The sequence below is a fragment of the Bos grunniens genome, chromosome 1 (assembly GCF_055505025.1).
Source record: "Bos grunniens cultivar Pamir isolate PY7600 chromosome 1, Bosgru_T2T1.0, whole genome shotgun sequence".
Taxonomy (NCBI): domain Eukaryota; kingdom Metazoa; phylum Chordata; class Mammalia; order Artiodactyla; family Bovidae; genus Bos; species Bos grunniens.
Genome location: NC_141165.1, coordinates 21,880,994 through 21,951,165, shown reverse-complemented (window position 1 = coordinate 21,951,165; position 70,172 = coordinate 21,880,994). Strand labels below are relative to the sequence as shown.

The 70,172-nt window shown below is 42.9% G+C and overlaps 1 protein-coding gene across 1 annotated transcript; it reads right to left on the bottom strand.

The window, feature by feature from the left end:
• Nucleotides 1–23,624: 23,624 nt before the first annotated feature.
• Nucleotides 23,625–67,126, bottom strand: LOC147379106 (inhibitor of carbonic anhydrase-like). The gene is made up of 17 exons (XM_086316055.1): nucleotides 67,027–67,126; nucleotides 56,507–56,679; nucleotides 53,475–53,583; nucleotides 52,512–52,673; nucleotides 51,176–51,323; nucleotides 50,175–50,230; nucleotides 46,487–46,665; nucleotides 44,999–45,170; nucleotides 43,381–43,532; nucleotides 41,354–41,444; nucleotides 39,887–39,943; nucleotides 37,380–37,535; nucleotides 33,981–34,122; nucleotides 27,459–27,523; nucleotides 26,516–26,700; nucleotides 24,660–24,846; nucleotides 23,625–23,833 (listed from the first exon to the last, which is right to left on the bottom strand). The coding sequence occupies exons 1-17, from the start codon at nucleotides 67,067–67,069 to the stop codon at nucleotides 23,799–23,801; spliced, it is 2,112 nt and encodes a 703-aa protein (XP_086172181.1). The 5' UTR covers nucleotides 67,070–67,126; the 3' UTR covers nucleotides 23,625–23,798.
• Between the last annotated feature and the right edge of the window lie 3,046 nt (nucleotides 67,127–70,172).

The following is a 70,172-nucleotide window of genomic DNA, read 5'->3' as shown; positions in this document are numbered from 1 at the left end:
GATCAGATGGTCATTGTTATTCGTTTTATTTACACTAATTTACACCAGGCTTAGAAGATATGTCAGTAGTGCCATTTTAACTCACTTATGTTTTTGGTTTCAGAATCATCTTCTACTTCTAGTTTCTTTGCAGAAATCTTTCTAAGGCACTTGTGCATCTTGTGAGATCTGATGAGTTAAATCATATTACTTCATCTGTACATCCATTTTACTGGGCATATGCAAACCACAAAATGTGGAGTTACAGAAGTCAAAAGTAAAGAACAGGTCAGGGAATCACAACCTTCCAGCATTCCCTTCCGCACCTCACTCTGTGAGACTTTTCACTTCTCTCCTCAGGACACCTCAAAAGCGCTCAATGCTGTGCATCTGTCTGGCCTGCACACCAGGTGGGAACTAGTGCCAATCCTCATGTGAAGCAGGAGTGAATATTAACTTATTTATCTTTTGCAGGAGGTGTAAATATTACCTGAAGCTAGGATGAATTCCCCTCACCCCAGTAGATTGTCTGATGTGCAAGGGGTTACACACACCCCAGTACAGAGAGCATTGCGTTAGCAGGGACTTTCTGTTTACAACGAGGACAGAAGACAAGCCCAGCTCTCCAAATCCCTGCTGCTCTTCTTCTGCCCCTGCCCTCAGGGTGGGAGGGCCTCTGCTCCCGCCTTGGGAAAGTCAGCATCTTACCAGGAGGGGCATGTTCCTGCTCCCCCCTGTATCAGGCATTAGGGAGTGGTCTGGCCTCATGGGGACACCTTGAGGTACAGAGAGAAAGATGGAGGGAGAGAGTCAAGGGCAGGGGTGGCTGGGTGAGACTCTGTAGATCAGGGTGCCCCTCTCAGCTCATGCCTTCTACAGGTCCTGCAGTGAGCTTGCAAATCTGCCCAGAAGCAGAAAGGAGAGTTGTCAAATGTTGAGCTGCTTCACAAACTCAGGGGAGCTCAGTGGAGGACAGACAGACCATGATCCTCCCCTCGGGCCCCTTCTACAAGTGAGCCTTTCCTGAGTCAGTTCCCCTAGGAACAGCCCCACCACCTAGCCTGAGCCCCTCAGAGGGAGCACTCTGGCCAGGCAGAGTTCTCTCCAGGCCAGCCAAGCCCATGCCTTGCTTCAGTGGAGCCCTCTGAATCTGCGCCCCAGACACGCAGGCCCATGGAATCTGAAGAAGGGCCAGATGGGACACAGAGAACAGGATCACATGTCCTTTTCTCCCCTGGGCCTTTGTTCTTGCTCAAGAGGACAGGCTAGAGGCCTGTGTCTGTCACTTCTGGGAGGCAAGGGGTGAAGCTGGCTGTGGTGGTCCGTGTGTGTGACCCCGGTGGTATGGCCGTGCCCACATCTATAATGTGTAAGGGGGTGTATAGAGGTGAGAGGTGAAGGAGTCAGTGTTTTGTGTCCTTGGTGGCCCATGACACTTGTCCCTGTCCCATGACACTTGCTCTCCCTTCTGGTGTTTAATTCTTTACTAGAGACACTCTGGCCCTTTGAAACTCATCATCCCTCTTTTTCAGTTTGATGATGACCAACACTTGCTGAGAGATTCGCTGGGCCCTCACCCTAGCCCTGTAAGATAGATGCATTCGATTTGCCATTTTACAGATGAGATGAAGACACTGAGGTCCAGAGGGGTTAACAACTTGTCCAAGGTCAGCTGGCGAGCCAGGTGCAAAATCAGACTGTCTGGTTCCAGAGTGTGTGAACCCATCCAGCGGGGACACTGCCTCTGCCACCAAACGGGGACAAACATAGAGGCCAAGAGGTTTGTTTGGGGTGACACTGAGAGAGAGACAGATCTAGAACCTCCAGCCCTGCCATTTCTCCACAGACACAGGGACCCATTTTCTACTGCAGAAGAGCTTGTCTCTGAGGGAAATCTGGGCGCCCTGACTGCAGCATCCCAGGAGCACATTGGCTTATCATGTTCAGATGAAAGGAAAGAATCATGTTTTCAACTGTTCCACATTCCAGGCATTGTCCTGAGGCAAGACCTTGTGATTTTGACCAACTGCCTAAGGAGATAAGATTTGAAATTGAAATTGAAGTCACTCAGTTGTGTCCGACTCTTTGCAACCGCATGGACTGTATAGCCTGCCAGGATCCTCTGTCCATGGGATTTTCCAGGCAAGAATACTGGAGTGGGTTGCCATTTAGTTGTGGACATCATAGTAAAATGAAGTTCCTCATTCACAGAGCTCTGGGACCTGAATTCAAATCTCCTAAGTCCCAGCCTTCTCTAGACCACGGCTGCCTTCTTGATGCTGATCTTCTCTCCTTTTTTAAAAAATATTGATCCTCTCTTTTTTATAGTGATCTTCTTTCCTTTTTTCCTATGTTGATCTTCCCTTTATTTGTCCAGAAAAGGAGAGAAGAGAGAAAGGAAGGGAGGAAGGAAAGGGGAAAGGGAGGAAGAAGAGAGAGAGAGAGAGCTTCCAGTTACAGATGAATCTGTCTTGACCCAAATCTTCCACCATAAGCTGAATAAAAGTCTTAAATTTCAACAAGCCTTCTTGTTGAAAGAGCTGAACTTGTGTGTACGTGCAGGGAGGTTGGGTAGCTGACCTAAAGGAGATGGCATGAAGGCATTAGTCCTCTGAGCCAATATTTGTTTTCCAGTGTTGCCTCATTTACAACATAAGTGTTTACATAAGCAGAGCAAATAAAGAGCCTCTGTCTGCTTAACCCCGTCACTCCTCCCCCTCCTCTCACAGCTCTCTGCCCAACACCATTGGAGAGACTTGCCTCTGGGTCATTGGGAAGATGGGATCAAGTAGCCTGAGAACTATGCGCAGAGACTCATTATCCCACAGATCTGCCAGCTCAAAGATATGTGGCATGACAGTTGGTAAACAAGAGCAGAGTGTCTTTAGGAAAATGTCAGATAATTTGAAATGCCATACACCATCACTTCCATCTCTCTCTCATTTCTACCCCGCAGAAGTCCCTGAACAATGAATGATTCTTAGGTTTTCTATTCTTTCCCTGGGGAAACCCATAAAAATATCCTTTTCAGGAAGAATACTCCAGGGCCAGATGGCTTCATGGATGAATTCTACCAAACATTGAAGAAGAATTCTTACACACACTTTTCCGTGTAATAGAAAAAGAAGGAACACTCCTTGACTAAGTTTTTGAGGCCAATGTGTGTGTATGTGTTAAGTTGCTCAGTTGTGTCCAACTGTTTACTCGCCAGGCTCCTCTGTCCATGGGATTTTCCAGGCAAGAGGACTGGAGTGTGTTGCCATTTTCTCCTCCAGGGGATCTTCCTGACCCAGGGATCAATCTCATGTCTCCTGTATCTTCTGCATTGCAGGCAAATTCTTTATCACTGAAGGAAGTCCCCTTCCACCAGGGAAGTCCCCTTTCAGGCAAGTAAGTATGGCAAAAAGCAAAAATCATGAATGATGCCATAAGAAAGATTAAAAAATTCTTTTTATGAACATAGATGCAAAAATCCTAATGAAAATATTAGCAGATTGAATCCAGCAACATCTAAAAAAGTGAAGTTGTTCAGTCATGTCCAACTCTTTGCGACGCCATGGAATATACCCTACCAGGTTCCTCTGTCCATGGGATTTTCCAGGCAAGAATACTGGAGTGGGTTGCCATTTCCTTCTCCAGGAGATCTTCCCAACCCAGGGATTGAACCCGGGTCTCCCGCATTGTAGGCAGATGCCTACCAGGGAAAAAGGGATACTAAATCATTACCAAGTTGAGTTTATTCCAGGAATGCAGTTGTCTTTTTAAAAAAATCAATCAGTGTAACTGATTACAATAACAGCATAAAGAAGAAAAATTGTATGATCATCAGTAGGTAGAGGAATAGTATTTGGTAAAATCCAACAACCACTCATTTTAAAACCCTCTTAGCAAATTTTTCTAGGAAATATGCTTAATCTGATAGGGTATGTATGTGTGTGTGTGAAATATGAATAAAAGAAATATATAAAAAATATATAAGAAACTTATATATGAAATTATCATATTCAGTGGTGAAATGGTGCATAAAAATTTTCCCTTTGAGATCAAGAAAAAGATCAGAAGGTCTACTATCATCATTCTATTCAACATTTTTACTTTCAGTCCTACCTGACAGTCTATTCAGGTATGAAAAAGATACAGTATGTAAAAGGATTGAAAAGGAAAAAATAAAACTGTTATTTTCACAAATGAAATGATTGAAAATACATAAAATTCTAAAAAAACTAGATCAAATATTAGAAATGTAATTGAGTTAGGCAGTGTTTCTGGATACAAGATAAATATGCAAAATCAGTTATATTTCTATATTCAAAATTTTAAAAGAAATGCTATTTAAAATAGTATAAGAACTACAACTGTCCAAGAATAAATCTATCAAAAGGTGTCTAAAATTTTTACACACCAAACTATAAAATATTGATGAGAAAAATTAAAGAAACTCTAAGTTAATGAAGAGCTATACCCAGAAATTGTAGTGGTGACCCAATATTACAAAGATTTCAGTTCTTCTCAAATTATAATATTTAGGTTCAATGCACTCCCAATCCAACTCCCAAGAAGTTTTTTTATATTTTTGGTGGGAATTGACAACATAATTCTAAAGTTTATAAAGAAATACAAAAGACTTTAAAGAGACATTTGGTTGATTGTGTAAGTTGTAGCATTCCAAAATTAGAGCAGAATACATTTGATTTTTCTAAATTTTTCTGCCAATTCTAGGTACTGACATCTGAAATATAATTGTCATGTCTATATAATTCAGGTGTTCATTATCAATAAAATTACCTATGTGTTTTCTATAACTTGATACTGGACTAGTAGTATGAGTGAAAAATATATACAGTCCACTAAATAAGTATTTGTAAATATACATCTATACTAGTTCATGTATAATTTAATTCTTATTCTACAAGGTCACAATCACCCTGATACCAAACAGGCAAAGACAACACAAAAAAAGAAAATCGCAAGTCAATATCACTGATGAACATAGATGCAAAAATCCTCAACAAAATTTTAGGAAACAGAATTCAACAACACATTAAAAAGCTCACATACCATGATCAAGTGGGATTTATTCCAGGGAGGCAAGGGTTTTTCAATATATGCAAATCAATCAATGTGATATACCATATTAAACTAAAAGATAAAAATCATCTGATCATATGATCATCGCGGTAGATGAAAAAAACCTTCAGCGAAATTCAGCACCCATTTATTATATAAATGCTTCAAAAAATGGATGTAGAAGGAACCTACCTCAACATAGTAAAGGCCATATATGACAAGCCCACAGCAAACATTATTCTCAATGGTGAAAAATTAAAAGTATTCCCTCTAAGATCAGGTACAAGACAAGAGTGACCACTCTCACACTGTTATTCGACATAGTTTTGGAAGTCCTAGCTACAGCATTTAGAGAAGAAAAACAAATAAAAGGAATCCAAATTGGAAAAGAAGTAAAACTCTCACTGTTTGCAGGTCATATGATACTATACATAGAAAATGCAAAAGAAACTATCAGAAAATTACTAGAGCTAATCAGTGAGTTCAGTAAAGTCATGGGATACAAGGTCAACACACAGAAATCACTTAAGTTCCTATACACTAACAATGAAAAATAAGAAAGAGAAATTAAGGAATCAATCCCATTCACCATTGCAACAAAATGAATAAAATATCTAGGAATAAACCTATCTAAGGAGACAAAAGAACTGTACACAGAAGACTATAAGACACTGATGAAAGAAATCAAAGATGACATAAGCAGATGGAGAGATATTCCATGTTCCTGGGTAGGAAGAATCAATATTATGAAAATGATTATACTACCAAATGCAATCTATAGATTCAATGTGATCCCTATCAAATTACTAATGGATTTTTCATAGAACTAGAACCAAAAAAAGCTCACAATTCATATGGAAACCCAAAAGACTCTGAACAGTTAAAGGAGTCTCGAGACAGAAGACTGGAGCTGGTGGAATCAACCTTACTGACTTCAGACAATACTACAAAGCTACAGTCATTGAAACAGTATGGTACTGACACAAAAACAGAAATATAGACCAAAGGAACAAGATAGAGAGCCCAGAGATAAACCCTTGCACCTTAGTTTTGACAAAGGGGCAAAAATAGCCTCTTCGATAAGTGGTGCTAGGAAAACTGGACAGCTACATACAAAAGAATGAAAGTAGAACAATTCCTAATGCCATACACAAAGGTAAACTCAAAATGGATTAAAGACCTAAATGTAAGACCAGAAAATATAAAACTCTTAGAGGAAAACATAGGCAGAACATTTGATGACATAAATCAAAGTAAGATATTCTATGACCCACCTCCTTCCCACCTCCTCTAGTAATGGAAATAAAAACAAAAATAAACAAATGTGACCTGATTAAACTTAAAAGCTTTAGCACAGCAAAACAAGTAGTTTGTAGTTTGTCTACAAAGACACCCTCAGAATGGGAGAAAATAACAGCAAAGGAAACAATTGACAAAGAATTAATTTCCAAAACATACAAGCAGCTCATACAACTCAATAACAGAAAAACAAACAACCCAATCAAAGAGTGGGAAAAAGGCTTAAACAGACATTTCTCCAAAGAAGGCATACAGATGGCTAACAAACAATGAAAAGATGGTAAACATCACTCATTATTAAAGAAATGCAAATCAAAACTACAGTGAGATACCACCTCACACCAGTCAGAATGGCCATCATTGAAAAGTCTACAAATAATCAATGTTGCAGAGGATGTGGAGAAAAGGAAACCCTCTTGCATTGCTAGTGGGAATGTAAATTGATACAGCCACTGTGGAAGATAGTATGGAGATTCCTTAAAACATTAGGAATAAAAAAACTATGAATACAACCACCATATGACCTAGCAATCCCACTCCCAGGCATATACCCCGAGGAAACCAAAATAGAAAAAGACACATTAACTTATATGCAGAGTACATCATGCGAAATGCCAGGCTAGATGATGCACAAGCTGGAATCAAGATTGTCAGGAGAAATATCAAAAACCTCAGATACACAGATGACACCACCCTAATGGCAGAAAGCAAAGAAGAACTAAAGAGCCTCTTGATGAAAGAGGAGAGTGAAAAAGTTAGCTTAAAACTCAACATTCAGAAAACTAAGATTATGGCATCTGGTCCCATCACTTCATGGCAAATAGATGGGGAAACAATGAAAACAGTGAGAGATTATTTTTTAGGGCTCCAAAATCACTGCAGATGGTGACTGCAGCCATGAAATTAAAAGACGCTTACTCTTTGGAAGAAAAGCTATGACTAACCTACACAACATATTAAAAAGCAGAGAGATTACTTTGCTGACAAAGGTCTATCTAGTTGAAGTTATGGTTTCTCCAGTAGTCATGTATGGATGTGAGAGTTGGACTATAAAGAAAGCCAAGCACCGAAGAATTGATGCTTTTAAACTATGGTGTTGGAGAAGACTCTTGAGATTCCCTTGGGCTGCAAGGAGATCAAACCAGTCAATCCTAAAGGAAATCAACCCTGAATATTCACTGGTAGGACTGATAGTGAAGTTAAAACTCCAATACTTTGGCCACCTGATGAGAAGAAGTGACTCAATGAAAAAGACCCTGATTCTGGGAAAGATTGAAGGCAGGAAGAGAAGGGGATGACAAAGGATGAGATAGTTGGATGGCATCACCTACTCAATGGACATGAGTTTGAGCAAGCTTCAGGAGTTGGTGAAAGACAGGGAAGCCTGGCCTGCTGCAGTCCATGGGGTTGCAAAGAGTCGGACACGACTGAGCAAATGAACTGAACTGAACCCCAATGTTCATTTCAGCACTGCTTACAATAGCTAGAACATGGAAGCAACCTAGATGTCCATTGACAGATGAATGGATAAAGAAGCTCTGGTACATATATACAATGGAATATATTGCTCAGTCATAAAAAGGAGTGCATTTGAGTCAGTTCTAATGAGGTGGACAAACCCAGAGCCTACTATACAGAGTAAAGTAAGTCAGAAAGAGAAATATAAATATTATATACTGATGCATATATTGGAATCTAGAAAGATGGTACAGATGAATTTATTTACAGGGCAGCAATGGAGAAACAGACATGGAGAACAGACCTATGGATGTGGGGGAAGGAGAAGAAGGAGAGGGTGAGATATATGGAGAGAGTAACATGGAAACTGTCAATACCATATGTAAAATAGATAGCCAATGGGAATTTGCTGTATGACTCAGGGAACTCAAACAGGGACTCTGTGACAATCTAGAGGGGTGGGGTGGGGAGAGAGATGGGAGAGAGGTTTAGGAGGGAGGGGACATGGGTGTACCATGACTGATTCTTGTTGATGTTTGACAGAAAACAACAAAATTCTGTTAAGCAATTATCTTTCAATTAAAAAATAAACGAAGTAGCAAAAAAAGAAGCAAATTAAACTCTTTACTAGTTATGGTTTAGGATGTATTTCAGATTCTTCTCCTCTTTCTCCTTCTTTTACATAGACATAGGAAATTTTCAAATATACATAGAAATAGAGAAAATGATGTAATAAACTCCTGTGCACACCTTATCTGGGGCTTCCTTGGTGGCTCAGCAGTAAAGAATCCTCTGGCAATGCAGGAGATGCGGGTTCAACCCCTGGGTCAGGAAGATCCCCTGGAGAAGGAAATGGTAGCCCACTCAAGTATTCTTGCCTGGGAAATCCCATAGACAAAGGAGCCCGGTGGGTTACAGTCTATAGGGTCGCAAAGAGTTGGACATGACTGAGAGATTAAACAACAACAACCCCTTATCCAACTTCAACAATTGTCAACATTTTGCCAATATTATTTCATCTATCCTCCCACTTCCCACCTTTTTTCTAGAACAGCAGACATTGCATTATTTCACCCACAAAATGTGTCTCTAACAACTAAAGAATTTTTAACATATAACCAAAAATGTTTATCACATCTGTCAAAAGATTAATTATTCCATATTATCATCTAATTCCCAGGGAATATGCCAATTTCCTTGATTGTCAAAAAAATTTTAAGTTACCTTGTTCAAATTAGAACTTAAAACAAGACCCAGGGCTTGAATTGGTTATATATCCTAAAACACTTCTACTCTTTTCTTTTACCTTTTATGCTAGTTACTTGTTGAAGAAATGGCATCTTTTGTTCTTTGGTATTTCCAATATTCTGAATTTGGCTTATGTGATTTAACATGTTATTTTGCATTTAACAGCATTTTACAGAAAGTCCCTCAATTTGGGTTTGTCTGAAATTGCTTCATGATTTCATTCAGGGTGTGCATTTTTGGCAGCAACATCACAGAAGTGATGCTGGCTTCTCAGAGTATTGCGTTAGAAGGAAGACAATAGTAATTTGTCCCATTATCATTTCTGTTAACTTTATTTGCTTGGTTAAGGTGGTGTCTGACATGTTTCTACACTGTAAATTTTCCTTTGTAATTAATGAGCAGTTTGTGAGGAGATATTTTGAGACTACTTTTCTTCCTCATCAAACTTTCATCCTCCAGTTTTAGTATCCATTGATGATTCTTGCCTGAATCAATTATTACTATATTCATTGCCAAATAGTGATTTTCTGATTATATCATTCCTTATATATTTGTCGACTGACATTCTAAAGTAAACAAGTACTTCTCTTTCTCCATTTACTTGTTTTTATCAGCATGGACTTAGGGGTTTTTTTTATATTCAGTGGGTTATATACATTTCTATCATTCCTTTTCCCATTTTTTTATTGTGGTTAAGAAACACATACCATAAAATTTATTATCTTGGACATTTTAAAATGTACAATTCAGTGGTATTAATTACATCCATATTGCTGGGCAAACTGTCACCATCATTTATCTCTAGAACTCTTCATCTTGCAAAATTAAAACTCTATACCAAGTAACCAATAATTGCTCATTTTCCCCTACTTCCAGCCCCTAGCAACCACCTCTTTACTTTCTATCTCGATGATTTTGACTACACTAAGTACTTCATTTAAGCAGAATCATATAATATTTGCTTTTTGCTTCATCCATGCTGTAGCATATGTCAATCCTTTCCTTCTTTTAAGGCTGAAAAATATTCCATTGTGTGTACATATCATATTTGCTTCTTCATTCATCTAGCAATGGACACTTGGGTTGCTTCCACACTTTAACTATTGCAAATAATACTTCTATAAACCATGAGTGTATAAATATCTCTATCAGACCTTGCTTTCAATTCTTATGGGTATATACTCTGAAGTGAAATTTCTGGCTTATATGGTAACCCTATATCAAAATGTTTTGAGAAATTTCCTTACTGTTTTCCACAATGGCTGCACCACTTTACATTCCAACCAACAGGGTTTTGATTTATCCACATTCTCACCACTTACAATATTCTGATTTTTTGATAGTAGTTTTCCAATGGGTTCAGTGCAGTTTTAGTTCAGTCGCTCAGTCATGTCTGACTCTTTGCAACCCCATTGACTGCAGCACGCCAGGCTTCCCTGTCCATCACCAATTCCCAGAGCTTACTCAAACTCTGTCCATCACTTTATAGTCAATCCATCTGTGTCTTTGGATCAAAGTAAATCCATTCTAGATAATGTATTATTAGATCTTTTTTTTTTTTCCCATTCTGCTAATTTCTGTCTTTTTGTTGGAGCGTTTAATTTGTTTTTATTGAAAGTAGTTACTGATAAGGAGGGGCTTCTGTCATAGTACTATTTGTTTGCTATAAGCCATATAGCTTTTTTGTTCCTCATTTTCAGCATTACTGTCTTCTCCTGTGTTTAGTTGATTTTTTTAGTAGTGAAATATTTTCATTTCCTTCTCACTTCCTTTTGTATGTTTCCTATAGCTATTTACCTTGTGGTTACTATAGATTATATAATTTAAATTTATACCACTCTAATTTGAATTTATACCATCTTAACTTAAGGAGATCCAACCAGTCCATCCTAAAGGAGATCAGTCCTGGGTGTTCATTGGAGGGACTGATGCTGAAGCTGAAACTCCAATACTTTGGCCACCTGATGCAGAGAGCTGACTCACTTGAGAAGGCGCTGATGCTGGGAAAGATTGAGGGCAGGAGGAGAAGGGGACGACAGAGGATGAGATGGTTGGATGGCATCACCAATACAATGGACATGGGTTTGGGTGGACTCCGGGAGTTGGTGATGGACAGGGAGGCCTGGCGTTCATGGGGTTGCAAACAGTCGGACACCACTGAGTGACTGAACTGAACTGAACTGAACTGAAGTAACATGCAAAAACTGCTCCTTTACAGCTCCATTCCCCACTCTTTCAATAGTTCATTTCATAAAATTACATCTTTATACACTGTGTTTGAAAACATAGACTAATAATTTATTTTGCATTGCATGTGTGCTAAGTCACTTCAGCTGTGTCCAGCTCTATGTGACCCTATGGCCTGTAGTCTGTCAGGCTCCTCTGTCCGTGGGATTCTCCAGGCAAGAATACTGGCGTAGGTTGTCATGCTGACTACAGGGGATCTTGCTGACTTAGGGATCAAACCTGCATTTCCTAGGTCTCCTACATTGGCAGGCAGGCTCTTTACCACTAGAGCCGCCTGGCCACATTTAGAAAACAAAATGTGGAATTGCATGCCATTGTTACAATAATACTAGCTTTTATAATCACTCTGTATCTTCTTTTACTGTGATCTTTGTTTCTGCATAAGGCTTCAAGTTATTGTCTGGTGTCCTTTGATATCAACCTGCAGGATTACCTTTACTATATTTTGTAGAACAGATCTAGTGGTAACAATCGTGCCTAGCTTTCCTTTCTCTGGGAATATCTTAATTTCTCCCTCACTTTTGAAGGCCAATTTTGCCAGATACAGGATTCTTGGTTGATTGTGCTTTTCCCTTTAGCCCCTTAAATATTCAGCCCACTGCCTTCTGACCTCCAAAGTTTTTGAGGAGGCATTTGTTAATAATCTTGTCAAAGATTGCTTGTATGTCAAGAATTTCTTTCCTCTTGCTGCATTCAAGACTATCTTACTGTCTCTGGCTTTTGATACTTTGGTTATGTCTCACTGTGAGTCCTGAGGTCACCCTACTTGGTTTTCCTTGAGATTCTTGGATTTATATTCATATCTTTCATCTAATCTGGGAAATTTTTGACCATGTTTTCAAGTATTCTCTCTACTCCTTTCTCTTCTCCTTCTGGGACTCCACAATGTATATGTTATTCTGCATTATGATGACCCACAATTTCCTTATACTTTGTTCACTTTTCCTCTCTATTTTTTCTTTTTGTTCCTCAGACTCAATAATTTCAGTTCACTGATTCTTCTCCTTTTTCAAATATTCCTTTGAATTGTTCTAGTGAATTTTATTTCAGTTATTATACTTTTAACTTCAGAAATTCTAAATTTCTTTTTAGGTTTTCTATCTCTTTACTCATATTTCCACTTTGTTTATACATCTTAAAAAAAAAAAAAAAAACTCTCTCAACATCTCCTTTTAGTTCTTTGAGCATTTTTAAAGCACTAATTTTAAAGTTTTTGTCTAGTAGATCCACCATCAGGTCTTTTTCAGGGACCTTTTCTGTTGATTTTTCCCCTTTGAATGTTTCTTTGTATGTCTTGTGTTTTTGTTGTTGTTGAAAATGGGACATTTGAATTTAACAATATAGTAATTCTGGAAATCAGATTCTCCTTCTTCATTGGGGTTTGCAGTTTTGTTTTGTTTTTTAAATGGCTGTGTACTATCTCTGTGCCAAGAATCAATCAGAAGTACAAAGTTAAGGTCTTTTCAGGTATTTTTGATCCCACATCTTTCCCTGTGTATGCACAATGACTTCTTAATTTCCTCTCACTATAAAGTTGCTTTTTAAGTCTTAAATGCCTTGCTCTTCAAAAGGAAGAAAGGGAGAAAAGTGGAAAAGTGTGATAAAAAGATTGTTGTTGTTGTTTAGTCTCTAAGTGATGTCCAACATTTTTGTGACCTCATGGACTATAACCCACTAGGCTCCTCTGTCCATGGGGTTTCCCAAGCAAGAATACTGGAGTGGGTTGCCATTTCCTTCTCCAGGGGATTTTCCTAACCCAGAGATTGAGCCCAAGTCTTCTGCATTGCTAGTGGATTCTTTACCACTAAACCACCTGGAAAGCCCAGGTAAAACTATATTGGCCTTTTAAATTCTCTGGAAGTCACTCAGTGGAGGAGGGTCTTGCAACAAAGAGGTAAAGTACAATAACAATGACATCCCTCCTCCGTACCTGCACCTCCATGTTCATAAGCAACTATCAATGACCCTAACATTAGATTCTAAATATTTCATAACAGAATCCTTATTGTCCACCTTGATTCCACAAGCTATGTGCAAGCTGCTCCTGGAATACATGCACAGCTGTCTGATGTGGGGCAGTGGGGACAGAGATAGGTAGCCACTGCTAAGATAAGAACTGAAACTGACTGAAATTAATAACAATTTACCCTTTAAACCTTCCCTTAGAAGTTGGAAGCCTCCAAAAATACTTAAATCAAACAATTCTACTAGTGAAATTGTTGTTTGAGTAGGAAGACTAATTGTTGATGTTTTATACTCTGCCATCTTCCCAGAGCTCTACTCCTCATTTATTTGGATGATCAGATGGTGTGGTCCTTCAAGCTTGCTCTTGTGTATTTTTCACAAGCCCTATAATTTTTCAAACACTTCACTTTCTGGCAGAATATGACATTCAGCCCTATCTCACACTTTCCCTATACCAGTTCTAGAATCTCTGTTTCAGGAATCTCATTTCTCTAAGAAACTTTATCATTGTAGTTTAGAATGGTATTTAGGAAGAAAAATGTGGATGCTAGGTATGGGAACTGCTTGGGAGAGAAACTGATAATAGGGTCTTTCAACAGACATGCTGCTGCTGCTGCTAAGTCGCTTCAGTCATGTCCGACTCTGGGCGACCCCATAGACGGCAGCCCACCAGGCTCCCCCGTCCCTGGGATTCTCCAGGCAAGAATACCGGAGTGGGTTGCCATTTCCTTCTCCAGTGCATGAAAGTGAAAAGTGAAAGTGAAGTCGCTCAGTTATGTCTGACTCTTATTGACCCCATGGACTGCAGCCTACCAGGCTCCTCCATCCATGGGATTCTCCAGGCAAGAGTACTGGAGTGGGGTGCCATTGCCTTTTCTGTTCAACAGACATATATAGATATATCTTAGGTATAGATATGGATCTCCATACTAACACACATCTACATTCATTTCTCTCTCTCTCCAACCATGCTGCTGCTGCTGCTAAGTCGCTTCAGTCCTGTCCGATTCTGTGTGACCCCATAGATGGCAGCCCACCAGGCTCCCCCGTCCCTGGGATTCTCCAGGCAAGAACACTGGAGTGGGTTGCCATTTCCTTCTCCAATGTATGAAAGTGGAAAGTGAAAGGGAAGTCGCTCAGTCGTGTCTGACTCTTAGCGACCCCATGGACTGCAGCCCACCAGGCTCCTCTGTCCATGGGATTTTCCAGGCAAGAGTACTGGAGTGGGTTGCCAGTGCCTTCTCCAACCATGAGTTCACACTGATTCCTGCAATTCAAGTTGACTTTACTGCAAGTCTTAGTTTTCTCCCTCCGCATATTTGTAACTCCCTTCTCCTTGACCTAAATATTCTCAATATTTCTAGCCCTTGTTCCCTTCCCCTGTACATTATCAATCTCCTGATCCTCCAGCTGCCTCTTTGCCCCAGTCTCTCAGGCTTCACTCCCCCGACACACTCAAGGAAATGAAATGAACAAGAACAAATATTTTTAACTGAAAAAAAAATGAACAAAAAGAGAAGAGAAAGAGAAAAGTAGAGAAAAGGAAAAGGAAGAGGAGTCTTTTTACTCTTTTTACCTGTCTCCATAGTTAAACAGTATTCTGTGAAGGGCAGAATGCAGGATCATGTGTGGAATGAGGAATAATTGAACAGAGATAGTCAGCACTTTTCACCATTAAACAAAGCTCTGGACTCTTTCTCCTCAACCCAATCATTCTTCTATAGAGTATTGGGAGAGTCTATCAGATGTTTGTCCTTGCTTCAAAAGTCAAAGATGTCCATTCTGCAAGCAAAAGAGTCTCCTAAGAAAACGCTTTCCTTATCAGTATAATGTTCAACCTAACCTGGCCAATCTGACCTCTAGGCCAATAGATGCACAGGCCACTGACCCTGGAACTGAGTGGACTCTGGTCATATGCAAAGGGACAAAAGTCCCTGATCAAAAGCAGGCATGCAGGAAAAGTTGGTCTTCTCTGGTGTACTCTTTGCAGAGCACTCAGACAGATTTGGCCAAGATGGGAAAGCAGTTAGAAGTTAGGGGCAGGATGCAGTTTAGAGCTCCATGACAGGGCTGATTTCAGGCAAAACTGTGAAACAGGCAGGATCTGTCCCAGGGTGGAACATCTATCCAGAGGTGACTCTGACAATTGACTTCTCCTAGACCACTCAATGGGATAAAATGGAGGGGAAAGGAAGCCTGGGAAATTCTGAGAGTTCAGTATACCGTGGGCCAGAACACCAGGGTATCAAGGAGTCTGGATTTTTAAATAAAGGAAGAACTTCAGATAGAAGAATCTTCTCCCAGAAGTGGAGTTAATTCCCAGATTTGAATTTGGAATCATCTGCCCAGTGCTAAGTAAGAATGTAGTGGTGATAGCAGTAGGATTAAGTAAACGTGAGAAATGATCACAACTGCAAAGATTGAGACAAGAAGGGAATGAGACCCTGGTTCTCCCTAGCTAGTGTGGTTTGATCATTTGCTTCCGCACTTTCACTTCGAATTAGGCAAGTTAATCTAACTCTCATTGCCTCAGTTCTTACCTAGAAAATGAGAATAATAATATCCACTTTTGTAGGGTTATTATGAGAACTAAATTAGCAACTAAAGTAAATCATCTACTACAGTACCCATCACATTATTCTCCTTAGTTTTATTTATGTCATGACCAATATCTTTCCCTTCAGTTTCTGTTTGCACAGTGTTGTGACCCCAGCTCCTCAAGTCACACCACATCAGGGAGCCCTGAAAGAATACTGACCACTAAATCCTAGACAATGTATCATAAAGGCTATAGCAAACAGATGCTGCAAACCTTTTTCTCTTCATGCTAGTTATGTATGCACACTTTTTATTCACTTGTCTATTATTGAGGACAGATGTTGGGTATTATGTGCAATCTGTGGAACAAAATGGATATGAAATTAGAGTCAGGGACTCCTGGTTTTGAATCATAGGCCACTTAGAAAATACATGATGCTGCACAAGTTACTTATCTATTCCTAGCATCTGTTTTCTCCTTAATAATAAAAATATGATCACCTACAGTCTTGGGTCATTTTGAAGATTACTATTAAGGTACAAGTCCTGCCTGACATGTAGCAGTCACCAATAAATGGCAATGCTATCATTATTACAGAACACTCAGCATAGACTGCTGCTGCTAAGACACTTCAGTCGTGTCTGACTCTGTGCGACCCCATAGACGGCAGCCCACCAGGCTCCTCTGTCCCTGGGATTCTCCAGGCAAGAACACTGGAGTGGGTTGCCATTTCCTTCTCCAATGCATGAAAGTGAAAAGTGAAAGTGAAGTCGCTCAGTCATGTCTGACTCTTTGCGACCCCATGGACTGCAGCCCACCAGGCTCCTCTGTCCATGGGATTTTCCAGGCAAGAGTACTGGAGTGGGGTGCCATTGCCTTCTCCACAGCATAGACTAGGTACTAACAATACATTCAGTGAATTAATGAAGTGACTTCATATAATTTCTTTATGGCACCTTCATTGTTAATGGACTCTTCAACAAAACATGTCCTATAAGACCATCCAGTACAATGATCTCGTTTTATAGAGAGAAAAACTGAGGCCTAGCCAGAGGACATAACTGGTAGGGTACCCAGCAAGGCAGACAAAGCCAGAAACCAGAACTTTAGACTCAGTATCCTGAGCTATCCCCACCAGCCTGTGACATGCTTTCTTGAAAGTTGTCATTCATAATGTTTTCTAAGTCATTTAGGGATTTCACTTCCCATTCTCTTTCACCAAGAGAAGCCAAGTCTCAGGATCTTCAAATGGGCCATGAGCAGTGGCTGGTGAAGCTGGGCAAAGTCTGGTGCTCCCGGGGCAAAACAAACAGACAGCAGATTTCCTCTACTGCCGTGATAGCAAATGCCATTGTTTGATGTTCCTGCTCTGCATGGGAGGAAGATGGCAAAGTCCACCTTGTTTCTCAGCTGTCCCAAAGTAAACCTCTGATCTTTACAGATTTGTAGAAATTGGTGTCAACTGTTGGTATCTACAGTTGAATTATCTTACTCTTTTAATTGTTATAAATGTTCCACAGATAAATGTTCCTTTAACATAAATATATGCAACTTGTGCAACCTATCCCCACAGGATAGCATCTGCCTCAAAACAGATTAAGTAGCCTTTATCCCTATTAACTCTAAACACCCTAGGGGAAGGTGGTGTGAGGTTGTGGAAGAATCACTGGACTGGAGCTATAAATATACAAAAATTACACACCAAGGGGTGTATGTGTGTGTTACTAGGGTGAGAGTCCCAGGATTTTATTAAGGGTCCATCAGTACCTCAAACATGTTGAAATACTAAACATTAATAATCTGGTCTGGTCTTCTTTCCAAGTGATAAGATACTTGATAGGTCTTCCCCAATTAGGGAGAGGTCCCTGTTGGACCAGAATCTTTAGACTTCTGCCTCAGGTCTATTCTGCTGAAGACTGCATGGGTGGCTCTCCTGGTGGGGGGAACTGGTGGTAGAAACTCAAAGCCAATCAGAGGCCATAGTCACTGGGTAAAGGATAAAAGCTCCAGTGTAAAGGATAAGCATGCCTGTGGCTTCCTAGGGATATCTTGCAAGGAGATAACCTAGGACCAGGTGTGAAAATCTTTCCCAATCAAGAAGGACAAAATGACCTGGAGCTGTCTGGAGCAAGAGACCACTGAAAGTGGAATAAAATTTGTATAGGAAAAGGAAAACAAGGAGGAAGTAAAAAGAAGGTCTAGACCAAAGTGGACAAAGACATAAAACCAAGAAACCCAAGAAAGCAAGGAACTATGTTTTTGAATAATGCACAAAACAACAGAAGATGGAGCTCTGTAAAGTAAGAAACGCTTTCTTGAAAATAGCCTTATTCTAAAAGTTCAGGAAAGCAAATTTCACCTAAAACTGAATACCAGAAAGTATCATGGTCAAATACTATATGAAGTTATTACCAAAAATTAAATAAGATGAAAAATAACATATCTACAGACAATAAAGCAAGCCAGAAAGAAGTATCCACAAAATATCTAAAATCTCCAAGCTACACAAAGTATGGACAGAGGCAGAAACAGTAAAGATGTGGGTAAATACTAAAGATTTTTTTCATTTTCTGTTGTTGTTGTTGTTCAGTAGCTAAGTCATATTAGACTCTTCGCAATGCTATACTGCAACACGCGAGGCTTCCCCTGTCCTTCACCATCTCCCGGAGATCGCTCAAACTCATGTCCATCGAGTCGATGACACCATTCCAACAATCTCATCCTCTGTTGTCTCCTTTTCCTCCTGCCTTTTATCTTTCCCAGCATCAGGGCCTTTTCCAATGAGTCCACTCTTCACATTAGGTGGCCAAAGTATTGGAGCTTCAATTTCACTATCAGTCCTTCCAGTGAATATTCAGGATTGATTTCCTTTAGGATTGACTGGTTTGATCTCCCTGCAGTCCAAGGGACTCTCAAGAGTTTTCTCCAATACCACAGTTTGAAAGCATCAGTTCTTCGGTGCTCAGCCTTCTTTATGGTCCAACTCTCACACCCGTACATGACTACTGGAAAAACCACAGCTTTGACTATATGGACCTTTGTTGGCAAAGTAATGTCTCAGCTTTTTAATACACTGTGTAGGTTTGTCATAGCTTTTCTTTCAAAGAGCAAGCGTCTTTTAATTTCATGGCTGCAGTCACCATCTGCAGAGATTTTAGAGCCCAAGAAAATGAAATCTTTGGCTGTTTCCATTGTTTCCTCACCTATTTGCCATGAAGTGATGGGACTGGATGCCATGATCTTAGTTTTTTGAATGTTGAGTTTTAAGCCTCTTTTACCTTCATCAAGAGGCTCTTTAATGCCTCTTTACTTTCTGCAATAAGGGTGGTGTCATCTGCATATCTGAAGTTATTGATATTTCTCCCAGAAATCTTGATTCCAGCTTGTGCTTCATCCAGTTTGGCATTTTGCATGATGTACTCTGCATATAAGTTAAATAAAAGCTGGGTGACAGTATACAACTTTGATGTACTCCTTTCTGAATTTTGAACCAGTAATACTGGTTGCTCCATGTCCGGTTCTAACTGTTGCTTCTTGACTTGCATACAGGTTTCTCAGGAGACAGGTAAGGTGGTCTCATATTCCTATTTCTTTAAGAATTTTCAACAGTTTGTCATGATCCACACAGTCAAAGGCTTTAGCATAGTCAATGAAGCAGAAGTAGGTGTTTTTTTGGAATTCTCTTGCTTTTTCTATGATCCAATGGATGTTGGCAATTCCATCTCTGGTTCCTCTGCTTTTTGTAAATCCAGCTTGTACATCTAGAAGTTCTCAGTTCATGTACTGTTGATGTCTCGCTTGGAGGATTTTGAGCATTACCTTGCTAGCACGTGAAATGAGTGCTACTGTGCAGTAGTTTGAACATTCTTTGGCGTTGCCCCTCTTTGGGCTTGTAATGAAAACTAATCTTTTCCAGTCCTATGGCCCCTGCTGAGTTTTCCAAATTTGCTGGCATATTAAGTGTGGCACTTTAACAGCATCATCTTTTAGGATTTGAAATAGCAGCTAGAGCTATTCCAAATTCATTTTAAAATATCATTAAAAGGTAATTGACAGCTTGATGTAAAACTATCACCTCTATTATTTTGTATATATTTCATTGTGGAGTTTCTACCATATGTAGGAGTAAAATGTCTGATAATAAAAGCACAAAAAATAAACCAGAGAAGTCAGGGAGGTAGTGCAGCTAGCTTGTGCTGGCTTGCAAAGGCTGTCTGTGTATCTCTTCTCATCTCTGACATTACTTTGATAGTTTGAAATCATTCATGGCAAGGGAATGTGCTCTGTGAAACTGGCGAATGATACCAATCTGGGCCCTTTTTACCTTGAACATCTGGTTGTTAAAAGCTTATCCACACTCCACTGGTGAAGGTAGAGCTGCACTATTACAGGGTCTTACTGGGTTGGCCAAAAATAAGATGTTACAGAAAACCTAAATGAACTTTTTGGCCAACCCAATACGTTATCCACAAAGTGATATAAAGTTATTTGATGCCAGTCTTAAGATAAATATGTATATTACAAACTTTCGAGAAGATATTTAAAACAAATATCTTTTTATTTATAAAAATAAAAAATTATTATTATAGAATAACAAAGAAATAAAATAATAAACCAATAGAGAATAACAAACTAATAGAGAACATAAAGTGAAATACTAAAAATTATTCAATTAATCCAATAGAAGGCAGAAAAGAGGAAATAAGGAATGAAGAACAGATGAGACAGAAAACAAACATCAACAATTATGTTATACATAAATGAACTAAACACTTCATTTAAAAGAAAAAAGAATGTCACACTGAATGAAAAAAAAAAAAAAAGCTATATTTCTTTGTAAGAAGCCCTCCTAAATAGAAAGAAACATGGATTAAAAGTAAAAGAATGTAATACAATAAACCAAGAAGAAACTATCAGAAGAAAGAGTCATATTAATATCCAATTAATAAACTTAAAGAGAAAAAGTGTTACTGGACAACTAGGGACATCTCATAATGGTAACAGAGTCAGTTCATCAAGAAAGCCTGACATCCTAAATGTGTATGTACCTAACAAAACCTCCAAATACATAACGCACAGTCTGATCAAACTGGATGGAGAAATGAGAAAATTCATACTTTTAGTTGGAGACTTTAACTGTCTTCTCTCAGTAGCTAATGCAAAAAGTTGATAGAAAATGAGTCAAGGCAGAGGATTTGAATAATAAGTTGAACCAACTTGACCTAACTGCTACTTATAATACTATACTACATATTACAGAACTATACCAAACAATTAAGAATATCTATTAAAAAAAAAAGTATACCTGGAACATAGAAATAAACTACAAAAGCATATCTGGAAAATTGCCAAATATTTGGAAATTAAAAATAGCTTTTAGATAATCAACAGATCAAAGAAGTAATCTTTGAAAAACTGGAAAAAATTTACCTCAATGATAATGAAAATAAACATATCAAAATTTAGGGATGCAACTAAAGTAGTGCTTGGATGGAAATTTATAATTTTAAGTACCTGTATTAGAAAAATAAAATGTTCTAAACATTGATATAAGCCTGCACCTTAAGCATCTAAGAGAAAAAGGAAAAATAAATGAAAAATAAGTAGAAGGAAGGCTAAGAACAGAAAGTGAGATTAAAAAATAGTAGTGAAAATTTATAAAAAATTAATTTTTGAGAAGTTCAAGAATATTGATAAAGCTATAGCTATATGGGTCAAGAAAAAAGAGAGAAAATACAAATTACTAGTAGGAAAATGGAAGAAGAGATATCACTAGACATCTCATAAATACTAAAAGAATAAGAAAATATTTTGAACAATTTTATGGCAAAAATAGACAATTTAGATGAAACAAATTCCTTGAAACACAAACTTTGCCACTGTATATTTGTCACTAATTCTTTCAAAAATCTAACAGGTTTTTCTTTGCTATGTTCATTTATTTATTCACTTATTCATTTATTTATTTTTGGCTGTGTGACTTAGTTCCCCCATTAGGGAGCAAACCCGGGCCCTTGGCAGTGAAAGGGCAGAGTCCTAACCATTAGAGGGCAGGAAATTCTCCTTCAAGTTTTCATTTAAATCCTTAGGCCTGTTTATTACAACTGTTCAAAGTTCATTGTCCGAATACCATCATCTCTGTGGTTTCTAGGTGTGTTTCCATTGGTTGATTTTTTGATGACTCTGGGTCACGTTTTGAGCTTCTTTACACATCTAACAATCTTCTCATGCCACATCTAGATATTATACATGCCATCCTGTTGAGATTTTGTTGTATTCCTTTAGTGAATATTGAGGTTTATTTTAGAGGACAGTCAAGTAAGTGACTTGCAGATCTGGTTTATCCCACAAGGGTTACTGTCACTCTCAGTAAGGACAGTTATGGAGCAGGCCTTGCTGCTGCTGCTGCTGCTAAGTCACTTCAGTCGTGTCCGACTCTGTGTGACCCCATAGACAGCAGTCCACCAGGCTCCCCCGTCCCTGGGATTCTCCAGGCAAGAACACTGGAGTGGGTTGCCATTTCCTTCTTCAATGCATGAAAGTGAAAAGTGAAAGTGAAGTCGCTCAGTAGTGTCTGACTCTTAGCGACCCCATGGACTGCACAGGCTCCTCCGTCCGTGGGATCTTCTAGGTAAGAGTACTGGAGTGGGGTGCCATTGCCTTCTCCGGGAGCAGGCCTTAAACTACAGCTATTTCACCCCAGCTGCCTTCAGTGAAAAGCTTAGGTGTTCAGTGGGGTCTCTTCACACTGGTTGGTTAGGACCCTAATTGATTCCTGGTCTTATGGGAGCCCTGGGCATTGTTCAGCTTCTAGATCTCTCACAGTCATTCTCTGCCTAGCCTGACAGACTTCAGTTTCATTTTACACACAGGAAGATTAGCATTTGGCCAAGCATTTCAAGCAGATTCCAGTACGTATCTCTGCTGTATGCCAATCAAGTTCCAGTCACTTTGGCTTCCCCAAACTCCTATCTTTGTTCCTCAACTCAAACGTGATGGGCTCTTGTGGGTTCCTCCTCCCTTTGCTCTCATCTGGAAATTTCCTCTAGGCAAAGACTAAGGTCATCACTGTGCTCACCACTTTTCTTTGCCCTCTTTCAAGGATCATATAGTCCTGCACTATTATCGTCCAGTGTTTAAAAACATTTGTGCAACATATTTTTCCCCAGTTTTTTAGTTGTTTATGGAAGAGGAGCAAATTCTGTACTGGTTACTCTTTCACAGGCAGAAGCAGAGGTCCAAACACCAAACTGTACTTCACAGTATATAACTTGGGTTCCCATACAATGTTTATTCCACCATAGGCTGGAATCATGGTAATAACAGAAATGGTAAAATCTCTGACAAGAAACTCACTTAAGTAAATGTAAATCACACTTTCAGGAAATTGAGTGAGGAAGGATAGTAGGATTAGATTTTTACAGTAATTTTGATATTTTTCAATTAATCTGATCAGGAGTTTAATTCTACCTGAAATTATGAATTTTAAATACATGAGTATACCTTTAAAATGCACAAACTCATTCTTTCTTCTTTATTTTCATTATGTAAGTCCTGGATACTGCGCATACTGATGCTTTCTTTGCACACTTATAATCACCCCTCAAAGACTCCCTTCAGACAGATTTATTGCTTAAATTCAATTTAAGTGAGTTGACTCTTGGGTAAAATAATCAAAGAATAGACAGGGAAGTTGAGTTAGTCTTGCAGAGGTCTTTAAAATACATATAATTTAATAAATACTAAATTTTCACAAGCACAATTCTAGCATAAAGAAATCATTCTCTTGCCCTCCCCCTAAAAATCTGAGAACATTTCATGGTTTTCTGAGAAGACACAATAATTTTTATTCATTCCAACTTTCGCATCAGTTACAGTACACAATTATAAAGACAAGTGATGTTAACACAGACCCACCACGCAGACAAGTGAGGATGTGACCCCACTGTATTTTCAGGCTCTGAGCATCTCTGTGTTTGCCCACTTTGATCAGTTTTTAATTTCCATGAAATGTGCAGGCATCCAGAAGTTCTGTGAGCGGTAACATAAGAGAAAGATCGTCAGGTACTGCCTGGGCTTATTAAACACGATCCTTTTCCTATTTTCTAAAAATAAATGGTAGATAATAAATATTCTTTTTAAATTTCTCTCTCATCCCTCTAACTGATGTCAGTGCTATTCTTAAACATCTACATTTTCCTCTCCTGCTCTCCTCATCTTTAACACATGATATAATTTAACAAAAATTCAGGCATACTCCCAATAATTTGATTATCCCAGGTCTAATTTTATTTCTCCAACTTATTTCTTTTAGAGGTGGCTGTGCCATTTCTACAATACACAAAAATAGAGAGAAATGATATACTTAGTGCTACTTCCATGTATGTATATATGTAGAAATGGCCTACTTAGTGCTAATACTTTGTTTCTATTAAATTGTATAAAGTATTATCTATAGGTTTTACTTAAAATCTTTGCAAATTGGTCCTCTGTGAGTGGTATATGTGTCATTTCCAACCTTCTCCCTACACTGAAATGCTAACACACATTTTCATTCTAGTAGCCAAAGAAAACAGACAAGGACATGTAAACAAGTTCAATTTGCAAAAGATCTCTAGTTCTGCTGTACCCTCTATCTCCTTCAAACAATTTGGCCTTTTCAGGTAGTATCTTATACAGTTGCCTAATTGAGTTGCTTCCCTGGTAAGCCTGAATCTTCCTGCAGGGCCAGGAGCAAGCCCTCTGAATCTTTATGCTCCTATTGGTACTGGCCCAGGCTTGGCACAAGGTCATCTTTAAGACAAACATGTTTGCCTTGACGCACATGTAACTGCTCCTCGGTATTTATTCTACTCACCAGAGCGTAAGCAATGCTTCACATTAGCAATAGCCTGAAGATACTCTGGCCCTAAGTATTTTTGGTAAGTTGTTCTGTCCTGAAGGTTAGCCAGACATTCCGTGTCATCACTGAAGAGCAGGTCTTTGGCTGGGGATTTAAACAGCTGGAACATCATGTATTCAAACCCATTTCTTCCGAAGAGCTCCTGGGTCAGACAGACAGACAGAAAGTAAGTGACCAGCAGCCCGGGCCACGTGTTCTGCATCAGAAGCCCCAAGTCTGCTGGCCTGCTCGGCTCCAGCCCCTGGCAACCCTGGGACACAGCAACAGCTCAGGAGGCACTGGAACAAAATGGCAAAAAGTCCTCTGGGTTCAAAGGCAGGCCCTAGCTTTTCTCATCATGTGACTTAAGAAAATTCTTGACTGAGCTCAGTGACCTTCAGTTTGTACGTGTGCATACTCAGTCGTGTCTGACTCTTTGGGACCCCAGGGACTAGAGCCCACCAGGCTCCTCTGTCCATGAAATTTTTCAGGCAAGAATACTGGAGTGGGTTGCCATTTCCTTCTCCAGGGGATCTTCCCAACCCAGCAACCAAAACTGCATCTCTTGTGCCACAAATGGTTTCCCACTGCACCAAGGTGGAAACACCTGAACTTCAATTTACTCATTTGTAAATGGAGGTAATTACATTAGATACTGACATGATATATGCAAAAAGTGAGAGTGTTAGTCATTCACTCATGTCCAATTCTTTGCAACCCCATGGACTCCTCTGTCCATGGAATTCTCCAGGCAAAAACACTGGAGTGGGTAGCCATTCCCTTCTCCAAGGGATCTTCCTCACCCAGGGATCGAACCTGCATCCCCTGCATTGCAGCCAGATTCTTCACTATCTGATAAAGAATACAGGGAAGCCCAATGTATGTAAAGCAACTGCTAAATAAAAAGAGCCCCAAATTCACTGCTCTATTACTATCCCACCAACAACTGGTGGATGTTTTCAACTCTCTGAGTCATCTTTACATGTTTTCCTGTGACCAGATCCCTTGCTACCTTGCATCTTCTGTTCTCTGAACCTGACCCAGACACTGATCATTTCCATTGCTTCCTGCCTCTCCCCCCTACTTCCTTTGTCCACTTCCCTTGTAGTGGAGATGGCAGCTTACCCTGGATGGAACCATCCCTTCAAAAGCCCAAGTCGAAGAGCCTCTTGTGTTGCCAGCTGCCTCTGGGTCATCATCCTTTAACCAGGATGTGTCAACAGCATATGCTAAGATATAGATTACTCATTTGGGGCTCCTCCAGGAATAGGGTGCACTTGGGCAAAAGGCAGATGAGGCTTTGGGATCAAAAAAAAAAAAAAAAAAGATCATCTGATTCAGGCAGCCACTATCCCCTAGGGTCAGCCCTTTTTGGCTGCCTATAGAGGTTATGAGTTATCTGAATGTTCGACTTTCATGAAGCCCAAAATAGTGCTCAGCTTGCCCAGCTTCAAGAAACACAGTGAGATCCTCTTTTGGTCAGGCAGAGTAATCCCTGTTTCACCTTTCCAACATGTAGCCCTGCCTGGTGGGAAGGGCACCTGGGCTGACTCCCTTATTTCCAGGACAGAACAAGCCCAGGAGGTACCATGACTCTGCTCAGTCTCAGGGAGACACTTGAGATGCCCATGTGTCTGGACTCTTCCAGTCCACTGGGATACTCTAGACAGCCCCAGAGCAAGAAGTGAGCACAGCCACCAGCCTCCCACTTTCATCAGAGGCAGGCTCCACTGCCCAGGGAGAAAGAGTGTGCAACTGAACTGGGGTGTGTCTGTGCAGCTCTGCAAGTGAGCTGAGCATTCATGTGGGGGATGAGGACTGAATTCCCACACCTGTTGGTTGAAGAGCATTCTGCGGACAAAATCTGCCTTATCTTTCCTCGAGACCACAGCATGACTTGGGACTATGGCCAGGTGGCAGCTCTGAGCCTCAGTCACAGGCTTCCTAGAGCCATCAAGGCACAGCAGCTGGAAGTCCTCGGGTTTTAGATTCTTCGCCCAGGCTTCAGGGTTCTTTCCTGGAGAGAGAGAGAGAGGAGGTGGAGGGGTCACAGCTAATGACTTCAGTCAAGGCACCCTCACTGGGGGGTGTGACTGCCCACCAGTGCCTGGGAGAATGACAAAGGCACAAACAGAACAATAAAGCCTTTACAATAAAACGGAAGAGAAACATTCACAAACTCATAAATTCATTTGTCAGTCCTGTTAAAGGCAAAGATTTCCTCAACAGGCCTGAAAAGTGCTAGTCAAAAAACAGAAGATCGGCTGATTAAACTATATTAAAATGAAAACTATATTAAAATGAAGAATGTTCATCAAAAGACATCATTAAGAAAGCAGGGAATTCCCTGGTGGTTCAATGGTTAGGACTCCAGGCTTCTACTGCTGGGCGCAGGTTCAACTCCTGGTGGGGAACTAAGACCCCACAAGACTCACAGCATGGCCAAAAAAAAAAAAAGTTAAAGGCAAGTATTATCAAAGAGGGACAAGATATGTGCATTACATATAGCTGACAAAAACTTGTGTCCAGAAAATACAAAGAATGCATAAAAATCAAGACAGCCAGACATGCTTCTATGGACTGCGGCCTTTGTGTGTTTGTCGGTTGGGTTCAAGGCCAATGTGATAACCAACCCTGTCCAGTTTGAGCAGACATGAAGAATTTTTTCATTCCCTAAATAAAGAATGTTAGGACCAACATGACTGCCTGGGGAGTGATTTCCCAGGAAGGACTCTGAGTTTTCCTGAGGGAGGAAAGGGCAGTGCCAGTCCATACCGTCGGTGTTCTGCAGGACCGTGGGGTGCTTCACAAAGGCCACATCTCCCTTCTCAACCAGACACCTGCACAGAGAGAGCCAGGTCAGCAAGGAGGGCCCACAGAGGCGGGAGAGAGCCGCTCCAAGATGGAATCCCTGGGAGCTCCCACCCCCTCCCCCAGGCAACTGGGCACATCTTACTCCACACACACTGCTCTAACGCCTGCTGTCCCTGGTAACTTCAGAAGAAATGTCCTAGAAAAAGAAATCTGCTTATTTAGATTCCACTGTTAGATACCCGTTGCTTGCTTCCTTAAACAGTGATTGGTTTCTCCACGGGAGATGCTTGTGTTCTATTAACAGGGCTATCCAAAGATAATTCTCTGGCTGGATCAAAACTCATGTCAGAGATTAAAATCAGTGTGGAAGATGTGATTCTGAAGGAGCCTTGTCACACCTTATGTGTCTACACAGCCTTAACAAAAGTTAATGTGCATGTATCACGAGATATTTTTCATGCTTAATCTCCTGAAAAATGTTTCTCAGTGTTTGAGGTGCATGCTTTGGGAGAAACGTTGAGCACACTAAAAATAAGTTTTGTGACATTCACTCAGTTGGAAATTGATATTATTAATTTTTAGGAACACCTCTCCAGTTTTCTCTGTCCCATCATCAGGCCCCTCTATCCTTCACTAGAATCAGTTACTCCCAGAAATTTTCCTAAGCAATCTTGTCCTATTTCTTTGTCTTAACAACCTCCCCCCAATAATCCCAGGCTCATTCATGAGCCCAATCGTCTGTCTCAGGTGTGTCTGCACCTCAGCAGTGAGGTAGACAAGAGCTCCCCGATCCTTAACTTCACCTGGACATTCTGGCATCCCTTCTCCACTCTAGACCTGTGACTTTCCAAGAGTGGGCTGGACCAGCAGCATCAGCAACTCTGGTAATGGGTTATAAATGCACATTCTTGGGCCCTGGACTCACTGGCTCAGGAACTCTGGAGTGGGGTTCAGCCCTCTGGGTTTGAATAAGCCCTGTGGAAGTGTGCTCAAGTGAGTATGAGAGACCAGTGCCTGAGACAGTGTCCCTGCGACTCTTTGTGATCCCATGGACTGCAGCCCACCAGGCTCCTCTGTCCATGGGGATTCTCCAGGCAAGAATACTGGAATGGGTCACCAGCCCTCCTCCAGGGGATCTTCCCAACCCAGGGATCAAACCCAAGTTTCCCTCATTGCAGGCAGATTCTTTACTGTCTGAGCCACCAGGTAAGCCATTCTACAGAGCAGGGACCCCAAAATGTTCTCCCACTTCCTGTAAACCTCTGTCTCTCCATACACGCCTCCACAACACTTACACTCTGTCATGTACTCTGGCTTCACAGAAGAAATAAAGAGATCATCATGTGGGCTTCCTTTCAGCATCCTTCTGTTGAATCTGGCAGCCCTAGACTCTAGCACTCTCCTGCCCTCCAGGGACAAAGGAGGAGGGAAGGCCTCCCTCCAGCTAAAGTCTCCTCCCCAGGGGCTCTGCACCCCACCTCGACCCACACTCAGGCACTTTCCATGGCAGTCATCCTCTTTCCCCTCTATAACCCTCTTCACTGGTCTCTTTCCATCAGTATTTATGGTTTTTTGAAAAAATAAACAAACACTAAGCCTTGCCTTGACCCTACACTGCCCTTAGCAATGGGCCTCTCCCCTAAAGTCATCCAAACACCTAAGAGCGTCATAGCACCTACCATCAGCATTCCTGCACAGGACTCCCTGACCCCTGCCAGTCATCTTAGGGGACTGACTCACTATTGAATCTGCTCCCGCCTGGGTCACCAGAGCCCATTCATTGTACTTGTTTTATTTGATGTCCCAAGTCCATCCTTTCTCCAGTCATCTTTGTTTTAGACTAAACATAATATGTCTATGTATCTGTCTTGGAAGTCTTTTCTCTTTCACTGATTTGTCTTTCATCACATAAACCAGCCTGTATTGATCACAGTATTAAGTAGTACTGTAATGTGATTTTTAAATCTAAGAACACAAAATTCCCTTTGTGTAACATTGTTTTCTAATTCTTGGCTCTTATTTGGTCTACCAAGTGTTAATATTTTTTGAGTTCTGTCTAGGCCTCCCCATCCCCTTCAATCCACCTGGTCACACTGGAAGCAGCTAGGACTTTACAACACAACTTCAGGGCGTGAGTTGTGTGAGCAGGAAGATTCCCCCTGAACTGGGCTGACAATCACCCTCAATGCTGTGTTGAAGCTAGACTGTGGTGGGGGAGGGGGACAGGGGAGACACATGGATTTCTGTTAGGGGTTATAATCCGGGAAGAGATAATGGTGGTTTAGATCAAGGTGGTATCAGCAGAGATGGGTGATGAGGTCAGTTCTCGTTACCCTTTGCAGGTAGAGATAACATAATATGATGATACAGGGCCTCAGAGAAAGAGAGGAGACATGGTTAAGACACATCAAGACTTTGACTTTTTCCAAAAGGAAAAACAGAGTTGCCTTTAACTGAGATGGGGAAGACTGCAGGAGGTGCTGGTTTGGGTGGGAGTGTGTGAAATTCCAAAAGCTCAGTTTGGGACATTTAAACTTGACCTGGTGATTAGACATCCAAGTGGACATGCCCAGTAGGCAGTTAGGTGTATGAGTTTGGAGTTTCATCTGGTGTTTTGAAGAGATGTCTGAAGAGGAATGTAAATTTGGGGATTGTCAACATAGAACTACTATGGAGAAGGAGAAGTGGGCGTCAGAAGATGAGATGGTTGGATGGCATCATTGATGCAATGAACATGAACTTGGGCAAACTCCAGGAGATGGTGAAGAACAGAGGGGCCTGATATGCTATAGTCCATGGGGTTGCAAAGAGTTGGACATGACTGGGCGACTGAACAACAACAAGAACTAGATAAAACCACTAAAGTCTGAGCATTAAGAGACAAGACCAAGGCTGGAGCCCCGGGGCCTGCCAATACATAGGGGTCAGGGAATGAAGCAGAGCCAGCAAAGGGGCTGAGATGCAGTAACAGGAGAAGGAGGGAATCCAAGAAAGTGTGGTGTCCTGAAGCCAGAGAAGAAAATGTATCCAAGAGGAGGAAGAGATGGGTGGTGCCAGTGATCTGGGCTTTGGATTTATTTGCAACACAGAGGTCCCTGGAGATTTAAAAGGACAATTTCAGAAGTTCCCTGGTGGTCCACAGGCTAAGACTCCTTGCTCCCAATGCTGGGGCCCAGGTTTGACTCCTGATTATGGAACTAGATCTCACATGCCAGAACCAAGGGTTCACATGCTGCATCTAAGGATCCCACATGCCACAATGAAGACCCCATGCAGCCGGATAAATAGATTTTTTTAAAGTGTAGTTTCAGCTGTGTGGTGGAAGGTGGTGAAAGGTTGTTGCTGACCCACGAAAAGATGCCTGGATTCTTGGCCTCTGGAAGAGAATAATTCAATCTGGGGCCAGTGACAAGGCTTGATTGCTCAGAGCTTTTGTGCAATAGAGTTTTATTAAAGTATAAAAGGGATAGAGAAAGCTTCTGACATAGATATCAGAAGGGGGCAGAAAGAGTACCCCCTTGCTAGTGTTAGCAATGGCGGTATACACCTTTTAATTAGTTATTACAATAAATCAAAAGAATGTCTCAAGTTTGTGAAAATTTTACCAGACTTACTCTAGCAATTTATATTTTAGGATAACAAGATTAGAATTTGACAATAGAAAGATCCTCCGGACCCACTCCCATAATATACATTCTAAGATATCAGGATTAGTCAGAGGTATTCAGGAAGGAGAAACTGTCCTTCAGCCAGATATATTGTAGCTGTATAATCTCTAGTACAGAGTTTAAACTGAGTTGTGTAATTGACTGAGACTAGGGCTTCCCTGGTGGCTCAGAGGATAAGCGTTTGCCTGGAATGCGGGAGACCCAGGTTCGATCCCTGGGTCGGGAAGTTCCCCTGGAGAAGGAAATGGCAACCCACTCCAGTACTCTTGCCTGGAGAATCCCATGGAGGGAGGAGCCTGGTAGGCTATAGTCCATGGGGTTGCAAAGAGTTGGAAACGACTGAGTGACTTCACTTCACTTCAAGGAATGCAGAGGGAAAAAAACGTTTGTCCTTTTCTCCTCCTTGAAAATTCCAGACTCCCAATCTCCACTTTGAGAGCCTCAGACCCCTTTCTCCCCTTTGGGGACCCTGAACTTCTTATCAATCTGCCTAGGAATTGACTTTCTGTGGTGCATGGGGGTTAGTGGTGGGGGCTGGGTAGTGGCAGATATGGTGGGAATAATCTTGCCACTTGCCAACAATGAGGAAGAATGTCTTCTGTAGATAATTTAAATACAATAATGAAAACCAACTCCATTGGTTGGGGAGGGAGAGGTGAACAGTTTCTTGAACTAGGTTTGGGGGAGACTGAAAGGAGAGAAACTGAACTGGGCAAGGACATTAGAGTAACCTCCTTCAAGGACTTCTGTTGTAAAGAAGTGAGAAACAGGAGGTTGCTGCAGAGGACAGTGAGATCAAGAGAAGTTTGTCTTATTTCTTTATGTTTAGGATGAGAAAGAAGCAGCATGTTCGTGTGCTGCTGGAAGTAATTCTGTGGATAAAAAGATGTGAGGATACAGGAGGAAGAGGAGAGGCATGCTGGGCAACGCTCTTCAACAGGCTGCGGGGAGGCGATGCCAGCACAGGATCAGACTCAGCAGGAGTTGGCCTGCTCGTCCCCAGGAGGAGGAGTGGCAGCGTGCCCACTGGCATGGAGGTTAGCACACGCACAGATATGGCAGTGGCACACTGGTGTTTCTATCTGGATGACCTCAATTTTCTCAGGTGAAGGAGGAAACAAAAGTGTGATAGATGGAGGAAGAGACGCTGGATGACTGAGGAGAGGAAAGAGCATGGAATGGTCTTGTAAGAGAGTGGGATGGTAACGGACTAGCGACGGTCTGGCTCATTGGAACTGGCTTCTCATCACGTTACTCGGAGGCCAGTCAGCTTGGAGGCCCTGGCACCAAAGGGGAATGTTGGAGCCAACCCAGGTTGCAGTTCAGCCAGGAGTAGGTGACTGGCATTTGAGGATGTGCACAGGGGAATAATGAATAATTATCACGGTTGGCTACAGAACGTATGCTGTTGTCTGGAGGGGGAAAGGTTTATAGTGGGGGGTGAGAACAGGATCAGTGGATCTCAGGTCAGTAGGAATGCTGGAGACAGGAAGCTGGAAGCAGAGCCAAGGCAGGCAGGAGGCGGTGGGGAGAATGCGATGCCTAGAGCTAAGACTGTTCTTTGCATCCCCATCTTCACGATGGAACTCCCGAGGTTCTGGACAGAACTCGAGGTCTCTGTGACGCTATCATAATCATGCCAAAATGGGACCGTGGACCTTAATACCGATGCACATCCAGTGGAAGGAAAAGTTCAAATATTTTAGCCTCAGTTTAATGTTTTTCATATATTTATGTGGTAGGATCTGTGAAAATATGTAATTTATGTATGGTTTATGAAAGTGACAAAGCTTTGGAGAGGGAGGGACAAAGTAGTCTGGCCATGTGATGACTAGAAGCCTTCTTTATAGACGCTCCCACATTCCCCACACAGCCCCAACTCCATAGCAGCCTCGAGGACCCTCCATAGTTAGCATTAACTCTACCTCCTGAGCCAGATCTCCAAGGGCAGAACAGCCAGTGGCTGCAAGCCCAGCCTGCCCTCCCTGGGCCCACCTCCCAGTGCTCTCTCTGGGGCTTCTCTGGCTTCAGGCACAGCACGATTTGTCTAGCTTTGCCTTTGTCCTTGCTGTTCCTTCTTCCTGGATTATTCTTCTCCAGATTTTCTCAAGCCTGATTCCCTTTCAGTATTTAACCCTCAATATTTAACAGCCCCTCCATGACGCTGAGGCCTTCCCTGACCACTTTTTCTAAGATTAACCCCGAGTCACTGTCACATCACACCCCTCGGTCCCATGCCCCCATACACACACCCTATAGCACTTACCACAGTCAGGAAGTGATCGTCCTTTATGCGTTGTGTTACTCCCCCCATGAGACACAGGGGCCACGTGTCTTGCTGTTGCTCTAACCCACCCTACCTAGAACAGCGCCTGCACCTACTATGTGCTCAATAAATATTTATTGAATGAATGGAGGAGCCCAGGAATATGTGTTTTTAAATGTACTCATCAAACAGGTATAAAATGCATATATTCAGTGTCCTTCCTTTGATCTCAAACTGGGCTCTGGAAGATCCTGTGACTTGTCCACAGTCATATAGAAGGAAGGATCAAAAGCAGAAGTAGGGCTGTGACCTGTGCTTATCATTCTTGCCCCTCCCCAGGCGCCCTGAGTCCATCAGCTCTGCCCAAGAGTGCTCCAGGAAGGGACCGGACCTGAGTCCTCAGGGCCCCTGGGAATCTGCATTTCTGCTCTCCAGTCCTGGCCGCTTCTAAATGCAGCACCCAGATGGTGGGGTGCTGAGAAAGGAGAAAGGACAAGAGGTTCACTGGGTTGGTACCAAAGCAAAAGGCAGTGGGCAGATGCTACTTGCCTGAGCGCCCCACTGGAGCCGTAGTACTGCTCATGGCTGTTGGGAGCACACATGTGGGCTGGCTTGAAGCTGCCTCTGCACAGAGCGCAGAGGCTGGACTCCGGATCAGACCCAGGGGCACAGCTTTGACTGAAGAACTCATCTGCACAGGAGGACACCAGAGGTTAGCTTTCCCTGCCTGTGTTGGCAAGAAAGCCTCAAATTTTGTTGCTAAAATTGCCTGAGTGACATAAAGACACATTCAGGTGTTTAGTACCATATGATTAGAAATAAGCACCTATGAAATAGAAAAATAAAAATGGTTGCAGCTGGAGCAAAGTAAAAGGGACCTGGCTGAAGCTGGGACAAGGGTCTGTGAGATCACTGAAGTCCTGGCACAGGGCAGCAGGGGGAGGGATGGACACGGATTTAACTCTAGGAGAGTGGACGAAATTGGAAGTTTTGGTTGGTTGACCCTGTCCTGCACACTTTCCAATCTCTATTGCCCTTGTCCATCTTTACAAGATCTGCAGTTATGACTCGAAGGACAGGAAGGAGCCCAAGAGGCCCAACTGCCCAACCCTGTGCTGAGCCCCAGGGTACCACTATGATGAAACCACAGAAGCCCTGCCCTCCTGGAGCCCAAGTTCATGGGGTGACAGTCACAACTCAAGTAACTACAGCATGAATTAGCATTTCCCCATAACTGTATTTCCACATCATATTCTGGGAAAAAGAATATGGCTCCACAGCTACAAATAAAGGAGCCTGGTGCAGACCTAGGAGTCAGGGAGAGGTCTCAAGTGGAGAGATGAAGAATGAATAGGAGTTACTCTAGTGAAGGGCAAAGGATGAGCTTCCTAGACAGGGAGCAGCATCTGCAAGGGCTAGGGCAAGGGTTGGGGGATGGGGGCAGACAGCACAGAGAGCTTAATGGAGGCCCCCTGGGCCTGAACCACTCAGGGATCCAGTGAGTGAGAAGGGTCAGGGTCCAGACCACGTGTGACGGTCTACATCTTTGTGTACATTTTGTTTTTATTTGTAAAGAAATGGGGAGCCTCTGACAGGCTAGATAATGTTGGGCCAAGGGTCTAGCAGGGTGAGTCAAGACAGATGTGGGGTGCAGGCAGCAGGCTACTGCTGGAGTCCAGGGGACATGAGGGCAGCTTGGAGTCTCCCAAAGCAGAGGGAGGAGCTAGGTGGAGGGAGGACAGCTAAAATCTCAGGCTGGATGAGTATGCGGGGATGACAGGTTGGTTTCCAGCTGGAGCCAGGGTACAGACTGGGAGCCTCCAGCAAGCTGGGTGGCTCTGGGGCAGGACCAGGCTTGGTAGGGAGAATGCATTGTATTTTGTACAGGTTAGGTTTAATGCACTTTTCAAATACAAGATTAGATAATGTCAAACAGGCAGTTCAATATATGCAGGTTTGGAGGTCAAAGAGAAATCCACGCTAGGGACAAAACCTGACATTGTCAGCATATTGACCTAATCACAGTGACAGCAGCGAACCTTGATCTAGTGCTTGCTCTGGGCCTAGCTTTGCACGTATAATATTGGTTTAGATGGTCATCTAGGCTGTAGGCATAGATGTGAGTGCTTGGAGGTTGAGTTTAAAGTGGAAAAAGTTGCTTTAAGCAACTCAAACATTTATTAACCAGGTTGGGAAAGAGGGACTTTGTAGGGGTAAGAGAAAAAAGAAGCTAGTGTGTTTTCACAAAAAGCCAGGAGACTGTGGTTTAAGATGATTCAAAGAAAGTTCATGGAGGAACAGACTGGAGCCCATCCTTCCAACTGAGCAACACGGAGGTCCTGGTAGCCTTGACCAGAGTTCTCCCTGTGGAATGAGACAGGGGAGTCACCCACAGCAGGGAGTGCAGGGGTGAATGGCTCAGACCATGATTTTAAGAGGTCTAGCCATAAAGGTGGAGAAGGCGATGGCACCCCACTCCAGTACTCTTGCCTGGAAAATCCCATAGATGGAGGAGCCTGATGGGCTGCAGTCCATGGGGTCGTGAAGAGTTGGACACGACTGGGCAACTTCACTTTCACTTTTCACTTTCATGCATTGGAGAAGGAAATGGCAACCCACTCCAGTGTTCTTTCCTGGAGAATCCCAGGGATGGGGGAGCCTGGTGGGCTGCCGTCTATGGGGTCGCACAGAGTCGGACACGACTGAAGAGACTTAGCAGAAGCAGCAGCAGCAGCCATAAAGGCAGAAGGAGAAGGTTAGGAGCTAGAGGGGACGGTAGGGAGAGGGAAGATTTTTCAAGATGAAAGACGTTGGGTGACTTTACAGGTTGAGAGAAATTTGCATATACCAGAGGAAGAAATGGTAACTGAGGGTGCAGCTTTGGGTAAGGGGTCGAGGCAGGGACCGATAGCCACGTGGGTAGGAGGACTTGCTAAGCAGATGCAGCCAGCAGGGGCCCTGGGCTTTGTTGGTGAGGTATTGATGGGAACTGTCCTGATGGCTTCAAGTGTCTCTTGCAGAGGCAGACAAGATCATCTGCTCAGAAAGGGTGGTAGACAGGTGAGAGTGGCCTGGAGGTGTATGGACAACTAGGACACTAGGGTAGTTACTGGGAAGTGCGGGGAGTGGAGCAGAGGAACAGTAGGCGTGCTCATGAGCCTACAGTTGTCTGGGGTATGGGTGATGCTGAGGCCAGCGGCTGGAACATCTGCATGGAATGAGCTGCTGTGCCCTGTGACATCCTCCACCTGTGTTAAGCTGCTCAGGGGCAGAGCGCCAAGAGAGCAGGTGGTGGGGTTCCTGCAGGGCTGGGACTTGTCACACAGCTGGGGAAAGCAGGGGAGCAGGAGCCTTTTAGGTATTGGCTGAAATGACTAGTACAGAAATGTAAGAGAGATGAGCGGTGAAAGCTAAAGCACTCAAAGGGTGAAGCTGAAGCGTACTGGTGTGACGTGTTCAATTAAGAAGGCAGGTTCAGGTCTCTCATCTTCTGAGATGGCCCACACTCTGTGTAGGTGTATATCTCCCCAAATAAACCTTTTTCACACTTAAAGAAAGAGAGCAAGTTTAAACAGAAAAACAACACATGCACACTAGCACACACATTACACACGCACACCTACACCCCACTCTACACTCCACTCTCGTTTTGCCAACAGGCCTCTTCCATGAGGTCTAGCCATAAAGGCCGAAGGTCTAGCCATAAGCCATGAGCCAGCTTCCATGAGCCAGACGAAAGACATAAAGAGTGGTGTATTTCCCTGAGATCTGCTCTTTGAGCCAAACCACTTCCGCGGAAGCAAGATGGGAGGAGAAAGGGGGGTCCTGCTAAGAAGATGTGAAGCTTGCCCACATGTCTATCCAGCCCCTGTCCACCACCCACTTATGCCATTCGTTGAACTGAATTTCTCCCCTACATAGGCACACCGCCACTCAGAACACACTTACCCAATTTACATGACCCAGTCTGATTGTATAGGAAACCCATGGGGATGTTCCAGCCAGCAGAAGTGCCAACTGCAGTGTGGCAGGACTTCTTGCCTTGCAGAGAGTTCCAGGTTAGGTTGGCATCTGACTTCTTGACCACTGCCACAACGTAATAACCTTGCAACAGATACCAAGATGCAATTTCAGTACCTCCCAGGCCCTCCCTAAAATTTACTCCAGAGCCACTGCAGCTAACCTTCACCTGTCAGTCTCTCAGGGAGGGAGCACTGGGTGGAGCCACCTGTTTGAGTATTTCTGTTGAGTAGAAGTCCAAAAGAAAGTACTTTAATGACTTCCTTTTTAAAGTGAAGTCTCTGATTTTCTAGGTTTATAGTAATACCATTTTTTAATGATGACAATTTAATGTCTTCCTTTCCTCAATTTAAAAAAAAAAAACTCCTTTTCTTATTTTACTGAATTCACTCACAAAATAATGCCAAATGTATTTGGTGAGTGTGTGCATTCTTGTCTTGCTCCTGATTTTTACAGGAACGCCATTGACATTTGATGTAGTCTATCACAGTATTGGGACAGAATTGTGCTTGTTGAGTAAGACCTAAACTCCAAGGCTGTTTAGAGACTGAAATCATGGGTAATGTGGTTCACCACCCCCACTCCCACCCCCTCCCAACACACATGCACACACCTTTTCTTGCTGTTGTAGTTCAGATGTCTATATATTCAAGTTGGAAGTCAACATAGCATTGGAAGACCTCCCTCACCACTTACTAAACTGCCTCAGATAAGTCACTCAGCATCACCAGGATCCTAAATCTCTCATAAATGAAATGGTAACAGTAATACCCATTTGGGTACTAATACCTATTGAAGGAGATGAAATGTGTTAATACGATCATACTGTACATTAGGAATGGGAAGGGGAAGTTACATGGATAGGTTTCTGGCCATGTTGCTAGCAGCAGGAGCACTACTAGAGCCACTTTCTTGGTGAAGCAGATTCTCCTGCCTACCACACTGGGCTCTATGACACCATTCCAGTGGCCAAACACTGTTAAAGTACCTTTCTTTGAGCTGTAACAATTTCAACAAAATGGCATTAACTATTGTCATCTGGGGTGTGTGTGTGTGTGTGTGTGGCTTCGGGATTAACTCCTCTCCATCTCTACTCCAATCTAACCTTCTCCATCACCCTGAACTGTCTTCCAAGCATCCTCATTGATGAACATTTGTATATCACTGCAGTTCTTGGAAATTTCAATCACTCGTGAAGCAATTACAATTCTTTAGGACTTCATATATTTTATAATCAGAATGACTATATGCTGTTCCTTAGGTTTTGGGATACAGACTCAATTCAGCTAAGACTGTTAGCCAGGAAAGCAGGGAGGAAAGAGGGACAATATATCCCAGATTCTGCTCCCTTTGAAGGGGAGAACCTGTGGGGTGAGTGGCTTTGCACCCCGAAGCCTCTGCGGAGATAGGTGGTGCAGGGCCTCTGTGACCCCACACTTAATGCTGTGATGCTCCAAGCCCCCACACCTCCCCTAGCTCTATCTCATAAGAAATTCCAAACCAAGTAAGCACTTGGTTTCATCTCAAGATCCCCTATCACAATAGTTTTCCGAGTTGAATGCACATCAGAATTATTCTGAGGGCTTGCTGAAACACAGAGCAGCAGCCGCATCCTGCAGCTCAGCAGACCTGTGGTTGGACACAAGAAGGGTCATTGCTAATTTCTCAGGCAACACTGGTGCTGCTGGTCCAAACGCCACATGACATACACACTGCTCTAGCCAATGCCCTAGATTACCCAGGGCACCTCAGAAACAGATAAAGACCGTTTCTGCCCATGAGATGACACAGATGGCAAAACTTGTCACCTGGCCTCCTATTCTGAAGAGGAGGTTGACTCCTCTGCTATTCAAAGCCAGCCACTAAAAGCTAAGGGTTAATTTCCTTTCCCTCCTCCTCTTCTTCATTAGCAGCATCTATGACTCCCCTCTTCCTCCTCTGAGGCCTCCACGGGGCCCCAGAAATGTCAGGAATGGGCTCCTGTCCCTTGCAGAGATGGGTAGCAGCCTGTGACAGGGAGCACTGTGGTGGGTCAGGAAGGGCAGCAGGTTTCCAGTCATGCTGCCTTGAACAAGCCTAGGTGCGGCCACTCGCTGCCTGTGTGGCACTGGGCCAGTCACACAGTCCCTGCGCCTCACTTTCCCATCTGTGTGATGCACACAGCGACACCCACATTCTAGAGGACTGCTGAGCAGGAGCAGCGCAAGCAGGAGCCCTCTGTCCACTGGCACATGCTCCACAAACAGAAATTATTTCACAGCTCACGACAGATTTGCTCCTTCACAGTGAACTGTGGCAGGGTCATCTCTCTCTCTCTCTCTCTCTTTTTTTTAACAAGTCTAGTAACTTTGGTTTATTTGTAAGGCTTTCCTCAACCCCTCTCCCCCACAACAGGCCTTTACCTTTGAGCCCCAGTGTTACTGATTCTGACTCACCTTTCATAGGTGTGTTCACACACTTAGACCCAAGCTGCTCTTTGCCATCTTGAGACACTAAAAACAATTGAGGTACAGGTCGTTAAACTCTCACGTTACTCAAGTCATGATTTTCTGACTCTCAACAGTCAAGAACAAAATGAGGAGAAACGCTGACCAAGCAGTTTGTCATTGGCATCAACAAGCTGATTCCCTGCCATCCTATTTCACCTCCTCTCCCCTGACCTTTGCTATTTGAAATTAGGCTCCATCCCAGAATTAGCTCAACACTTGGGGAGCTACAGAGAAAGAAAATGAAATGCTCATTGAAGGGGGTGAGGGGGAAGCAGAAGCCATAAAAACCTTCACAGAGGCTTTTCACTTTGCCATGTGATTCTAGGCATCCTGACATTCTTCCCTTCAGAGCTTTGGGCTGTACAAGCAGTCACTACAGTCTTGTTAGGTTGTAAGGGAAGGGTCCAACCCACGGTTCAGAAAGACTGGTTACAGTCTGCATTCTACCCTGGACACCTCATTCAACCTCCCCAAGCCTCAGTTGTTATGGAGACACCACTGTTTACTTCAAAAAAAAAGTTGTTTTGTTTTGAAGGATAAAGTATGGTTTCTCACTGCCTAGCAACTTAGGGGTTTAACAAATGAACCAGCTTTATTTTTCCTGATAGATGGATCCCCACCAAGACCATGACCTGTAGCCCCAATCCTTAATGTTCTAACAGCTGGAGTGAGTTCATTTGGATTAGTAAACTCGGCAAAAGGATCTAGGCACCTGTGGCTCTTTCTTCCTTGAAGAGAATGGGGAGAGGATGGTTTTGACCTCCTTATATGTGACAGAATGTGTTTTCTTCTGTACTAAGCCGTGGAGCCAGTCAGCCAGTAGAACTGTCCACCTGAACTGGTGGGCAACTCTAACTCAAGGGCAATTTAATGAACCCTGTGGCCAGTTCTGTGCCATGGTCTCCAATATCACTCCTCCAGCAATAAAGGTGTTACTTTGATTTCTCTCCAAGTTTCATATATGTCTTAATTTGTTCTGACTCTGGGAAAATAGATGTTATCTACTAGTACTCTATGCTGGAGAAGGCAATGGCAACCCACTCTAGTACTCTTGCCTGGAAAGTCCCATGGATGGAGGAGCCTGATGGGCTGCAGTCCATAGGGTCGCTAAGAGTCGGACACAACTGAAGCGACTTCACTTTCACTTTTCACTTTCATGCATTGGAGAAGGAAATGGCAACCCACTCCAGTGTTCTTGCCTGGAGAATCCCAAGGATGGTGGAGCCTGGTGGGCTGCCATCTATGGGGTTGCACAGAGTTGGACACAACTGAAGCGACTTAGCAGCAGCAGCAGCAGTACTCTATGCTCCAAAAACAGCTATTGTTATCTCAACACTGAACTAAATTATTCTTTGCCTTTCTATGTCCATAGGCCAGAGGGAAGAAAACACAGAGACCCTCGCCTCCACTTACAGTAGTTCTCTGCCAGGACAGGCACCAGACCACACTTGCCCGCTGTGTAGATGAAGCCTCCATCCAAGCTCATGGCGTCAGCCTCTCCTTTCTGAAGTTAAGAAGTAAAACAGTAGCACAACAGTGAGGTTGTTATCCTGTCTCACCCTCAGAAGTTTGCATCTCATTGGCTTCACATCATGTGTCTTTGTGATAAACCAAATGGCGTGTATGACCCAAAGCTTCTGCCACATAAACCCAGGGTTTAGAAAACTGGACATGCCAGAGGTCCCAACCCAGATCATGCTCCCTAGACATCTCTGTGCCCTCCATGAGGCCCCATTCTTAGTGCAGGCCACACTCTCATCACATTTCCTTTGTGACCATTGTCACTCACTCAACAATCCACGTGGTCAGGCTTAGTGTATTTAATCTGTTTCTACAGGAGATGTTTTTTTCCATATGGCAGAGTTCAATTCTGTTCCTATAATCCCATTAGCACTCTAGTCTAATTAATAATTTATTAATAATTAACTTATGACTTTAATCAATGAACTTTTCCAACAACAAAGCCAAAAATGCGCACTTATATTTATAGATAAGGTAGTGAAGAAAAAACATACAGACACACGAACACTCTTTGCTCTTTCCCTACTAACTGCTCTTCTAGAAATCTACCTTAAAACAGTAGTAACTACAGAAGCAAAAGCTTACCTTACCATGTGCTGGGCCCTTTTCTAAACACTATAGAGATTTTCTCATGTACTCCCTCACAGAACCCAGTAAGGGGGGTACTATAATTCTCCCCCTTTTATACATTTTTTTAACTGAAGCAGAGAGAAGCTAAGTAGTTTATCCAATAGATGATCACTAAGATAAACTCAGGTGGTTTAATTTTCTTAGCCTCTGCTCATAACCACTATGGAATGTGTCAGCCTCTGGGACTGACTGTTCCAAAGGACACATCCCTAAATACTTTCTATGTACATTTTTTTTCATCCATCAAATGAGTGAAAAAAATCTATTTCATGGGCTTATCATGAGCATTAAATGAGTTAATACAAGTTAAGAGCTCATACACATGCATGGCACACAGTAAGTAATTTCAGATATATTCACCATCATTAATATTAAAGAGGCTTCCTCAAAAATACTGATGGGTATAGAACAAAAATATCCAATCACATATTATCTATAATAGACAAGGATTCAGAAATAATTCAAATATAGACATTTAGAATTGAGACATAAAAATTTGGTGATCTAATATGCAGCCGTTAAAAACATTCTAAATGAATATTTCATTACCTAAGAAAGCATGCCAATTGTGCTCAATAATTGAAATAATAACTATTAACATTTATTGACTGCTTATTACACGTTAGGCAATGTTACAAGCACTCAAATTCATTTAATCCTTATAATGGACAAATTCAGGGGACTATATCAATTGCAAGACCTTAATATTATGGGTTAGTCCCAGAGGGGTTTACCGCAATTATTATCTTTTGAAGAAAAAACTGTAGTGTTTTCTAAGTTTGTCAATTTTTCAGCCTTTTATTGATAATTTTTTTCCTAATCTCCAAAACTGAAATGTACAGTTATTAACAACATAACACCATCACTCAGAAATTATAATGAGTTTTGAGTTGTGAAGTTGTAAATGATATTATTTTTCATTTCTCTTCCAGCATGTAATAATTTTATCACGGGAAAAAAAAAAGTTTGCTTTCACAATCCACAGGGGCTCTGACCACAGGATATCACCCCACATCCTAGGCAGGACCCCTCAGAGCTCCCTGGGCTCCAGAGTTTAGCTGAAGATATGGGTCCTGGGCTGCTCTGTTTCTGCCCTGGCAGAGCTGAAGGGGGAGGTAGGGCCAGTGGGGTGGGGCTTCAGAGAGTGGGGCTGGGGGAGGCAGCATGTAACAGGCGTGTCTCAGCCTCACAGCTGATGGGAAGACACGGGGAAGGGGCCTCCAGCACCAAACGCACAGCAGCGCTGCATCCGAGTGGCCAAGGCAACTGCAGAGGCGAGGCCTCCTTACCGCGATGGCAGCAATGCAGTCCTCGGTGCTCTCCTCCACGGTGCACGCCAAGATGCCGCCGCTCAGCGCACTCCACCGGTTACACTTGACATGCTCATCATGGCCCACTGAGCACCACATCACCCTCTGGGGATCTTCTGCCTCTGGGATCGCTAGAGAAGAGCCAGGGATCCAAAAGAAGCCCCCAGATGGGAGAAGGATTCAGAGTGGCTGCCCAACCGGGCTCTTCCTGGCAGCGGCAGCATTGACGTGTCTCATGCCCATGTCACCACCTATTCCCGCGTATCACCTCCAGGAGAAATGGCCAACTTGGCTCCCAGACAAAGCAGTGAAGGCAGAGCAAGCCCCTCCTGACCTCCCTACTCAGACATCACCTCCCCAGGGGAAGCCTCTGCCAGCACGAGCCCAACTCCCGGCCTTCTGGGTTTTTTTTCCTCACAGGACAGAGATCTCCCATCCAGAGAGCATCCTCCAGTTGGAAGCCAGTGTCATTTGTTCTGGGCGGGTCTGCTTGTTCCACCCCCCATCCCCCCACACCTGCTTCTGCCACCAAGTATGTCCACATCAATCACAAGGGCTTTGGCAGATGTGCCATAAGTACTGAAAATAAATAAAATAAAAAGAAAGAAAGAAAGGAAAGAAGCATGGAGAGCCAAAGGAAAGCAAGTGCTGGATCAGGGCTTGCTGGATCAATGTGTGCTTAGTCGCTTCAGTCGTGTCCAACTCTCTGTGACCCTATGGACTATAGCCTGCCAGAATCCTCTGTCCATGGGATTCTTCAGGCAAGAATACTGGAGTGGGTCGCCATGCCCTCCTCCAGGGGATCTTCCCGACCCAGGGATCGAACACAAGTCTCTCATGTCTCCTGCACTGGCAGGCAGATTCTTTACCACTAGTGCCACCTGGGAAGTCCAAAACCCTCTGAAATTCTAGCTCCGATCCCGGTGGTGGCAGAGGCTATGTTCCCACTTCAGTTTAGGATGGGCTCTATTCCTTATCAAATAGACCCCCTGTGGGGTGGGGCAAGCCTGGCTAACACAAGGAGACAGGACTGTCGTTACTTAAATATGAAAGTCACTCAATCGTGTCTGACTCTTGGAGACCCCATGGACTGTACAGTCCATGGAATTCTCCAGCCCAGAATACTGGAGTGGGTAGCTTTCCCTTCTCCAAGGGATCTTCCCAACCCAGGGATCAAACCCAGGTCTCCCACATTGCAGGCAGATTCTTTACCAGCTGAGCCATAAGGGAAGCCCAACAATACTGGAGTGGGTAGCCTATCCCTTCTCCAGCAGATCTTCCCAATCCAGGAATCAAACTGGGGTCTCCTGCCTTGCAGGCATATTCTTTACCAACTGAGCTATGAGGGAGGCCCCCGTTAATACTTAAGTAGCCTGTAATCTGAAGGTCTTTCAAACCCTTTTGTGAACCCGAGGTTCAGGCCTTTTCCCAAGTTCAGCAGAACATCCCCACAAGAATCCAGCACAGTTGGCCCTCCCTTGGACCCTGCAGGCCAGTGTGGGTTGGGTGAGGTGGGGCTTGCAGGTCCCAGGAAAGCCTCCATGGCCCCGCCCTGCCCTATGCCCAAGCTCTCCAGGTCTTCCCAGGAGCTACACACCTCTCCCCAGATGCTGAATGACCGAAAAATATTCATATCCCAAGTATAGCTTGGCATCCATCTTAGGTGGGACTCTTAAAAACCCAATGGCAGAATCTGTAAATAGCAGGTCTTTCCCATGAGGAGAGTAGAAGAGCTGGAATTCTGCTGACTTGTCTTTTCCAAAGTGTTCCTGTTCAAAGGATAAAAGAAATAGTAAAGGAAGGAGGCTGGCAGAGAGAAACAAAGTAAAAACAAATCCCAAAATCAGGCGAATAGAAAGGGAGAGAAATATGAATGCCTGAGAGTGAAGACCATGGCAAGGCCCTCCAAAGTCCCTGTGGCTCACAGGATTCTCCAATCTTCTTCAGCAAACACTTCACTCAAATCCTAATTTGCCTGCCTTGTGTGGCTTCAGGGAAACTGCCAGGGGCTGCCTCTCAGGTCTGTACAAAGGGTAATGGTCACCACGGGTCAGGAAGCTTCCATCTCCTATGCTGTGTTTCCATGGGTGGGGCAGCCAGTGATGGTGACCTTGTTGCTGGACTTCATCCTGTGGGCTTCATCCTGGAGCGGGTGGTGATCCAGGACCATCTAGCCTGGGGGTCATGAGCCTTAGGTGCACCTGACGCCCCAGGCCTGCCGTGAAGGACTTCAAGCAGTCCTCTTTCTGGCCCTCCCAGAAAACCAAGAGCCCTTTGCTTGTGACCCCACTGACTGGCCCAAAGCTGTTCCTGATGGTAGCTGACAGTAGCAGCTCCCACATGCTCTTTGCAATGTCTGCTTTTTGCCTTTGCAATGGCTCTTCATATTGCCTTCTCTGGCAAACCCCACATCTCCTTGGAGTGTCCACAGCTTACTCTTGGGGCCCAGAAACCTTTCCAGATATACCCTGCAAATCACTCTCTTCAGAGTACACAGTTCATGCGTGCAAGGCTGTGCCCCATGGTGGTGATCCGTGTGTACAGTGTGCTCACTGTACCTTCCACAGTCATCTGTGAGTGATCCCATGGCAGGTCTGTGTCCAGTTCATCTCTGAATGCCTAGTGCTGAGCACAGGGCACTAACGGAGATGGGACAGGTGAGAGATGTGGGTGCGCTGGGAGGGAGGGCCTCTAGCACAAGACACAAAACGCTCAGAGTCAGAACCTGCTGCTGAGGGGTCCAGGCCAGTGGGATAAGAGAGGGGAGCAGCTCCTGGAGAAGGGGCCTCTGCACTGCAGCTTGAGGATCTCTATACAATCTAGAAGAATAAAATGGGGCAACAGTGGCCTTCTGCAGAGTCCTTGGCCCATGGTGTTGGTGATGCCAAGGGAGGGAGTTTTATGGTCACTGCTGCCCATCACATATCCAGACCAAGTGCTGGTCAATGAAGCGAAGGACATGTGGTGTGGTTCCCACTGTGCCCAACACCAGGATTTCCACAGTGGCTGGAAGAGAGTGAGGGAAAGCACCCCAAATCCGAGCAGGGACCCTTATGCAGGAGGGGAAGACAGGGGCCGGGGATACCTGAGCCTGATTGAGAAGCTCCCAGATCAAGTCTTCCTTGCCATCCACACTTCGGGCCACGACAGCATGGGAAGGGACCCGGGCCAGGTGGCACCCCTTGTACTCGTGCACAGGCCTCCGGGTGTTTTCCCTGCAGAGCAGTTCGTACTGGTCCCTGTCGGCCTGGTTAGCCAGGTTCTCTAGAGGAGGGAAGCCTACATGAGCTGACAGCCAGCAGACAATGAGCCGTGGTGCCCAGCCCTCCCAAATTGTTTGTTTAGGGATTTGTTGAAATAGCTTTCCAAGCCCAAGATGGAGCCACTCCGATCTGCTGCCATGTCTGTGATCTGTGTCTGTGATGCCGCATCACCATGGAAAGTTAGATAACTCCCTGTGCCTGTAAATGTTCTGCTTAATAGAAATGCAGTCTATCCAGTCAGCCAGGCACCCAATGCCAAGCTAACTCTGGGCTCTATACCTCCTTCCTTCTTTCTTCTCAACCTGGTCAAAGTGACCCTGGCCCATCAGATATTATCTATTTTTCTCTTCATTGTTCTTTATTCTTTATCCCATCAAAGCTTCCTGCCTTCTGCAGTTTTCCAGTTCTCTGAATGGCCCACTTAAAGAAGTGCTAACGTTTATATTACCTGAACTGTCTTCTTTCATCATTTTTTAACAGCCTGGAGAGGACTAAAAGAGAATCTTTTCCAAATACATTTGGACAGGTGAGGATGCTGAGCCCTCCGGAGATGAAATGACAGATTCTCACTGCAGAGAGACCAGGGCTGGGACGCATGCTCTGCCCAGAGCTGTGCTAACAAGAATGGTGACAGCAAATGCTTTCTGAGAGCTCATAACACACCAAAGACTGAGTTGAAGCTCAGTTTCATTTAATCCTCATAACAACTGGGGGAGGCTGGTAATGTGATTATCCCATTCCAGAGATAAGGAGACTGAGGCTCAAAGGATTAAGGGAACTCATCAAAGTCTGACCTAGCCTGGGACTGACACAGCGCCATGCTGCAGAGACAGTTCAGGTCCCTAAATAAAGTGGCAATACTCCCCTGGGGACAGAGTCTGCTGGGGAAAGGTGGCAGTGGGTTGAGAGATGGATGGAGGCCTACGGGCTCAGTCAGGATACTATATAGGTACAAAGAAGGACCAAAAAGCCGTGTGAGGAAAACAGACTCTTTGGTTCCCCTGGTCTAGGTATTAGAAAGTATTCTGGGTTGAACTGTGTCCCCCTAAAATTCGTATGTTGAGGTCCTAATCCCCAGCACCTCAGAACATGACTTTATTTGGAAACAGAGACAGCTCAGGAGTAATGAGTTAAGATGAGGCTGTAACTGGTATCTTAGACAGAATACTAGCACAGAAAAAACACGTTAGGTAAAAAGTTAGGAAATCTGAATCAAGTGTGGACTTTAGTTAACTAAAAAAAACAGGAAAAAAATCTATATGGAACTGCAATGTACCAAGAATAATAAGACATTTTGGAGAAAAAGCAAAATGAGTTGAAGCAGAGCTCGGCTTAGAAGATGTGAAATGTTACTTAAAAACTGTAATTCAAGCCATTTAGCACTGATGCATAGATAGACAAATACATTACACAGGATAGAGCAGTGGTTAGAAAACTAGAGCCTTGTACAAAATCTAGCTTGTTGTCTGTTTTTGTAAACAAAGATTTTTTGGAAACAAACAAAGAGATGAGGTCAAAGTGGAGTAGGATGGCTCCTGATCCCATATGACTGGTATCCTTCCTAAAAGGGGAAATTTGGACACAAACAGACACACACACACTGGGAAAACGCCATGTGGAGGGAAAGACAGAGATTGGGGTGATGGAACTGCAGGCCAAGGACCCCAAAGATTGCCAGCAAACATCAGAATCCACGGGGTTGGGGGGAGCATAGAACAGCTCCTCCGTCACAGCTCTCAGGAAGAACAGCCCTGCCAACATCCCAATCTTAGAATTCTAGCCTCTAGAACTCAGAGAATGAATTTCTGTTGCTTAAGCCACTCAGTGTATTATAGCCACCCACTATATCTCTAGGTTCCACATCTGCAAAGATTTTTTTTTAATTCCAGGAAATTCCAAAAAGCAAAACTTGAATTTTCCACGGAGGCAACTATTTGCATAGCATTTACATTGATTAAGTATTATAAGTAATCTAGAGATGATTAAAAGCATATAAAGGATGTACACAGGTTATATGCAAATACTGCACAGTTTTAGGTAAGGAACTTGAGGACCTGCAAATGCTGATAAACTGAGAGATGACTGTACTCTGTAATGGCAGCCCTAGCAAACTCATATCCTAGGCTGATAAAATCTTATACTGAAAGAGAATGAGTAGTACAATTCGAGTTCCTGTGAACAGTTCCATTTTAACCAGACATGTTGCAGAGAAAATACATTTTAAAGCTTTATATTAAAAGAAAAATTTAAACAATTTTTGCAATGTTAAAATTAAAAGAACAATATGATCTAATAGCTTCAGAAAGAAAGAACGTTTCCACCTCAGTCTTTCTAGAGCCCAGTGGTGGGAGCAGCTCGCCAACACTCATTTTCACCCCTAAGCCCAGTACATAGTCTCTCAGAAACTCCCACTTAAAAGGTAATACGGGACTGTGTGTGATAGTGGACATATGACTTTCAGCAAAGGGAAACCTAGATGGTCTCAGACAATTGGTGGTTTTCAGAAAGTGAGGATGTTTTCAGTTCTCTAGAGTGAGTGTTAGAATATTCTGTCCATTGGCCTAACTGGGACAACGTGAGCAATCACAGAAAATAACAGTGACAACTATTGAGAGTAACTTGATTTTGGGAGAAGAGACCCATAGATTCCCCTTCTAATGAAAATTACTGATAATAAGACACACATCAATTGCCAAAAGGCTAACAAACCAGGTCAGTGTGTTATAATGAGAGAACAGTGGATTATGAACGGCTGAGATGAGGGAACAGAGCCAACACACTTCTGTTTCATGTTAGGGAAAGAGACCAGCCTGCAAGGAACCAAGGCCCCCAGAAAAAGTGAAGGCTCAAAATTCTGCTTCAGGTAGCAGACAATGATTTTAAAATTGAACTGAGTATAAAATATATATCTCTTGTTTAAACTTCTTAAGTGTTATAAATGTGTTCTGTGCCTGATAGAAATTTAATTGGTTATAAAACCTAGAATCTGAAAACTGAACTCATATGAAACACTATTTGTTTCTGATTGCCCAAAACTTTTGAAAGGTTTTTTTTTAACGTATAAATAAAGAAATACATTTTTGTCCACAGTAGTAATGCTTTGCAACAGATTTAATTATAGATGTGCTAACAAGTTCTGCAATCATTATAAGAATTTATTTCTTTAAGGTGATTAAAGAAAACATTTAGGAACCGTTTATAAGGAAGCATTCAGGAGATCATGATTAGATCTGAATTTGGCATTTCAGTGACTAAGAGAATCTAATTATTAAAACTTGCTTTATTAGTTGGTAAGTAACGTTTAAACGTTCAGAAAATTTGTTCAATCGATTTATAAACTGAACAAACTGAACACTAAACAAAGCACCAGTAATGGAAGTGTCATTATACAGAAACTCTGTTTCATTAAAGATCTTGGCACGACCCATCTCTAGATAGAAGGAAACTTAGGAAAGAAGGAGTTCCTCTGGCCAGGGTGTGGCCACAGGATTCTTCCTCCATCTGACTTACCAAATACCGTCAGATGCCTCACGAAGCTCACGTCCCCCACACCATCCTGCAGACACCTGAGCAATAGGACAGCTGTGTTCAGACCACTGTCTACAACATAGGCTCACCCCCCACCCCGCCAGGAGCCCCCTCCTCAGGCTCTGCCCCAGCAACTGGCTCACAGGGCTTCACCTGCAGTTTCCCAGGCTTCAGTCTGTCCTCGCAGAGGCAACGGCCCTGTCTGAGGAGTCTTTGAACCCTCAGAGCCAAGCCCGGGTCTGAAATAGGCAGAAGCCCCATAAGCCCCGTCCCAGGCAACTCTGGGGAGGGATGGTCCAAAAGAAGGACCCTCAGCTTCCTCTTTGTAGGCAGCCTGAAGCAATAGAGTGTTTGTACTTTTTTTTTTTAAGGTCAAAAGCCTTTTACAAAGACGACCTACTCCTGTATTCTCACATGGCGAATCCCATGGACAGAGGAGCCTGATAGACTATGGTCCACAGGGTTGCAAAGAGTCGGACACGACTGAAGTATCTTAGCACAGCACAGCACATAGAGTATAAAAACTCCAGACAGCCTGGATACCTGGTCAGTTTTGCTCTGGTTTCGAATGTTAGTTATGTCCCTTGCAGGCATGTTGTATAGAAAGGTGCCTTCGGGCACAGGGCTGAGGAGGAGGTGGGAAGACGTAGCACGTGTATCTGGCGTGGAGATGCTCAGGCAGAGAGAAGCCAGTGAAGGGTTTGGGGGAGGACCTGATCTTTGGCCTGGCTGCGTGCTCAAGCCTGTGTCTATGGATCCCAGAGGCCTCCCTGGTCCAGACTCCAGGCTCTGGGTAGATGAGAGCCCCCCCCCACACAGAAGACTCCTCTGTAGGACAGGCAGGAACGAGGATGTGCCGTGGGAGACAGTCAAAACCCAAGGTTTCACCAGGACACTTGAGGTTATCCGGGGCAGGCCCCATCTATTCCCTGTTCTTCAGTTTCCCCAACATCAGAGAGAGGAGGAGAAGGGGGCCCACTCACTTGAAAGCCCCCGAGTAGCCGAAGTACGGTTCGTGGTGGGAGCAGGCACACTTGTCCATCCCTTTTCCAGCACACAGTTGGCACAGTTTGGGGAAGTTCGACTGATCCACACAGGGGACGCAGCTGCCCTCGAAGAACTTGGCCGCTGCTGCTCAACACAGACACATGGACTTCAGGGCATGAGCTGGTGGGGCCTCTGGGTCATGTGTGTGTGTGTGTGTGAGTGTGAGTGTGTGAGTGGCCCTATGTGAGAGCCCAGAGGTTTGAATGCATTGCTTTGGACTGTCATGAGGAAGTGGGTATGTAGAGGTGGCCAACAGTGCCTGATCCAAAGGCATGGATGGCTCATGTGTGGGCCTGGGTCTCCAGAACTTCCCAGTGTATCCACTGCGGGGCTCAAAAGCTGCTGAGCTGCACCAAACCAGGCGGCTCCAGTTCTCCTCACCTGGCTCAATCACCAACATGGAGGCTCGGGAATGGTGGTGGGGAGCACAGAAATCTGAACACTCAGGAACCCCAACAGTCCTTCCTTATCTCAGGAAATAGTCCCACCCACTCTTGTCCTTTTCTGATCATGGCCCATGGTGGCTCACGGGAATCCCTCTTCCAAGAATTCATGGGAGGGGGCTGCATTCACTTGCTTCATGTGAGTGGGTGTGCCAACATAACCACCCAGACAGACGTCCAACAACTCAAGGCAAGATGGAACCCCAAGAAAACATAGCCAGAGCTGTGGCCCAGGTTGCAGCACCCCATCTGACCTCTGCAGCTCAAAACACAAGTGAAACATGAATGTTGCAGAGCTGGCAGGGCTCAAAAAGAAACACTTTTGCAAAGTGCAGAAAATCTGGTTATCTTTCGGGCGCGAAAAGGCACCCTCGGTTCACCCTGGCTCATCATAACTGAGCTCTGGTCCACTCATCTCCTCTCGCCTTCACCCCCAGCCCTCACCCAAGGCACTGCGGCCCGACTGCTGGTGGTGTGGTGGTCACCCTTAGAGAGTCTTCCTGGGCAGCTGGAAGGGAGCTCCTCTTTCTCCTGAGCCTCCACCATGGCCCTTGTCAAACCCCACTGCTGGGATACCATGGATGTGGGGCTGCCAGGAGCTCAGAGACAGGGTCTCTTTGGCTGAAGGAAGGGAAGTCCCAGCTGCCAGTCACAAGGGTCACTGGTATGGCAAGCCCAGGCAGTACATGTTTAAAGCAGGTTGTCCTCACCCCATCTTGGATTTCACGAAACCCGTATACCTGGCAGTGATTGTAAGGCCCCAATACAATCCGTGTGGGTCCCAGCAGTAGGAACCCTGCCAGAGGGCACCCCACCCTGGCCAGCTTACCTTCTTGGGACCAGTCAGAGGGAAGAAGCATCCTCATGGGGATGTTCCACCCAGCAGACCACCCCAGGCCTGTGTGGCAGGACTTCTTGCCCTGGAGCTGATTCAGCTGGAAGTTGCTGCCCTTCTTCACCACAGCTACGACATAATGGTGAGTCTGTGGATCTGCAAAGCAGCAGAGAAAGAAGGGCCGAGGCAAGATGTCGCATCATTGCTACTAATCTTCCAGAGTGTGTGCAGTGGAGCCTGGGGGATTCTAGGACCTGCAGCACCTTCTGGTTAACAGGTAGAAAAGGAAAGGGAAAGGCCCCTGATTGACAGAAGAAAGCAAACTGTCCCTTTTCAAGGCAATAGGCTGGAGGACCTACAGCTCCCAGTCACCGTGATGTTACTGCTTCTCCCCTTCTCTGCTCCTCTGTCTGCAGCACAGACACGAAGGTGAAGGTGTGGGAGGAAGGTACACAGGGCATCTGAAGATTTTACTGGGGCCTTCAAGTTGGACTCAGGTTGAGGCAGGCTGTGCTCCTGCACACACTGGCAACGTTTATGGACAAGTAGGACCGGCACCTCATTCTTCAGCTCCTTAAAGTCCCTTCTCACAACATTCACTGCCCACATTCTCTAGCACCTGCAGGGGACTTGGCAAAAGGAGAGCCTGTCCTGGGATATGCGTCTCCAGAGAGGCGTCCCGTTGATGCAATCCCACTGAGTGGGCGTGGACTCCAGACAGCACATCCCCTCTCACTCAGCAGCACCCAGCAGCATTCCCATCAGGAGGCTTAAAGTCCACAGTTTCCCAGAAAGAGCCAAGCTTCTAGCCCCCACAGGTCAGCGCTGGGGACAGCCTTCCACAGTACAAAGAACCCCAGCAACTTGTTCCCTGCAAGTGTAATACCGACAGAGTCCTTGCCTCCCCCCACAGCAGCTGTGTCAGGACAGAGACCTGGGTCTCCATGAGGGACGCACCATCTTTTGACCCATAGAACTCTGCCACGACAGGCTTCAGGTTGTAGGGCTTCAGACCTGCCTCATAGACCAAACCGCCATCCACCATCACAGCATCTGCTTCATGTGCCTGAAAGAAGAAAGGCCAGACATGAATGAAGCCCCTCAGCTCCAAGGAAGACTCACTTAACTCTCTGCCAGGGTCACTTGTAACCCCTGGGATATTTGAACGGCTCTGATCTCCTCCACCTCCCTCATGTTGGCTCAAAAACCTTTCCCCAACCATGCTTTTAAAACTACCACCTCACAAATGCTGGAAATACTTTTTCTTCTGAGCCCTTAGCAACCATCTGACAAACCTTCTTCATTTATTGTTTGTCCTTCCCCTTGGAATGCAAGCTCCACCAAGGTGGGGATGTTAGTGTTCTGTTGTTTTATCTTAACAAAGCCCAGCACCTATTACCAGTAGAAGTACAACAGATGTTGTCAGAAACATGAGTGAATGAATCAGAATATTTCCATCCATGTTGCTGTTGCTCAGTCACTAAGTCGTGTCTGACTCTGTGATCCCATGGACTGCAGCACTCCAGGCCTCCCTGTACCTCACTGTCTCCCAGAGTTTGCCCAAGTTCATGTCCATTGAGTAGGTGATGCTGTCCAGCCATCTCATCCTCTGTCGCTCTCTTCTCCATTTCCATCTGCATTTCCATCCATAAGAGTCATGTTTTACACTCTTAAGTCTGGATTGCCTCTTCAAGAATCTGTCAAGGATTCCTTCCTTCCTGAGAAAAGCAGTAACCTCACAGCCTCTTCTCAAAAATCAGGTTAGATCAATTCGCTAGCTCTTATGGAAATCTTTTTTCTTCAACTGGAGGGCATGGCAACCCACTCCAGTATTCTTGCCTGGAGAATCTCTGTGGAGAGGAGCCTGGTGGGCTACAGTCCATGGGGTCACAAAGAGTCAGACACTATTGAGCGACTAAGCATAGCACAGCTTACAAATTTATAATTTATAATGAGCATTACAGAAAATAAATAAAAGCTTGTGTGTATCTTTATGGCCCTTACAGGATCTTTCCAAATTTTTTCCAGAAATGATGTATAAATTTATAATTTATAATGCCAATAGCTGCTGCTGCTAAGTCACTTCAGTCGTGTCCGACTCTGTGTGACCCCATAAAAGGCAGCCCACCAGGCTCCCCCATCCCTGAGATTCTCCAGGCAAGAACACTGAAGTGGGTTGCCATTTCCTTCTCCAATGCATGAAAGTGAAAAGTGAAAGTGAAGTCGCTCAGTCATGTCCGACTCTTTGCGACCCCATGGACTGCAGCTCACGAGGCTCCTCCATCCATGGGATTTTCCAGGCAAGAGTACTGGAGTGGGGTGCCCTTGCCTTCTCCAATAGCAATGCATGCCAATTTCATGCAAAACTATCGGCAAGAAATGCTATCTTTTAAGAAATATTACTACATTAAAAAATATAAACTGTTACTTTAAGGATGCTTTTATTTGCATTTCTTTGATTATTAAAAAGGATGAAGACTTTTCCTTCCTCATTTATATCATCTATTAGTTGTAATTTCTGTGAGCAGCTTGTTTATAGCTTGTTATTCTTAAGCATTTCTTATAAATTTAAATGACATCTTTATATAGCTTTTAGATCACATTGCTTTGTTATAGCTGATGTGAATATACTTTTCTCTAGGCTTAGGACTTTAATTTTTTTTTTTTTGTCAGAGATTAAAAATTTTTACATTTCCAAATTTGTCTACTTTTGTGATTTATCTTGTTATATCTAGCTACATTAGTCAAATTGAATCAAGCTAGGAGTTTGTTTTGGTAAATGTATTAAAAATCTCAGTTGATTTTATTTCTAAATGGCTATCCAATTGTCCAGCTAAAGATTCCTTTCTTAGTCTTTTCTTTGGAAAGTTTGCCTTGTCACACAGTATCTAAATCTATGTGGATCTAGCCATTAAGTCTGGAACCCAATGCCGTAGTGGTGGACACTCATAGTTTGCATCTACATCATATCATGTGGATAATTAGCTATTTTTAGAAAGCTGGAAATATGTCTAAATCTTGTTCTCTTCCAGGTCTTCTACATCTGTACAAGGACCTTGTTCTTTGCAACACTGTTATTAAATATGTTATAGTTTCAGACAGGCCTCAGCTACTCCCCTGCTCATTTTATTTTTCACAATACTATTTTATATTCTCATCCACACTTAAGAATTACAAAGTTATTTTATTGACTTAAAATTTTTTTAATATTATTTTTATAAAATTATATTAAGTTGATGAATCAACTTTGGGAGAATATGCAAATATATGAAGTTTAGTCTTCCTATCTGGGAATATGGCATATGTTTTAATTTATTAATAATATTGTTCATTTATCTCAGGCTCTTGTATTATATTTCTTGTATTCCTGCAGATCTCTCATATAACTTTTTTCCCTGAAACATTTTTCTGTGTATCATCTTACATGTAAATAAGATCATAATTTGGGGTTCTTTTTCCCCAACTAGTGACCACTGACAGTTAAAATGACATTAAATTGTGATACATTTATCTTTTACCAAAGTACTTTTCTCATTAATAATTATAGTAATATTTCTATTGATTTCATTATACTTTATAGGCATGTAAGCATCTGAACATATTGACAGTTTGTTTGTTTCTATCATTTTATATCATTGCATTACTAGGAAATTCCAAAAACAATATTAAGTAATAACAGTAACACTAAAACTTCTTGTTTATTTCTGAGTATTTATATATTTCTCTTCCAGTACAAATCTGGCTTTGCTTTACTATGGGCGTTTTCAATGAATCCTTATCTATCAGTTGTTTAAATATTATCATTATCGCTGTTTTCACTATTAATGAATGTTGAGCACCTATATTTTCATCTACACACAGTCCCTGTACTTTCAAGTCTAGTTCCTTTGGGGAGAAAATTGTTCTAGAGCAATAAACTATAGCAAGCACAGAAAAAGAACAAGAAAGTATGGATTTCCTCCCACTCTTCTGTGACAGTAGTGACTTACCGCAATGGCCCCGATGCAATCAAGGTAAGAGGTTCTCTTCACACAGGTGACATGAGGACCTTCCACTGAAAGGACTTTTTTCATATTGTCGTGGAAACTGTAGCACTTACTCGCCTCAAGATTCGAGACAGTGCACCATCTCACAGTTCTCTCAGGGACAGCCAGACACAGCCCTAGGGAAGGGAGGCCAGATGTGTAAGGGAGCCATAGTACTCACAATTCTGCTGGACGGAGAGGTTAAAGACAAGGTCAAGGATTAGCTGAGAGGAATAGACACAAATTGGACTGGCTGTCTGGTAGCTCCCATTTCTCTGACTGTACCTTTCCCTTTGGAAATAAAAAAGCCAAAAGCATCCTCAAAAAGTTACATATAGAATTACTATATGACCCACTCATACTTTTGGGTATCAGTATATACCCAAAAGGATTGAAAACAGGATTGAATACTCCTGAGAAATCTGTATGCAGGTCAAGAAGCAACAGTTAGAACTGGACATGGAACAACAGACTGGTTCCAAATTGGGAAAGGAGTACATCAAGGCTGTATATTATCACCCTGCTTATTTAACTTCTATGCAGAGCACATCATGCGAAATGTTGGGCTGCAAGAAACACAAGCTGGAATCAAGATTGCCAGGAGAATTAACAATAACCTCAGATTTGCAGATTGAAGAGGAACTGAAGAGTCTCTTGATAAAAGTGAAAGAGGAGAGTGAAAAAGTTGGCTTAAAACTCAACATTCAGAAAACAAAGATCATGTTTTTGTTCTTTTGCCATGTTTTGTTCTTTTGCCATGAAATGGTCCCATCATTTCATGGCAAATAGATGGGGAAACAATGGAAACAGTGAGAGACTTTATTTTCTTGGGCTCCAAAATCATTGCAAATGGTGACTTGCAGCCATGAAGTTAAAAGATGCTTGCTTCTTGGAAGAAAAGCTATGACAAACCTGGACAGCATATTAAAAAGCACAGACATTACTTTGCCAACAAAGGCCCATCTAGCCAAAGGTTTGGTTTTTCCAGTAATCATGTATGGATGTGAGAGTTGGACTATAAAGAAAACTGAGCACCGAAGAATTGATGCTTTTGAACTGTGGTATTGGAGAAGACTCTTGAGATTCCCTTGGACTGCAAGAAGATCCAACCAGTCCATCCTAAAGGAAATCAGTCCTGAATATTCACTGGAAGGATTGATGCTGAAACTGAAACTCCAATCCTTTGGCCACCTGATACGAAGAACTGACTCATTTGAAAAGACCCTGATGCTGGGAAAGATTGAAGGCAAGAAGAGAAGGGGAGGACAGAGGATGAGATGGTTGGATGGCATCACCAACTTGATGGACATGAGCTTGAGCAAGTTCCAGGAATTGGTTATGGACAGGGAAGCCTGGAGTGCTGCAGGCCACGGGCTCTCAAACAGTCAGACACGACTGAGAGACTGAACTGAATTGACTCAAATACATATACACAAATATTCATAGCAGCACTTTTTGCAATGGTCAAAAAAGGTGGGAACAACCCAAATGTATAGCAAGGAATGACTCGATAAGCAATATATAGTATATCCATACAATGGAATGTAATCTACCATAAAAAGAATAAAGCAATGCTACAGCATTGATAAAACTGAAAAATAATATATTAAATGAAAGAAGTCAGACACAAGTGGCTACACATTATATCATTCAGTTTATGTGAAATATCCCGAATAAGTAAATCTATCGAGACGCAAACTGGTGATGGCCAGGGGCTGGGGGAGAGGAGGATGACTACAGGGTAGTCTCTTGGGTGATGGAACCATGCTGGAACCGGCTAAAGGTGGCATCTGTATAACCTTGTGAATACTGAATACTACTCAATCTATACTTTTATTTACTCACTAAATATTTGCTTATTTATTTGGCTGCACCAAGTCTTGGTTGTGGCACACAGGATCTCTAGTTGCTGCATGCAAACTCTCAGTTGTGGCATGTCAGACTTAGTTCCCTGACCAGGGATCGAACCTGGGCCCCCTGCATTGAAAGTGCAGAATCTTAGCCCCTGACTCACCAGGGACTTCAGGGAAGTCCCTGAATTGCATACTTTTAAATTACTAATTTTGTGTTAGTGAATTTCACCTCAAAAAATCTTATGGAAGGGAAGTTGGAACCTGAGTCTGTCTTGACGTTGCATACTTCAACCTTCCACGGTAGCAACTGCTGGGGCATTAAAATCAGTGTCGGTTCATTTCACTAGCCCACTGCTGCTGCTGCTGCTGCTAAGTCACTTCAGTGTTGTAAATAGTGTTGACAGTATTATGAAAGCAAAATGCTGTTTACAAATTTGCAGTATTTGGGCAAAATGTCAACTTGGTTGAAATCCAGATGAGAGTAACAGCAGTCACAGCTACCAGTTTTTGAGGAGGCCCTGTGCGTCAGGCAGTCAGCCACACTCACAACCCTCCTTGAACTCCTGCAACTGTCTTGCCAGTTAAATACTGATGTTCCCGTTTTGCAGATGAGTTTAAGCAAGCAAACAAAAAAACCTATCAGAGACTAGAAATGAAGCTAATCCTTGAAACCCCCAGGTCTGTTTGACTCCAAAACCTGTATTGCTCTTTAACTGCCTATAAGTAGGAAATATAAAAATAAATGGGGCAAGCGATATCAAATTTCACTCAGAGAAATCTGTACCAAAGACAGGAAGTGACAAATGGAGTGCTTCAGCTTTGTTTGAACAGGCCCATTTGATAGCAGCCACCCAGGCTAGGAGAGCCATGAAAGAGTGGAGCTGTTGGGCCACGTGCCCTTATGCAGAATAGACGTGTGCAGAGTAATAACTCACGTTGCATTTTGAGCCTTTCAAAGCATGCTTACCCTGCTTGCCAATGCATATTCTTAAAACGTTCTGCTCTTGGAAATAACTGGTAACCATGGAGACAATACAACTCTATAAATGAAAATAGCTTTGTAAGGAGATTAAGTTACACAAAGAGCTACTGTATACAATGGCAGTTTTTTTCTTTTTCAAAAGTATATACTGACTGTGAAAGCTTCTTCGGAAGGTCTGTATTTTCCATCACTTTTGCTTATGTTCCAATAATTAAAGCTGCAGCTTTTGCACTACTGATGTTTTTAAATTATTTTTTTTACTGAATGAAAGATTCAGTGCTTTACAATTTTCCAAAATATCACACAGTTGACTTCATACAATCCTATAATAATCTTTTTTTCCCTCTCCTACTTCTATATTACCCCTCACTCCTTCCCTCTCCCCAGTGATAGCCATGGTTCATTCAGTGTGAATATAAAATAGGGTGAATGATATTTGCGTAGTTAGGGAAAAGCTAAAACCTTGACAAAAACATGGTACTAAAACAGGGAACTAAGCGAAACAAACAAAACACAAAACAAAAAAATTAAGCCAGATAGACTTCTGTTTCCACCTATGACAGATAACTGATACGGGACTTGCCCTGGCACTTTAAACAACTGAAACAAACAAACAAACAAACAAACAAGACCCTGGGAAAACACATATGAAAAAAAAATTTTTTTTAAACACTGGGAAACAGGCAGTTCATAATTATGATCCCTGAGAGTAGGGAAACAAATAAGGTAAGCCCTGAAATCACTCTAGCTTTCTTCCTGGACAAAATGTCCAGACGGCAGGGCAGAAAGGAGGAAACAGTCTGATGGTCATTCTAAGCTGAGGAGCCAGAGATCGTAGCTTGGCAAGGCAGAGGCAAATAAGAATGTGCAGCATAGGGCACCAAAGAGCAGGGAGTGCAAAAAGAGAGGAGAAAGAGAGAGAAGTAGAGATCCAGGATTTTCACACCCTGGAGATTCCGGCTAATTATCAATCTGATCATTGTGGAGGCCAGGCAAGGACAACTGCTAGGGAAAAAAAAAATTAATGGGAACCTTAAACCAAGCATTTCACAGAGTTCAAATGGGGTTAAGAATCATCTGAGTTCACACCATTCAGAGTGGAGAAAATCTTATTGAGTAAATAGTACATTTTTGAAAGATTCCAGAAGTAAGCTAAACTAGATCTAGAAAGAAAGGTAATCTAGACACAGCCTAAACATCTTGAAAACTAATCATTAACATTAAGCTGATCTGAAGACATTACGAGTGCCTGCCAGAAAAAAGGTTGACACCCCTTAAATTAAAAACAAATCCAGTAATCGGTAAGGTAAAATTCACCGTGTCTAGCAACCAATAAAATTAATACACACGTGAAGGTGCAGGAAAATGTAAACCATAACCAGGAGGAAAATCAGCCAATAGAATCAGACCCAGCAGTGAAAGAGATGAGGAAATTAACAGAAAATAACTTTAGAACAGCTATTTTAAATGTTGAAAGTATGCTCAGAGATTTTTTTAAAGCACGAACATCAGTGCTGCCAGGGGATGTGGCACTTCCTTTCTGCTCTCACGCTAGTCCTGGTGTCACCACGTGCACCCTAAGCACGCAGAATGATGCCAGCACGTCTGAGGACCTGTACTTGCCATGGAAATGCTCCACCAGCAACTGTAACATCAGTACCAAAGACCATCCAGATGAACCTGGCCAAGGCTGACAAAATGACAGGCAGGTTCGAAGGCCAGTTTAAAACTGAGGCTATCTGTGGGGCCATTCACAGGATGGGAGAGTCAGATGACCAGTCAAGGCTTATGGCATCGTGTAAAAGAACTTCTGACTGGAGAGGATCATGGAAATGTGAAATATTTTTCATAACTAGTGACCTCCTCAGAAAAGAAAAACATGAGCATAATGAAGATACAAATGTAAGATGTAAAGAGCCAAAAAGAATTGCTAGAGATAGAAAAGCTGAAATGAAAATTCCACTGGGTGGGATTAACAGATACTACAGAAGAAAAAAGATGATCTGGACGACATTATTAGAAACTATCCAAAATGAAGCAGAGAGAAAAAAGATTGAAAAACAAATGATCTGAGCCTCAGTGATTTATCATATAGGATAAAGTGATCCAAATACGTGTAACTGGAGTCCAGGATAAAAATGGAGGGGAGGGGAAAGAAAAAATATGGGAAGAAATATTCAGTCAGAACATTTCCTAATATTATGAAAACTACAAACTCACAGTTCTGAAGCAACCAGAGAAAAGAGGCAAAATTAGGTACAGAGGAACAAGGACAATAAATATCTCAGACTTTTTGTCAGAAACCATACAAGTTAAAGACAATGGAATGGTATCACTAGAGTGCTAAAAGAAAAATAACTCACTAACTTAGAAATCTACAACCAATGAAAATAACTTTAAGAATTGAAGGAAAAAACAAACTTTTCCAGGCAAACAAATGTTGAGAGGATTTGGGTTCAGCAAACTTGCACTACAATGAATGTTAAAGGAAGTTCCAGATCCAGGTGGTTATACTGATGAATTCTATCACACACTTAAAACAGAAATCTCACCAGTGCTACACAAACTATCTTGTAAAGTAGAGGAGAAAGTAATACACCTAGAAAATATTCCTTAGAAAAAATATTCATTTTCTAAAGACAACATTAACTTGATACTAAGTCCAAACAAAGACGTTAAACACAAAGTAAACTATAGCCAAATATCCCCCATGAACACAGACACAAATACCATTTACAAAACATTAACAAATAAGAAAACATTAATAAATCAAATCCAGCCAAAATTTTTTGAGTACATGAATACACACACACACACATACACACAAACACACACACATATTTATCCCTTACCCAGGAATGAAAAGTTGAATTAAAGTGCAAAAATTAATCAGTATAGTTCACCATATGACAGAATAAAACAGAAAAATCCATATGATAATCTCAAAAGAACAGAAAAGGTACTAGCCAATTCGAAATTCCAAAGTAAGGATAGAAAGAAATGTCCTCAACCTGATAAAGAGCATATACAAAAAAAAAAATCACACTTACTGTCATACATAATAGTGAAAGACTGAGTGCTTTCCCTTTCAGGTCAGAAACAAGTCAAAGATAGACATTCTCATCACTTCCAACAGTGTAATAGAGGTCTTAATCATTTTAACAAAGCTCAAGAGAGAAACAAAAGGTACACAGATTGGAAAAGAAGATACAAAATTGTCTATGTTCATAGATAACATGTTTCTCTACAAAGAAAACTTGGAATAAATGAGTTTAGGAAGATCATCAGATTTGAGGTCAATATACTAAAATCAACTGGATCTCTATAATGCTAAAAAGATAAAAACTACAAAAATGAAACTTTAAAAATACTACTTACAATGACATATCTAGAGACGAGTTCAACAAATTATGAATAAGACCTGTACACGAAAACTACAAACTATTCCCAAGATAAATGAAAGAAGACCTAAATAAATAGATATAGAATGTTCATGGATTAGAAAACTCAATATTAAGATGTCAACTCTCCTCAAAATAATGTATAAATGCTATCCCAATAAAAATCCAAACCTAATCTTGCTTTTTATAGAAATTGATAATCTGATTCAAAACTGTGTTTGGATATGCAAAATACCTAGATGGCCAAACCGACACTGAAGTAGCACAATAGAGCCAGAGGATTTGTACTATCTGATTTCCAGACTGACTATAAAGTTACAGTAATCAAGGCAGTATGATCTTGTCATAAGGAGACACTAAAGCTTAATGTAACAGGACAGTCTAGAAATTGACCCATATAGAGGCAGTAGGTCTTCCCTGTAGCTCAAAAGGTAAAGAATCTGCCTGCAATGCAGGAGACCCAGGTTTGTTTCCTGGGTCAGGAAGATATTCTGGAGAAGGGAATAGCAATCCACTCCAGTATTCTTGCCTGGAGCATCCCATGGAAAGAGGAGCCTGTTGGACTACAGTCCATGGGATCAAAAAGAGTCAGACTCAACTGAGCAACTAAAACTACTACTATACTATAACACTACTACTATTATAGAGGCAATAGATTTTCAACAAAGCTGTCAAGGTAATTCAGTGACGAAAGGATACTCTTTTCAAAAACAAGTCCTGGAAAAACCAGATATCCATATGAGAAACATGAATCACAACTCTTTCTTTACACCACACACAAAAATTAACTAAAAATGCATCATAAACCAAAATACAAAACCTGAAGCTATAAAACTTCTAAAATAAAACAAAGAGGAAAATACTTCAACTTGTGGGGCTAGCCAGTTATATTTTTAGAGACGACACAAAACATAATAACAGAAAATAAAAATTAGGTAAGTGAACCTGATCAAAATGTAAGACATTTGCTCTTCAGAAGAAATCATTTAGAAAATGGAAAGCTAAGCCACAAATTTGGTAAATAATTGTAATACATCTATCCCTGCTGGCTCAGACAGTAAAGAATCTACCTACACGTGGAAGACACAGGTTCGATCCCTGGATTGGGAAGATCCCCCGAATGGCTACCCACTCCAGTATTCTTGCCTGGAGAATTCCACGACAGAGGAGCGTAGTGGGCTACAGTCCATGGGGTCACAAAGAGTTGGAAATGACTGAGTAATGTGTAAGTAAAGTGTAAGTAATACACTTTATCTGACCAAGGATTTGCATCTAGAAAATATAAAGGGCTTTTTAACTCAAGAAGTCAAATAATCCAGTTGAAAAATAGGGAAATATTTGTACAGATACTTTATAAAAGAAGATATACAAAAATATCTTCAATATTATTACTCTTCAGAGAAATGCAATTTAAAACCATTGTGAGCTACCACACATATCTATTAGAAAGGCTAACTGTGAAAATACCGACAACACCAAGTGTTAGCAGGATGTAGAGCAACTGAAAGTCTCATATTGCTGGTAGGAATGTAAAGTGGTACAACTACTCAAAAAAAAATTGACATTTTCTTAACAAGTTAAAGATACACTTACTATTATGACCCAGTAATGCTACTCTTAAATATTCACCCAAAAGAAATAAAAACATATGTCCACCCAAAGACTTGGATACCAATAGTCAAAGCAGCTTTAGTCGTAATACCCCCAATCTGAAGACAATCTAAACACCCACTAAGAAGCTAGTGGAAAACAAACTGTAGCAAAGACACATCGTGAAATACTACTAAGCAGTTAAAAGGAGTGAACAATGTGGATGAATTTCTAAACAATTATGCTGAATGAAATCAGCCGGACACAAAAGACTAGGTACTGTATAATTCCATTTATGTGAAATCTTAGAAAAGGAAAAACTTATCTAAAGTGGGAAAAAATGGGAATGACTAGGAAGGGATAGTGGACAGTTTGAGAGTGACAGAAATGTTCTGTGTTTTGATTGTGGTGGTAGTTATGTGGGTAGGCATATTTGTTGAAATTCATTCAACTGTATGTGTACATAAAGAAAGGTATTATATTAAATGTAAGTAAAAGTTATTTTAAAAAGAAAGAGAATGTATGTAAGCAAGCTAAGGGTCAATGGAGTCAAATAGCCTGGTGACTAGACCAGCCATCAGTAACACTCCATCAGATCATGCGACAATTTCAAGAAGGGGTACTCAGAGCCCACCTCAAATATTTCAATCTGGTAGCCCATGCTCACTGTGTGGAGAACTATCTTCCCCAGAAGAGCAAAAGATCGAGAAAGGTAGCAGCCAAGGTGGAGAGACAGGCTGTTCTGAGCCCCTGGTTCTTGGCTCTTACAAGGTTTCCTAATCACCACCCCCTCTCCACTGACAATTTTAGTTTAAGCTAGTTTGGTCGCATTCCTGTCATCTGCCACCTGAAGAATTTTTATTGGAAAAGAACACTGAGCTTTGAAGAAAGCTGGTCTCCAATTCCAGCCTTGCCCAGCACCAAGAGGGTGAAATATTGGGGTGGGGTGGGCAGAGGACAGAGGAGAGGCAGCTCTTGCCTCTGTTTAGTAAACACAGAGCTGACTGGGAGAGTGAACTCTTAGTCAGTGCCTGACACTGCCAGGAGAAGGATGGAGGAAGAACAAACAACACAAGCACTGTTCAGGGAGAATGGGGAGAGACCAAGGAGCTGCACTACAGATTCCCTGTGGCCACAGTTGGACCACAGCAGCAGCAAACCGGTCAGCCCTCCTCAGCCCCTGCAGAGCTCCCTCTGTGGCCCTAGAGGGCAGCACTTGGCCAGGGAGACCCAGAAAGCACTCCTTGCATTTCCTGCCTTCTTCTGCCCAGCCCAGGTTACCCCTCCCCCCATGATAGATATGCTGCCCCAGAAATGACTTAAGACAACCTGAAACCTTGACAGAAACATGGCTGGACAGAACCCAGTCGTTCAGCCTGGGAGGGCTTCCACCTGCATGAGCTCAGCGACTTTGTGCTGTGACCTTCCTTGCAGTTACCCAACCAAGAGCCCCTTTCATTTAAGAGCAGGATTTTTTTCCAGTGATAACTCACCTGTGCCTAAAGCGCTGCTCTTAGGCACATGACCTCATGTCACATGCACAGCAACTGTGTTTGTTGTGAAAAAGTAATTTCTACTGAACTGAAGAGTAAATTAGTTCAGAGAGGACAAGGGACCACTCAGAGTCACATGGCACTGAGTGGTCGCTGGATCTCATTCTAGGGTGGGTGTTTGTCCCCTATATTTCTCCACCTCTCTAGTGTATACTAGGCATGGGAGGCATTGTATGTTCAGAGCAGGAAATGTCCTTCTGGTTAGATACTTGACAAGATTACCTCATGTGCTTCAGCCCCTCATTCCCCCAGTCTGTGAGTCCTGGGAGAAAAAAATCCATTCTCTCCTCTGACCCTGTTTCCTCCCCTCTAAATGGGATGAACAGCCTTCAGGCAAGGGGTCACGAACATTTTCCATAATTGTCTACCGAGGCAATGACTAGCTTTGTGAGCCATACAGTCTCTGTGGCAACTACTCAACTCTGCCTTAAAACCTGAAAGCAGCTATTGTTGTTGTTGTCATTGTTTAGTCACTGAGTCAGGTCTGACTCTGCCACTCTATGGACTGTACCCAGGTTCTTCTGTCCATGGGATTTTCCCCACAAGAATACTGGAGTGGGTTGCCATTTCCTCCTCCAGGGGAGTCTTCCCCACCCGGAAATCAAGCCTGCATATCCTGCATTGGCAGGAGAATTCTTTACCACTGAGCCACCTGGGAAGCCTGAAAGCAGCCGTGGATAGTATTTAACTGAATGAGCCTGATCCTGTTGCAGTGAAGTGTTATTTATGGATGCTGACGTTTGAATTTTATTTAATTGTCATGTGTCAAAACTATTTTTCTTTTTGTTTTCTTCCACCCATGTGAAGATGTACAACCCATTCTTAGCTCAGTCTGCTGTATATAGGCGGCTGGAGGAATTTGGCCGGCTGGTCATAGTTTGTGAACTCCTGTCCTAGGCTATAGGGTTTCTTCAACAGCGACTGCCTGTCAGGTGTACTGATGCACCTCCGGGGGTGGAAGGCACTTTGCGGCCAGCCAGACTCTGGGCTACTTCGAAGCCGCTGTAGCCCAGGCAGTGTAGCGTCCCGCCGTGGCTGACCCTCTGCTGGTACCCAGTCCCCATCCTAGGGGGCCGCCCTCACCCAGCTTCCAGCGCGCACTCACCCAGGGCGCCCGCGCACAGCAGGGAGCAGATGACGAGCCTCATTCTCCTCGGTGACGCGCGACACCTACCCGGCTCCCGGGGCCTCAACTAGCTTTACCTGTCCACGAGGGGGCGGATCCGCCTCCTCGGAAGGGTTCCCTCTTCCGGCGGATCGCCCTCGCCACACCCCCATCCCTTGCGCGGGCATTTCGCCAGCCGAGCCTCGGCTGCATCTTTGCCCAGCGCCAGGAGCTGCAAGGCTGGGTCTCCGCTCGCCAGCTAGAGGTCCGCACCCAGATATATGAGCCGCAGCAACCCCGGAGCCCGTTGGAGAGAGACACTGAGGCCCAAGGTGAGAGTGACCGCCTGGGCCCCAGGTTAGTTACTAGAATGCAGGTTCCTTGACTTCTAGACCTAGACGGCAGCTCTTGCATGGCCCTCCCTTTCGGGACTGAGGGGCAGTAGACGAAGTGAAACCTGTGGATCCCTCCTCTAGGAATGGATGTGCACACGTATATACAACATTTTGAACACAATTTTCAGGGATCCTCAGACTCTTCCTCCAAAGCGTCTCGGATGCCTACTCCGGGTCCCTCCCAGAAGCTCTCCAACCCCCAACCCCCATAAAATGGTCTCCTGCAACCCTGTCCTGAAGGCTGAGATCTGGTGAAGCGCAGGTGCAGACTGCGGAAGACTTCCTCTGGAAGTCTATGAACTCTGCCTGGGGCAAGTCTTCTGAATTTAGAGAGAATTTAAAAAACTTTTTCTTGAATGTAATAAATATAACATGAAATTTCACATGTCCCAAGTATAAAACGATGAATTATCACCAAGTGAACACAAGCGCATAACACAAGAAAAGGAACGTTAATAGGGTGGGGATGCCCCTCCTCAGTTACTTCCCATCTTCCCACAAGCGTATCCATTATCTTGACTTTTAGCAACACAGACTAATTCTGCTGATTGTTTAACTTTACAGACATAGAATCATACCATATGTACAATGTTACATCTGGCTTCTTTCACTCAAGGTTATATTTGTAAGATTCCTCTACCTTGCTGTTTATGCACAATCCCAGGCTTGGTGTTGCATCAGTTCAGTTCAGCTCAGTTCAGTCGCTCAGTCCTGTTTGATTCTTTGGAACCTCAAGGACTGTAGCACACCAACTCCCGGACCTTGCTCAGACTCATGTCCATTGAGTCCGTGATGCCATCCAATCATCTCATCCTCTGTCATTCCTTTCTCTTGCCTTCAACCTTTCCAGGATCAGGGTCTTTTCCAATGAGTCAGTTCTTCTCATCAGGTGACCAAAGTATTGGAGCTTCAGCTTCAGCATCAGTCCTTCCAATGAATATTCAGGACTGATTTCCTTTAGGATGGACTGGTTTGATCATCTTGCTGTCCGAAGGACTCTCAAGAGTCTTCTCCAACACCGTAGCTCAAAAGCATCAATTCATCAGCACTCAGCTTTCTTTATGGTCCAACTCTCACATCCATACATGACTACTGGAAAAACCATAGCTTTGACTAGACAGATCTTTGTCGGCAAAATAATGTCTCTTCTTTTTAATGTGCGGTCCAGGTTTGTCATAGATTTTTCTTCCAAGGAGCAAGCGTCTTTTAATTTCATGGCTGCAGTCACCATCTGCAGTGATTTTGGAGCCCAAGGAAATAAAGTCTGTCACTGTGTCCATTGTTTCCCCATCTATTTGCCATGAAGCGATGGGACTGGATGCTATGATCCTAGTTTTTTGAATGTTGAGTTTTAAGCCAGTTTTTTAACTCTCCTTTTTCACTTTCATCAAGAGGCTCTTCAGTTCCTCTTTGCTTTCTACCATAAGGGTGGTGTCATCTGCATATCTGAGGTTATTGATATTTCTCCTGGGTATCTTGATTCCAGCTTGTGCTTCATCCAGCCTAGCAATTCACATGATGTAATCTGCATAGAAGTCAAATAAGCAGGGTGACAATATACAGCCTTGATGTACTCCTTTCGCAACTTGGAACCAGTCCATTGTTCCATGTCCGGTTCTAACTGTTGCTTATTGACTTGCATACAGATTTCTCGGGAGACAGATTAGGCAGTTTGGTATTCCCATCTCTTGAAGAATTTTCCAGTTTGTTGTGATCCACACAGTCAAAGGCTTTGGCATAGTCAATGAAGCAGAAGTAGATGTTTTTTTTTATGGAACTCTCTTGCTTTTTGTATTATCCAATGGATGTTGGCAATTTGATATCTGGTTCCTCTGCCTTTTCTAATTCCAGCTTGAGCACCTGGAAGTTCTCAGTTCACATACTGTTGAAGCTTCGCTTGGAGAATTTTGAGCATTACTTTGCTAGCCTGTGAGATGAGTGCAATTGTGCAGTTGTTTGAACATTCTTTGGCATTGCCTTTCTTTGGGATTGGAACAAAAACTGACCTTTTCCAGTCCTGTGGCCACTGCTGAGTTTTTCAAAATTGCTGGCATATTGAGTGAAGCACTTTCACAGCATCATCTTTTAGGATTTGAAACAGATCAACTGGAATTCCATCACCTCCACTAGCTTTGTTCGTAGTGATGCTTCCTAAGGCCCACTTGACTTCACATTCCAGGATTTTTGGCTCTAGGTGAGTGTGAGTGATCACACCATTGTGATTATTTGGATTGTGAAGATCTTTTTTGTACAGTTCTTCTATGTATTCTTGCTGCCTCTTCTTAATATCTTCTGTTGGGTCCATACCATTTCTGTCCTTTATTGAGCCCATCTTTGCATGAAATGTTCTCTTGGTATCTCTAATTTTCTTGAAGAGATCTCTAGTCTTTCCCATTCTATTGTTTTCCTCTATTTCTTTGCACTGATCACTGAGGATAGGGCTTTCTTATCTCTCCTTGCTCTTCTTTGGAACTCTGCATTCAAATGGGTATATCTCTGGGTTACCCCTCTCCTTTCCAAGAAACTTGGCACCTCTAATGCCTAATGCTCTTAAATAGATGTTTTCTGGGCCTTTATCCACATCTGGATGTGCTCAACAAGAGCACGGTTCTTATACAGGCTACTTCAACATGACAGAAGCACAAATGAGGACGACATTAGCTACTAATTTGTAATCTTTATTTTTTTAATATTCTAACATATTGTTAACTGAATGAATGAATTTTACAGGTTATTGTGCTCATTTACAAG

Excerpts from the sequence above, each read along its gene's own strand:
- LOC147379106 (XM_086316055.1), bottom strand. The coding sequence starts at position 67,069 with ATGAGGCTCGTCATCTGCTCCCTGCTGTGCGCGGGCGCCCTGG. Across the intron at positions 52,674-53,474 it reads GTTCTATGGGTCAAAAGATG|ATCCACAGACTCACCATTAT; the intron begins GTGCGTCCCTCA and ends GCTGCTTTGCAG. Across the intron at positions 34,123-37,379 it reads GACTGGGTCATGTAAATTGG|ATGAGTTCTTCAGTCAAAGC; the intron begins GTAAGTGTGTTC and ends CCTCCTGTGCAG.